We start from the raw sequence: 54,312 nt of genomic DNA on the forward strand, positions 1-54,312 counted from the left end.
AAACAGATTGGCAGACTGGGCAGAGAAGTGTATGGCTATGTACTTTAGTTGAAGGAATAAAGGTGCAGACTACTTTTTAATGGGGCAGCAATCTCAGAAATCGAATGTGCATAGGAACTTGGGAATCCTTGTGCAGTTAACTTGCAAGTTGAGTCGCGAGTCAGGAAGGAGAGGACAAGAAAATAAAACCAAGGATGTAACGCTGAGGCTTCATCAGGCATTGGACAGACCATATGTGGAGTATTGTGAGCAGTTTTGGGCCCCCTGTCGCAGAAAGGACGTGCTGGCTTTGGAGAGGGCCCAGAGTAGGTTCACATAAATGAATCCAGGAATGAAAGGGTTAATGAAAGTTTGATGGCTCTGGGCCTGTACCCGCTGGAGAGGAGAAGAATAAGGCAGAATCTCATTGGATAAAAAAGAGCTTTGACCAGTGGCCAATGCAGGCATCGGAAATTTTGAGAGGAAAGAACTTCAAGCAGGTCCACTGCCCGAGTACAGAAGGCAGCAGGTCGTAACAGTGAGAAAGAGCTTCGACCAATGAATAATTGGCGTTTGGGATTAATTAATGAGAACAAGCTAAAGGAAGACAGAGGCCAGCACAGGCCATTGTCTGTGTGGACAGGCTCAGAGTGGTGACCTTGAGGCGCTAGCTCTTCAAGGATTCGATGAAGAGAAGCTTCAGTCAGAGACAGCAAAGAAAAGCTCCAAGTTAAGTTTTTTTTTCTTCCTTCTTTATATCTGCTTAGCGAGGACAGTAGAGGTGCCAGGCAGGATAGTGGAATACTCCTCTTGCGGGATGTGGGAATGCAGGGAGACCTCCAGTGTCCCTGACAACTACAACTACGAGAAGTGCAGCTTCTAATAATCCATGTTATGGTGTTGGAGCTGGAAATGGGATCATTCAGGAGGCTGAGGGATGGATAGGGCATAGGGAGAGCTAGTTACATCCAAGGTGCAGGATGCAAGAAACTGGGTGATAGTCAGGAAAGGGAAAGGGGTTAAGGAGCCAGTGCAGAGTACCCCTGTGGTCAACCCCTCAACAACAGGTAAATCTCTTTGGATACAGTCAAGTGAGGGAGCGAGGTGGTGACCTAACAGAGGAAAGTCACAGTGGCCAGGTCTCTGGCATGGAGCATACTTCTGTGACTCAGAAGGGAAAATGGGGAGAAGAGGCATGAGCTTCTGTGAGCGAGAACAAGGTTCCTGGATGGCACGTTGCCTCACAGGTGGCAAGATCCAGGGTACCTCCAGGATCCTCAGCATTCTTGAGTGGAAGGTGGAACAGCCAGAGGTCATGGTCCATGTAGGTACCAATGACACGGGTAGGACGAGTGACGAGGTTCTGCATCGGGAGTTCAGGGAGTGGGGTGCAAGGTTTAAGGGAAGGACCTCCAGGGTTGTGATCTCAGGATTGCTACTGGTGCTATGTGCTTGTGAGACCAGACCCAGGAAGATTATACAGTTTAATACAAGGCTAAGGGGTTGCTGTGGAAGGGAGGGCATATGAATTTTGGATCATTAGGCTCTCTTCCAGGGAAGGTGGGACCTGTACAGAAGGGATGGTTTGCACTTGAACTAGAGGGGGACTAATATCCTAATTGGAAGGTTTATTAATACTGCACAGTGGAGTTTAAATTAGTTACAGGTGGATGAGAACCAGAGTGCCAGAACAGTTAGTGGAGAGATTGAGAGTGGAGGCAAATATTGGTAAGACCTCAGACAAAGTCAGGAATCGGAAGGTTGAGCATGGTGTGACTAGTGTCCTGAGCTGCGAATATTTCAATGCAAGAAGTATCGTAGGAAAGGCAGATAATAGTGCTGAAGATGAGGTGGCTGGTTTACAAGCAGAGGCAATGTGAAGTGAGGAGAGGCTGTCGATAGGGCAAAGTTTCAGTCAACTGGATGAGTTGCAGTGTCAAAGGTGGACAAAATCGAAAAGGTGAATACAGGACTGAATGTGTTATATTTGAATAGCGCAGTGTACGAGATACGATAGATGCACAGTTACAGATTGACAGGTATGATGCTGTAGGCATCACTGAATCATGGCTGAAAGAATATTATAACTGGGAGCTTAATATCCAAGGATACGCATTGCATCAAAAGGACAAACAAGAAGGCAGAGGGGGTATCGTTGCTCTGTTGGTAAAAAATGAAATCAAATCATTAGAAAATGGTGACATAGGGTTGGAAGGTGTTGAATCGTTGTGGATAGAGCTAAGGAACTGCAAGGGTAAAAATACCTTGTTGGGAGTTGTATACAGACACCCCAAACACTAATAAGGATGTGGCCTACAAATTACAATGGGGGATGGAAAATGCACGCCAAAAGGACAATGTTACAATAGTTATGGGGATTTCAATAGGCAGGTAGATTGGGAAAATCAGGTTGGTGCTGGATTCCAGGAGGGGGAATTCCTACACTGCCTACAAGATGACTTTTTAAAGCAGCTCGTGGTTGAGCCCACTAGGGGATCAGCTATTCCCATTGGGTGTTGTGCAATGAACCAGAATTGATTAGAGAACTTAAGGTAAAAGACCCTGAGGGGAAATGATCATAATATGATCAAATTCGCCCTGAAATTTGAGAGGGAGAAGCTAAACTCAGATGTATCAGTATTACAGTGGAGTAAAAGGAAATACAGAGGCATGAAAGAGGAATTGCCCAGAATTGATTGGAAAATAACCCTGGCAGAGATGACAGCGCAAAGCGTTAATGGCTGGAATTTCTGGAAACAATTTGGAATGCACAGGAAATATGCATCCCAAAGAGGAAGAAATATTCTAAAGGCAAGATGACACAATCATGGCTAACAAGGGAAGTCAAAGCCAACATAAAAGCCAAAGAGAGGGCATATAATAGAGCAAAAGATAGTGAGAAGTTAGAGGATTTGGGAGCTTTTAAAAACCAACAGAAGGCAACTAAGAAAATCATTAAGAAGGTAAAGATGGAATACTAAAATAAGTTAGCCAATAATACTAAAGAGGATACCAAAAGTTTCTTCAGATACATAAAGTGTAAAAAAGAGATGAGTGATATCGATGTTGAAGAGGTAGTAATTGGGACAAAGAAATGGGGGTGAATCATATAAGTATTTCGTACCAGTCTTCACTGTGGAAGACACTGACAGTATAGTAGAAGTTCCAGGTGTCAGCAGTCCTGAAGTGTGTGGAGTTACCATTACTAGAGAGAAGGTTCTTGGGAAACTGAAAGGTCTGAAGGTAGATAAGTCACCTGGACCAGGTGTTGCGCACGCCATGGTTCTGGAAGAAGTGGCTGACGAGATTGTGGAGACAGTAGTAGTGATCCTTCAAGAATCACTAGATTCGGAAATGGAAGATTGCAAATGTCACTCCACTCTTCAAGAAGGGAGAGAGGCAGAAGAAAGGAAATTACCTATAGGCTAGTTAGTCTGAACTCAGTGGTTGGGAAGATGTTGGAGCCGATTATCAAGGATGAGGTTTCGGGGTATTTGGAGGCACGTGATAAAATAGGCTGTAGTCAGCATGGCTTCCTCAAGGGAAAATATTGCCTGACAAATCTGTTAGAATTCTTTGAAGAAATAACAAGATTGCAAGCAGGATAGACAAAGGAGAACTGGTTGATGTTGTGTACTTGGATTTTTGGAAGGCCTTTGACAAGGTGCCACACATAAGGCTGCTTGACAAGGTACGAGCCCATGGTATTACAGGAAGGATTCTAACATGGATAAAGCTGTGGCTGATTGGCAGGAGGCAAAGAGTGGGAATAAAGGGAGCCTCCTCTGCTTGGCTGCCAGTGACAAGTGGTGTTCCACGGGGGTCTGTGTTGGAACCGATTCATTTTATGCTACATGTCAATGAGTTGGATGATGGAATTGACGGTTTTGTTGCAAAGTTTGCAGATGATATGAAGGTAGGGGAGGGGCAGGTAGTTTTAAGGAAGTAGTGAGGCTACAGAAGGATTTAGACAGATTAGGAGAATGGGCAACAAAGTGGCAGAAGGAATACAATGTTGGGATGTGTATGGTGATGCACTTTGGTAGAAGAAATGAAAGGGTTGGCTATCTTTAAATGGAGAGAAAATACAAAAAAACTGGGGCTTTAAGGGACTTGGGAGTCCTTGTGCAGGATTCCTTAAAGAAAAGTTTGCAGTCTGAGCCTATGGTGAGGAAGGCAAATGCAATGTTCGCATTTATTTCAAGAGAACTGGAATATAAAAGCAAGGATGTAATGTTGAGACTTTATAAAACACTAGTGAGGACTCACCTGGAGTATTGTGAGCAGTTTTGGGCCCCTCATCTCAGAAAGCTGAAATTGGAGAGGGTTCAAGATAATGATTCCATGTTTGAATGGCTTGTCGTATGAAGAATATTTGATGGTTCTGGGTCTGTATTCACTAGAATCCAGAAAAATGAGGGTTGACCTCATGGAAACTTAATGAATGGTGAAAGGCCTTGATAGAGTGGATGTGGAGAGGATGTATCCTATGGCGGGAGAGTCTAAGACCAGTGGACACAGCCTCAGAATAGAGGGGTGTACTCTTAGAATGGAGATGAAGAGGTATTTCTTTGGCCAGAGAGTGGTGAATCTGTAGAATTCTTTGCCACAGGCGCAATGTATATTTAAGGAAGAGGTTGATAGATTCTTGATTGGTCAGGGTATGAAGGGATACGGAGAGAAAGCATGAGACTGGTGCTGAGAGGAAAATTAGATCAGCCAGTGTGAAATGGCAGAGCTACTCAAAGGGCCAAATGGCTTAATTCTGTTCCGAAATCTTATGGTCTTACAAACCTATCAGATATTGAAAGCCCTACGTAGAATGTACATGGAAAAGGTATTTCCAATCGTGAAGGCCTCCGGGAGTAGAGGACACAGCCTCAGAGTAAAAGGACATCCCTTTCTAACAGAAATGAGGAAGAATTTTGTTCGTCAGATGCCGGTGAATCTGTGAAATTTATTGCAGAAGATATCTGTGGAAGATAATTCAAAGAGTATATTTAAAGTGGAGGTTGATAAGTTCTTGATTGGTAAGGGCGTTAAAGGCTGCAGGGAGCAGAGTTAATGGGTTGATCGAATGACCTAATTCTGCTCCTACGTCTAGTGGTATTATGGTCATATGGTCTGTTCATATAGCTGCTGAACAGGTGATTTGGCCAAGCAGCTGAGAAAAACATGACCCTAATCCATGGGGTTCAATGAGTGTACTGTGCTTGGGGGGGTGGGTGGTATTTATTGTCTGCAATGATGTTGGTGGGGAGCTCCTCCACTATAGAGCCTCTTGTGAAGGAGACCTCCTGTCCTGGAAGGATGAAAGTAGCAGAACTTCTCAAAATAAAACCGGAATCCCAGAAAAGTCTTGTTAGCTTGTTCTACTTCAATGATCTGATCTGTGTGAACAGAACAAAAGACGAGCTTTTCACTGTACAAGTGACAATAATATTCCAGTCCCAGTAAATGGATATCTCCAACATGGCTGTGCTAAATCCCTGCGGGTTTGGGAAACCATGCAGGCACTGCGGGAGCTTTCAGGTAACGGATGAGTGTCGCGGTTACTGCAGGTTACTGGTTGAGGCTGGTTTTTAAGTGATGGGGACATCGGGATGTTGTTGGACTGCTATCTGCCTGCCATCCTCTGCCCCCATCTGCTGGGCCAGACTTGTGGCGAAGGGTGAAGGTCTGACATGATGACTGCTGGATGCTGCTTCAGCTGTCTGGTGGCCGTTGTCCGTTGTTCTGTAAGGCTCCTTCAAGGCCGCTGAGTGTGAACGTTGCTGTGGCCTCAGTCCGAGCACAGAGGCTGAGGGGAGGTGGGGACATGACTCAGGTCATGAAACGCATGGGGTTGCAATTATACTGTGTAAGGGATTGAATATGAAGGTTGTGTTTTGTTACACTGGATAATGAAGCTGTAAGTAGCTCTTCTCACTGCTTTGTTTATAGAGAGAGTCATAGTTATACAGCATTGGCACAGGCCTTTCAACCCAATCCATCCATGTTAACCTAAGTTCTCTACTTGAATTCATCCCTTTTACCCGCATTTGGCCCATGTGTAGCTCTCTGAAATCTGCATTTCACTCTTTTCTACCTGTGCTCATATCGGTCTTGGGCTCATCCTGCCCAGCCCCTGAATACTTGTGATCTTACTCCTGACCTAGGTATACCATCCAGTTTAGGGGAGCACGGTTAGTGTTCATTTTGCAATGGGAGCTCATTCTTAACCCAGATAGAGTGAGCAGCCTCACTCTTTGATCACCCTCTGCGTGCAGCTTTAGATTAGTGCACGGGTGGATTGGAATTTGTTCATTATCGTCACAGGTACCGAGACAGAGTGACAAGATTGATTGCCTACTGTTCATATGACCACATCATTGCACAGTGCAGTGAGATAGAACAAGGTTAAACAATGGCAGTATGCAGAATAAAGTGTTATAGTTACAGAGGAAGTGCAGCGCAGCTAGACAAGTTGCACGATCATAACAAGATGGATTGTGAGGCCAAGGATCCATTTTATGGCACTAAGGAACCATTCAGTTGTCTTATACTTGCGAAGCTAAAAACCTCCTGTTTATTCTCTGGAGTCTTTCAAATGCACGGACCGTGAAAGCATATTGTAAACTTCCTCGACCTTGGCACTGGCACACGGAATGAGCTTTGGCTTGCAATCAGTTGCACGTTCAGCCAGTGCGCCCCGGGAGGGAATGTTTGCATTCACTGTCTCAGCACTCTGTGACATGCCACCCTTGATAAACTCTCCAGCCTTACGGGAAAAGAAAAGGTCATATGGAACCTCCCCACCCTCATCCGAACAAAACATCGGTTGTTTTGCACACACACACGGTTGTTCAGTTCTTGGGTTCTTTGTCAGAGTTATGGTTTTATGTCCCTTGATACGGAGGGCCAGGGAAAATTTCCCCGTCAACACCACAGCAATTTGGAAAATCTGAAGGATTCCCATATTCTCGTATCTTGTTCAAAGTAACTGTACTTTTGCAATTTGCTAGTCATTAAAACTTTGTCATCTGTGTCGGTGAAGTCATGGTAACCGCACCTGGAAGAGGTGGTTGTTGACTTCAGGAGGGCACGGAGCAACCACTCCCCGCTGAACATTTTCGGCTCCTCGGTAGAGATCAGTAAGAGCTCCAAATTTCTTGGTGTTCACCTGGCGGAGAATCTCACCTGGTCCCTCAACACCAGCTCCATAGCAAAGAAAGCCCAGCAGTGTCTCTACTTTCTGCGAAGGCTGAGGAAAGTCCATCTCCCACCCCCCCCCCATCCTCATCACATTCTACAGGGGTTGTATTGAGAGCATCCTGAGCAGCTGCATCACTGCCTGGTTCAGAAATTGCACCATCTCAGATCACAAGACCCTGCAGCGAATAGTGAGGTCAGCTGAGAAGATCATCGGGATCTCTCTTCCCGCCATCACGGACATTTACACTACACACTGCATCCGCAAAGCAAACAGCATTATGAAGGACCCCATGCACCCCTCATACAATCTCTTCTCCCTCCTGCCGTCTGGGAAAAGGCTCCAAAGCATTCGGGCTCTCACGACCAGACTATGTAACAGTTTCTTCCCCCAAGCTATCAGACTCCTCAATACCCAGAGCCTGGACTGACACCTTACTGCCCTATTGTTCTGTTTATTATTTATTGTAATGCCTGCACTGTTTTGTGCACTTCATGCAGTCCTGGGTAGGTCTGTAGTCTAGTGTAGGTTTTTTCTGTGTTGTTTTTTTACGTAGTTCACTCTAGTTTTTGTACTGTGTCATGTAACACCATGGTCCTGAAAAAACATTGTCCCATTTTTACTGTGTACTGTACCAGCAGTTATGGTCGAAATGACAATAAAAGTGACTCGACTTCAGAACGAGAGTTCCCGGGCTCAATTCCGGCTGGCCCCTTGCACTCTTTCCATCCGTGCCGGGTCGAGCTGGTAACTTGGCCTCGTGAAACAGACAACGCTTAAGAAACGGCAAGGTTGCCAACCGATGCGCCAGTAGGCGCAGGGAGGAACTTTAAAACTTGTTGCAAAAGTGAAATTTTCACCAAAAAAATTGGCTGTTTGGCGAAGGAACGTGGATCAGCTCAGTTAAAATAATTTGAATGTTCTGTGTAGTTTATACCATGCATCCAAACATCGCATTTTATTGTTCTTTTCCAAAGGGTATCATCATTGGACGTGTTTCGGTCCTCCACCTGAGAATTGTCGTGGGTCTGACTCTGAGATTGAGACCTGAACGTATCAGGTTTCCGATTCTCAGGACTGAAGTATTCTCAAGATAGGGTGACGCCACTGTAGTAATCGACTTACTCAGATATAACGTCATCAAAATTGGTGTCAGATGGGCCTGACTCTCTGCCTGGATACTGCGCAGTTAACCACATTGATTGCATTTATATAGTTCCTCCAACACAAGAGATACTTGAAAGCTTTGCATGTGATTGCCATCAGACCGAGTTGAGCAGGGAGCTGAAGCTATTAGGACAAAGCGATCCATCTCAGCTGCCGCTTGGAAAATGAAATAAATTTTGCGAGAGTGAAGAAGGGAAGGAGAGAGCATTTGAACGGTTTCTGTCATTGTCGGACTATTGTACTGGCAGGGAAGGTGACGGATTTTCATTGTTCTACCGTTTGGTCTTTGGTAGTCGGGCTGTGGCTGAATTTTTATAGCGTTATTAAGGGCCTGACTGGAAACGAGGGCTGTGAAATGAAGGCTTCCGGGATATCCAGGGAATTAGTTACCTTCCCGACCGTCATTCAAATATCCTGAGGCAGGGTCAATTGAAGCATGTGCAAACTGAAGCTATCACTTGGATCGCATAGCCATGCAGAGCAAGTGTGGATTCCCAGTGCTTTGCAGCAATTCAAGTTAGTTTGTTCATTTTGAATAAGCACAGGCACCATCACCGAAAGTGGATTATAACCACTCTGATAATAAGGTTTGCATAAAAGGAAAGTTAAATAATACAAACGTTTAATCATTAGCAACTGGGCAGTTAGAAGCACTTTTGTCCAGACAATGAAAACAGTTGAAAGTGAGTTGAAAGAGATCGCCATGATGACACAGACATTTAAAGGTGAAATTGTGAAAATATTACTTCATGAACATATGACTAGTTATTCCAGTGGGGAGTTTAGGCGGAACTTCTGTCCTCAGACTGAGCTGGGGATGTGGAACCGCTGTCACCAGTAGGTGGAATCGGGCACTCCGATTCACTTAACAACGAAGTAAAAGGTGTAAATAAAGGAATGGTTAGGAACCACAGAGCACCACCTTGTGGACATCAGGCACACACACAACACTGGAGATTTCAGACCACCTTGTGGACATCAGGCACGCACACAGCACTGGAGATTTCAGACCACCTTGTGGACAACAGGCACGCACACAGCACTGGCGATTTCAGACCACCTTGTGGACATCAGACATACACACAGCACTGGAGATTTCAGACCACCTTGTGGACATCAGGCACGCACACAGCACTGGAGATTTCAGACCACCTTGTGGACATCAGGCACACACACAGCACTGGAGATTTCAGACCACCTTGTGGACATCAGGCACACACACAGCACTGGAGATTTCAGACCACCTTGTGGACATCAGGCACACACACAGCACTGGAGATTTCAGACCACCTTGTGGACAACAGGCACGCACACAGCACTGGCGATTTCAGACCACCTTGTGGACAACAGGCACGCACACAGCACTGGCGATTTCAGACCACCTTGTGGACATCAGACATACACACAGCACTGGAGATTTCAGACCACCTTGTGGGCATCAGGCACGCACACAGCACTGGAGATTTCAGACCACCTTGTGGACATCAGGCACACACACAGCACTGGAGATTTCAGACCACCTTGTGGACATCAGGCACGCACACAGCACTGGAGATTTCAGACCACCTTGTGGACATCAGGCACACACACAGCACTGGAGATTTCAGACCACCTTGTGGACATCAGGCACACACACAGCACTGGAGATTTCAGACCACCTTGTGGACATCAGGCACACACACAGCACTGGAGATTTCAGACCACCTTGTGGACATCAGGCACACACACAGCACTGGAGATTTCAGACCACCTTGTGGACAACAGGCACGCACACAGCACTGGCGATTTCAGACCACCTTGTGGACATCAGACATACACACAGCACTGGAGATTTCAGACCACCTTGTGGACATCAGGCACGCACACAGCACTGGAGATTTCAGACCACCTTGTGGACAACAGGCACGCACACAGCACTGGCGATTTCAGACCACCTTGTGGACATCAGACATACACACAGCACTGGAGATTTCAGACCACCTTGTGGACATCAGGCACGCACACAGCACTGGAGATTTCAGACCACCTTGTGGACATCAGGCACACACACAGCACTGGAGATTTCAGACCACCTTGTGGACATCAGGCACACACACAGCACTGGAGATTTCAGACCACCTTGTGGACATCAGGCACACACACAGCACTGGAGATTTCAGACCACCTTGTGGACATCAGGCACACACACAGCACTGAAGATTTCAGACCACCTTGTGGACATCAGACATACACACAGCACTGGAGATTTCAGACCACCTTGTGGACATCAGACATACACACAGCACTGGAGATTTCAGACCACCTTGTGGACATCAGGCACACACACAGCACTGGAGATTTCAGACCACCTTGTGGACATCAGGCACACACACAGCACTGGAGATTTCAGACCACCTTGTGGACATCAGGCACACACACAGCACTGGAGATTTCAGACCACCTTGTGGACATCAGGCACACACACAGCACTGGAGATTTCAGACCACCTTGTGGACATCAGACATACACACAGCACTGGAGATTTCAGACCACCTTGTGGACATCAGGCACACACACAGCACTGGAGATTTCAGACCACCTTGTGGACATCAGACATACACACAGCACTGGAGATTTCAGACCACCTTGTGGACAACAGGCACGCACACAGCACTGGAGATTTCAGACCACCTTGTGGACATCAGGCACGCACACAGCACTGGAGATTTCAGACCACCTTGTGGACATCAGACATACACACAGCACTGGAGATTTCAGACCACCTTGTGGACATCAGGCACACACACAGCACTGGAGATTTCAGACCACCTTGTGGACAACAGGCACACACACACAGCACTGGAGATTTCAGACCACCTTGTGGACATCAGGCATACACACAGCACTGGAGATTTCAGACCACCTTGTGGACATCAGGCACACACACAGAGCACTGGAGATTTCAGACCACCTTGTGGACATAAGACATACACACAGCACTGGAGATTTCAGACCACCTTGTGGACATAAGACATACACACAGCACTGGAGATTTCAGACCACCTTGTGGACATCAGGAATACACACAGCACTGGAGATTTCAGACCACCTTGTGGACAACAGGCACGCACACAGCACTGGAGATTTCAGACCACCTTGTGGACATCAGGCACACAAACAGCACTGGAGATTTCAGACCACCTTGTGGACAACAGGCACGCACACAGCACTGGAGATTTCAGACCACCTTGTGGACATCAGGCACACAAACAGCACTGGAGATTTCAGACCACCTTGTGGACATCAGGCACACACACAGCACTGGAGATTTCAGACCACCTTGTGGACATCAGGCACACACACAGCACTGGAGATTTCAGACCACCTTGTGGACATCAGGCACACACACAGCACTGGAGATTTCAGACCACCTTGTGGACACCAGGCATACACATAGCACTGGAGATTTCAGACCACCTTGTGGACATCAGGCACACACACAGCACTGGAGATTTCAGACCACCTTGTGGACATCAGGCATATACAGAGCACTGGAGATTTCAGACCACCTTGTGGACACCAGGCATACACATAGCACTGGAGATTTCAGACCACCTTGTGGACATCAGGCACACAAACAGCACTGGAGATTTCAGACCACCTTGTGGACACCAGGCATACACATAGCACTGGAGATTTCAGACCACCTTGTGGACATCAGGAATACACACAGCACTGGAGATTTCAGACCACCTTGTGGACACCAGGCATACACATAGCACTGGAGATTTCAGACCACCTTGTGGACATCAGGAATACACACAGCACTGGAGATTTCAGACCACCTTGTGGACAACAGACATACACACAGCACTGGAGATTTCAGACCACCTTGTGGACATCAGGCACACACACAGCACTGGAGATTTCAGACCACCTTGTGGACATCAGACATACACACAGCACTGGAGATTTCAGACCACCTTGTGGACAACAGACATACACACAGCACTGGAGATTTCAGACCACCTTGTGGACAACAGACATACACACAGCACTGGAGATTTCAGACCACCTTGTGGACAACAGGCACACACACAGCACTGGATATTTCAGACCACCTTGTGGACAACAGACTTACACACAGCACTGGAGATTTCAGACCACCTTCTGGACATCAGGCACACACACAGCACTGGAGATTTCAGACCACCTTGTGGACATCAGGCACACACACAGCACTGGAGATTTCAGACCACCTTGTGGACATCAGGCACGCACACAGCACTGGAGATTTCAGACCACCTTGTGGACAACAGGCACGCACACAGCACTGGAGATTTCAGACCACCTTGTGGACATCAGGCACACACACAGCACTGGAGATTTCAGACCACCTTGTGGACATCAGGCACACACACAGCACTGGAGATTTCAGACCACCTTGTGGACATCAGGCATACACACAGCACTGTAGATTTCAGACCACCTTGTGGACATCAGGCACACACACAGCACTGGAGATTTCAGACCACCTTGTGGGAATCAGACATACACACAGCACTGGAGATTTCAGACCACCTTGTGGACATCAGGCACACACACAGCACTGGAGATTTCAGACCACCTTGTGGACATCAGGCACACACACAGCACTAGAGATTTCAGACCACCTTGTGGGAATCAGACATACACACAGCACTGGAGATTTCAGACCACCTTGTGGACATCAGGCACACACACAGCACTGGAGATTTCAGACCACCTTGTGGACATCAGGCACACACACAGCACTGGAGATTTCAGACCACCTTGTGGACATCAGACATACACACAGCACTGGAGATTTCAGACCACCTTGTGGACATCAGGCATACACAGAACACTGGAGATTTCAGACCACCTTGTGGACAACAGGCATACACACACCGCACTGTAGATTTCAGACCACCTTGTGGACATCAGACATACACACAGCACTGGAGATTTCAGACCACCTTGTGGACAACAGGCACACACACAGCACTGGATATTTCAGACCACCTTGTGGACAACAGACTTACACACAGCACTGGAGATTTCAGACCACCTTGTGGACAACAGACACACACACAGCACTGGAGATTTCAGACCACCTTGTGGACAACAGGCACACACACAGCACTGGAGATTTCAGACCACCTTCTGGACATCAGGCACACACACAGCACTGGAGATTTCAGACCACCTTGTGGACATCAGGCACACACACAGCACTGGAGATTTCAGACCACCTTGTGGACATCAGGCACACACACAGCACTGGAGATTTCAGACCACCTTGTGGACAACAGGCACGCACACAGCACTGGAGATTTCAGACCACCTTGTGGACATCAGGCACACACACACAGCACTGGAGATTTCAGACCACCTTGTGGACATCAGGCACACACACAGCACTAGAGATTTCAGACCACCTTGTGGGAATCAGACATACACACAGCACTGGAGATTTCAGACCACCTTGTGGACAACAGGCACACACACAGCACTGGAGATTTCAGACCACCTTGTGGACATCAGGCACACACACAGCACTGGAGATTTCAGACCACCTTGTGGACATCAGGCACACACACAGCACTGGAGATTTCAGACCACCTTGTGGACATCAGGCATACACACAGCACTGGAGATTTCAGACCACCTTGTGGACATCAGGCACACACACACAGCACTGGAGATTTCAGACCACCTTGTGGACATCAGGCACACACACACAGCACTGGAGATTTCAGACCACCTTGTGGACATCAGGCACACACACAGCACTGGAGATTTCAGACCACCTTGTGGACATCAGGCACACACACAGCACTAGAGATTTCAGACCACCTTGTGGGAATCAGACATACACACAGCACTGGAGATTTCAGACCACCTTGTGGGAATCAGACATACACACAGCACTGGAGATTTCAGACCACCTTGTGGACATCAGGCACACACACAGCACTGGAGATTTCAGACCACCTTGTGGACATCAGGCACACACACAGCACTGGAGATTTCAGACCACCTTGTGGACATCAGGAATACACCCAGCACTGGAGATTTCAGACCACCTTGTGGACATCAGGCATACACACAGTACTGGAGATTTCAGACCACCTTGTGGACATCAGGAATACACCCAGCACTGGAGATTTCAGACCACCTTGTGGACATCAGGCACACACACAGCACTGGAGATTTCAGACCACCTTGTGGACATCAGGCACACACACAGCACTGGAGATTTCAGACCACCTTGTGGAAATCAGGCATACACACAGCACTGGAGATTTCAGACCACCTTGTGGACAACAGGCACACACACAGCACTGGAGATTTCAGACCACCTTGTGGACATCAGGCATACACACAGCACTGGAGATTTCAGACCACCTTGTGGACATCAAGAATACACACAGTACTGGAGATTTCAGACCACCTTGTGGACATCAGGCATACACACAGCACTGGAGATTTCAGACCACCTTGTGGACATCAGGAATACACACAGTACTGGAGATTTCAGACCACCTTGTGGACATCAGGAATACACACAGCACTGGAGATTTCAGACCACCTTGTGGTCATCAGGCATACACAGAACACTGGAGATTTCAGACCACCTTGTGGGCAACAGACATACACACAGCACTGGAGATTTCAGACCACCTTGTGGTCATCAGGCATACACAGAACACTGGAGATTTCAGACCACCTTGTGGGCAACAGACATACACACAGCACTGGAGATTTCAGACCACCTTGTGGACATCAGGCATACACATAGCACTGGAGATTTGAGACCACCTTGTGGACATCAGGCATACACACAGCGCTGGAGATTTCAGACCACCTTGTGGTAGTCTTGTCTCTTCACGGAGTGAAAATAACAGAACTTCAAAAAATGAAACTGGAATACCGTGAAAAATCCAACTGGGAGATGCAGAAAAAGAGTAAAGGAAAGTCGGGAGTGGGTATCAGACCACTGGAAATTGATGCTGGCGAGTTAGTAACGGGGGGCAGACAAGTGGCAGATGAACTGAGCACTACAACTGTGAGAAGTACATCCAATTGCAGCTTCTAAAAATCTGCGTAAAGGAGTTGGATCTGGAACTGGATGAACACCGGATCATTTGAGAGGCTGAAGGGCTGATAGATAGGACATATAGAGAGGTAGTTACACCCAAGGTGCAGGACACAGGAAACTGGGTGACAGTCAGGTTGGGGAAATGGGTTAAAGAACCAGTACAGAGTACCCCTGTGGCCATCCCCCTCAACAACAGATATATCACTTCGGATACTTTTGTGGGGAGGTGTGGTATTTGACCTAACAGAGGTAAGTCACTGTGGCCGGTCCTCTGTGACTCAGAAGGGAAAGTGGGGAGAAGAGGCAGGCTATAATGATGGGAATTCATCTGTTACGGGAATGATCAGGAGGTTCTGTAGGTGGAACGAGATTCTTGGATGGTATGTTGCCTCCTGGGTGCCACGGTGCAGGACGTCCCCGACTGAGTGCTCAGCATCTTTAAGTGGGAGAGTGAACAGCCGGAAGTTGAGGTCCATGTAGATACCAGTGAAGTGGGTAGGACGAGTGATGAGTTCAGGGAGGTAAGTGCTAATTTAAAGGGTAGAACCTCCAGGGTTGTGATCTCAGAATTACTACCCATGCCACATGCTAGTGAGACCTGAACTAGGAAGATTATACAGTTTAATATGTGGCTAAGGAGTTGGTGTAGGTGGGAGTCCATAAGATTTTTGGATCATTGGGCTCTCTTCCAGAGAACATGTGACCTGTACAGAAGGGACTGTATGCACCTGAACTGGAGGGGGACCAGCATCCTGGCAGGAAGGTTTGTTAATGCTGCACAGTGGGGTTTAACGTGGAGTTGCAGGGAGATGGGAACCCAGTGCAGAGGTTGTGGAGGCAGATGTTGGTAAGATCTCAGGTAAAGTCAGGAAACAAAAGGTTGAGCTGCAAATATTTCAATGCAAGAAGAATCATAGGAAAGGTGGATAATAGTGCTGAAGATGAAGTGGCTGGTTTACAAACAGAGGCAATGTGTAGTGAGGAGAGGCTGTTGATAGGGCAAGACTTCAGTCAACTGGATGAGTTGCAACGTAAAAGGCAGACAAAATGGTAAAGGGTGAATCCAGGACTGAAGGTGTTATATTTGAATGTGCGCAGTATATGGAATAAGGTCGATGAGCTTGCCGCACAGTTACAGACTGGCAGTTGAGATGTTGTAGGCATCGCTGAATCATGGCTGAAAAAAGATTATAGCTGGGAGCTTAATGTCCAAGGATACACATTGTATCGAAAGAACAGGCAGGAAGGCAGAGGGGGCGGCGTTGCTCTGTTGGTGAAAAATGAAATCAAATCATTAGAAAGAGGTGACTTAGGGTCAGAAGGTGTTGAATCATTGTGGATGGAGCTAAGGAACTGTAAGGATAAAAAGATCCTGATGGGAGTTATATAGAAATACCCAAACATTAGTAAGGATGTTGTCTACAAATTACAACAGGAGATAGAAAATGCACGCCAAAAGGGCAATGTTTCAATAATCATGGGGGACTTAAATATTGCAGGTAGATTGGGAAAATCAGGTTGTTGCTGGATTCCAAGAGAGAGAATTTTTAGAATGCCGACAAGATGGTTTTTTAGAGCAGATCCCGGTTGAGCCCACTACGGGATCTGCTATTCTGGATTGGATGTTGTGCAATGAATTTGAATTGATTTGAGAGCTTAAGGTAAAAGAACTCTCAGGGGAAAGTGATTGAATTCACCCTGAAATTTGCGAAGGAAAAGTTAAAGTCAGATGTATCAGTATTACAGTGGAGAGAGGGTAATTACAGAGGCATGAGAGAGGAGTTGGCCAGAATTGATTGGAAAAGGATGCTGGCAAGGATGATGGCAATGGCTGGAATTTCAGGAAGCAATTTGGAAGGAACAGGATATATATGTCCCAAAGAGGAAGAAGCATTCTGAAGGAAAGATAACACAACTGTGGCTAACCAGGGAAGTCAAGCTAACATAAAAGCGAAAGAGGGAGTATATAATAAGCTAAAATTAGTGGGAAGTTAGAGGAATGGGAGCTTTTAACAACCAACAGGAGGCAAATAAAAAGTCATTAAGAAGGTAAAGATGGAATATGAAAGTAAGCTGGCTAATAACATTAAATAGGATACCAAAAGTTTCTTCAGATACATAAAATGTAAAAGAGAGGTGGGATTGGATATTCGACCACTGGAAAATGATGCTGGAGAGGTAGTAATGGGGCAACAACGAAGTGGCGGATGAACTGAGTAAGTATTTTGCATCAGTCTTCACTGTGGAAGACACTAGCAGTATGGTGGAAGTTTCAAGATGTCAGGGGCCATGAAGTGTGTGGAGTCACCATAACTAGAGAAGATTCTTGAGAAACTGAAAGGTCTGAAGGTAGATACATCACCTGGACCAGAATGTGTACACCCCAGGGTTCTGAAAGAGGCGGCTGAAGAGATTGTGGAGGCACTAGTAATGATCTTTCAAGAATCACTAGATTCTGCCAGTGACAAGTGGTGTTCCATAGGGTTTGGTGGTGGGATCACTTCTTTACAGGTTATACGTCAACAAATTGGATGACGGAATTGATGGCTTTGGGACCAAGTTTGCAGAAGTTACAAAGATAGGTGTAAAGAGTAGGCAGTATTGAGGAAGCAGCGAGTCTGCAGTAGGACTTAGATAGATTCAGAGAATGGGCAAAGAAAGCAGATGGAATATAGTGTAGGGAATTATGTGCTCATGCCATTTGGGAGAAAGAATAAAGGCACAGACTATTTTCTAAATAGGGAGAAATTTGGCTGTACTCACGGGTATTCATGTCTGGTTGAATGAGAATTAAACTTGAATTGAATTGAACTCTCCCCATAACCTTTAATATCCTGAATGATGAAGAAGCTATCAACCTCCGCTTCAAACATTCTCAATGGCTTGGTCTCCACAGCTATCTGTGGCAATGAAAATAGGGCATAGGTACACAATTAAGGGAGGGAATTCAAAACTCAAAGGTGCAAAGGGACTTGGGAGTCCTTGTGCAGAATTCCTTGAAGGTTATCTTGCAGGTTGAGTTGCTGGTAAGGAAGGCAGATGCAATGTTAGTATTCATTTCGAGAGGACTAGAATATAAGAGCAAAGATGTGATGCTGTGAAGTAGGAGCAGAATTAGGCCATTCGGCCCATTGAGTCTTCTCTCTCCATCATGGCTGATTTATTACCTTTCTCAATCTCATTCTCCTGCGATATTCCGGTAAGTTGGCAGCAAGGTCAATCGCGGCGGCTTCTATGGGGTCAATGAAAGGTGCTACTGTTGCAGTTAAACACACTTCTAATGATCACAAGTTTCTGCTGTACATTAGGAACTTTAGGTACTGCGGGTCAGTGACTTGCTCTGAGGAGGAGAGAATGAGGGAGCTGCTCAATGTGCTGATGCCTGAGTCGATGGAGGCATACAGTCAAATAACAAGTGGCTGTCACAGTCACTATTCTTGTGATCGCAAGATCCCTTCAGACATTGATAACCTGGTAGTTCGATTCGCTGACTTATTGGCCAGAATGGAGTCGGCTCTACCCTCCCAGGGTTTTTCTGAGCAGAAAGCAAGCTCTGTTGTGATCGACTGCAGATTTTAGCGGCACTCAATGGATTCAGGGCGTCAAGGTTGCCAGATCTACAGCCGCTGGGCAGGAGGCGTCCAAGCCGGTGTGCTCCTCCGGGAACGGGTGCCGAGGCTGTGGTCGACTAAAGATTTCAGTGGATTGAAGGGTCTGGACTATATACACACATCTTTTGCGTGGTTGTATATTACTGATATTCTACATGAGCTTGCATATGCGAGGATCGGGGCTGCTGCACTCCACTGGAGGCAGCTTGGTGCAGTATCAGAGCTGGGAACCCTAATGTGGTCGACTGACGACTTTGATAGGCTTGGGGGGGGGGGTGGGATCTGGGCTATATTCATGTATATTCTGCACCATTGTATTTGCTTGCTGCCTTGTATGTATGAGGACTGGACTCAGGTCAAGGTGTCACCTGTGGGGGGGGCACAGTGGCTCAGCTTCCAGGCTGGAGTCGGGCTCTATTGCGGTCGACTGTGGATGGATGGCATGAGGTTTGATACTCTCTTATTGTGCGATTCTGCTTGCTGTCTTGTGTGTGTTTTGTGCTGTGTGTGACTGTTGCTACTGTGTTCTGGAACTTGACTCTGGAGTGGCGCTATCCCGTTTGGCTGTACTCACGGGTATTCATGTCTGGTTGAATGACAATTAAACTTGAATTGAATTGAAACTCTCCCCATAACCTTTAATATCCTGAATGATGAAGAAGCTATCAACCTCCGCTTCAAACATTCTCAATGGCTTGGCCTCCACAGCTATCTGTGGCAATGAAAATAGGGCATAGGTACACAATTAAGGGAGGGAAGTTTAAGGGAGACATCAGGGGTAAGTTTTTTTTACACAGAGGGTTGTGGGTGCCTGGAATGACTTGCCAGGGATGGTGGTGGAGGCTAAAACATTAGGGGTATTTAAGAGCCTCTTGGACAGGCTCATGGATGAAAGAAAAATGGAGGGTTATGGGGTAGTGTGGGTTTAGTACTTTTTTTTTAAGGATTATATGGGTCGGCACAACATGGAGGGCTGAAGGGCCTGTACTGTGCTGTAGTGTTCTATGGTTCTATTATAATCTAGCTAAAGAAATTCCTCCTCATCTCTGTTCTCAATGAACAACATTCTATACTGAGACTGTGCCCTCCGTTCCGAGAGTCACCCACTGTGGGAAACTTCCTATCCACATCCACTTGGACCAGAGCACATAGCCTCTGAATAGAGGGATATCCATTTAGGACAGAGGTGAGGAATTTCTTTAGCCAGAGGGTGGTGAGTTCATTGCTACATATGGTTAAAATGGAGATTGAAAGGTTCTTGATTAGTTAGGGGATTAAAGGTTACAGGGATAAGGCAAGATAATGGGACTGAGAGGGAAAATAAATCAGCCATGATGGAATATTGGAGCAGACTCGATGGGCCAAATGGCCTAATTCTGCACCTACGTCTTAAGGTCTTATGATGCATATTTCAGGGGAACCCTTAGTAGGAAATTTCACAGGTAAAATCATTTTCATTTTTTAATTAATGAACTTATCTCCTTGGGGTGTATTCATGATGCCAAATGTTAATGTATCAGATTCAAGTCACATCTGTGATTACACTCAGGTGCAGGAAACATTAAATAACTGTGTTAGTATAACTATTAATCATATTCAGGAAATGGAATCAAAGTAATATCTAACATTATTCTGATTGCTTCAACATTGCCTTCTGTTTTAAAAAAAAAGAATATTCAAAATCCTGAGAGGGACAATATTAATAAGACAATACAGTGGCATTTTCTTGGGATAACATCAGGTGCCATGGAATGATAGATAATGTAATTTAGAAGAAATGTGACCAGAGTGGGTATACAGTGTGATACAGCCTGTTTGTATAGTGGCCCTTCAATATTATTAATGCAACTTACAGGATTTTAAATTCAATTTAAAGACAAAATTTAAGGCATTGACAACATACCTGAACGTTCTCCTCTTCCTATGTCAGAGTGCAGTGTCCAGAATGCACATGACTTGACCGGCTGTTGATGTTGGCCATTGGTTCACTTATGTTTCCAGAGCTTTTGTTCAGATACTGTTGCCTCTACGGGGGGAGTACTTACTCCACTGCCCCTTCTGGCTGGGGAAGTCAAAAGCTTCACAGAGATTGAAAAAGGCCATGTACAGTAGTCAGTACATACCCCGAACTACTCGATGGTGTCGCCTGGTGAAGATTGTATCAACGATGTTCTTGGGCCACCATTGAGGAGTTCCCTGGTGAAGACTTTCCCAGTGGAGAAGAGCAAGGTCACCTCCCAATAGTTACCATAGTCAGTTATCTCCTTCCTTGAAAGTGCTCGTACACTTCCCAAGTTTGGAATCTCTGGTAAATCCTGGAGTTGGGCCATCAAATTGTGGATTTGGTGAGGATGCTGCTGCTCCCATGTCCTTGCTGAGCTTTAGGTGATATGTAGTCTTTTTTTTACACCTTGTTGGTCAGGATTAGAGGAAGACTTGAAAAGGCTTTCAAACTTTTCATGTTTTAATCGACAGATTTTAGGTGGAATTTGTTGCATTTATTTAATTAATATCTGAGGAGAAATCTTGTGTGTGTGTGTGTGTGTGTGTGTGTGTATAATATAGTTTGATTAAGCATTTTTGTTGGTTTAAATAACTCATTATGAGTTGTATGCATAAATATGTGAATTGCATATGCACACGACTCGCTTGAAGTAAACTCAAAGTTAGATGCCTTTTTCAAGCTCCTGTGTCTTATTTTGAACTAGTTTACTGCTTTAAAGTTACAAAACATAATAGAATACCTTTGTGAAAATTAGTGTAACAATTCATAAAAAATATAATAATAATTTGCTCTGGCTTCTGTCTGCTCTGGTGGTGCACTGATCAAAAATGTATTATCACATTATGACAAGACTGTTCATTTTAAAAGGTTGAAAATGGATCAAAATGCAACAAAATTGATTTTTTTTACTGTATTAAGCAGTGTTCTGCTGAAGGAAATTCACCCCACCTAGTGAGCAGTATGTCTCACATGCAAACTTAAATACAAAACTAATGGCAGTGTTGAATTGAGAATGAGATTCTGCCCTGTTACACTTGCACACACTGAACTGAAATGGGAAAGCTGCTTGTTGTGGCAATAACATCCATCAACAAGAAGGCCCGTGTTGACAAGTGACAATAATGCAGCCATATTTCATACTGGCACAGAGCAAGAGTGAATAAATCTTATGTACTTTAAAGGTTGTTTCTGAATACAACCCAAGAATAGAAAGTGATATTGTACACAATGCAATATTCATGTCTGTTTTAGGAACTCCTGCAAAATGTGGTGGATATCAATAACTATAATGAAATTTAAACAGGACAATGGGCCCTTGTGTATTTAAGGCCTTGAATATAAAAGTTCTAATGAAATACATACAAGGGAACCATGCTTTCTGGGTCTACTTGTCTCACAATGACAATCAGTGTGCACAAAAAGCAATGAAACATTAAAGATTCATGTTGATGCACCATCAATAACTCTCGGAGATGGGAGGCGAACGATAGGCTTTTATTAGCTGCAAGAGACCACGATTAGCAGCAAGAGACCACCACACAACATCCTGGAGACTGAGGGAGGAGCAGTGCCTCCAATCGCCTTTGTACAGGGGTCTGTGGGAGGAGCCACAGGAGCAGTCAGCAGAGGGGCGTGTCCAGACAGATATATGTAGTTCACCACACATGTCCCATAACTAGATAAAATATGAATAAAAGAGTCTAAGATTTCAAAAGTTATTGTTAATTGAACCAATGATTCCTCTTACTAGAAATCAGAACTCTGATTGTTACCAGAATGGCAAGTCTTACAAGTTTAGGTACAGTTACTACATTGAATGCTTGCAGTGCAAACTCTTGAGGGGTGTAACTCCGCTGCACTGGACATTTCCAATACAGAAGAAAAATGAGTGCACTAATTTTAGTGCTACTAAAAAAGTTAGTAGCTACAAAATTGTGTAGCAGTGCTAAACTGGGAGGGATTTGTGGTCGGTCGAATTACAACAGCAAGGCTAATCTTCCTGTTTCAATTGCTTCCTTTATCTTGCTTGATGTCTGAAACAAGTTGGTACATATATGCTCTTGTAAACCCTTACATGAACTCTGTTAATTATTGTAATTCCTTTCTGTTGCTTCTTGACTTCCTACACAGGATATTCACCTTCAAACCACTTTAATCAATGCGCATCGCGACTTCCGCCGTCATCTCTTTGTTCCATTTTCTTTGTTTCACTAACAGCCTGGTTGATTCTTCTCACTACAGTTTAATCCAGTGCAAAATAAAACTCACACCACTTGAGGTATTTTGTTTGCACGTAATGTTCAATTAGATTGTTTTTCCTGAGATTAGTATCTCTTCCTTGGCAGGCTTTATCATTGTGTCGACATCGTTAGCTGTGCATTAAAAAAAAAGCCAAAAGGTCCAATTTGGATGAACGTGAGGCGTTCTATTTTGTGAAGGCAAACGACAGCTGGACTTTCACAGTGAATAGCATTGTAGGACAGAAGAGTGTAGGATTACAAGTAAATGGTTCCCTAAAAGTGGCATCACTGGTAGACAGGGTGGTTTGGACTCTTGGCACGCTGGCTATCAGACTCCTCAATACCCAGACCCTGGACTGACACCTTATTGCCCTATTGTCTTGTTTATTATTTATTGTAATGCCTGAACTGTCTTGTGCACTTTATGCAGTCCTGGGTAGGTCTGTAGTCTAGTGTAGTTTTCTTTCTGAGTTGTTTTTTTACGTAGTTCAGTCTAGTTTTTGTACTGTGTCATGTAACACCATGGTCCTGAAAAACATTGTCTCATTTTTACTATGCACTGTACCAGCAGTTATGGTCGAAGTGACAATAAAAGTGACTTGACTTGACTTGACTGGCCTTCCTCAGTAAGGGCAGAGAGTAAAGAAGCTGGGATGTTGCAGTTACACAAGGCATTGGTGAGGCGACAGTTGGAACATTGTGTTCAGTTCTGATCATCCTGCTGCAGGAAAGAAGGCAATAAGCAGGGAAGAGTGCAGAGGAGATTTATAAGGATGTCACTAGGACTCGGGACAGAGTTATGGACAGGGGTTGAGCAGATGGGGACTTTTCTCATTGGAGCATCTGAGAAGGGGGACTGATCTTATAGAGGTCTATAAAATCATGAGAGGCCTAGACAGAAAGAGTGAGCAGTGAAATTCCATTTTAGCAAGCTCCTCCTCACTCTCTCCCACTAATCATCTCTGTGAGCGTAAGATAGACTTCAAGTTGGCTCTTCTGTTTAGATAACAGTGATAAAGCACCTGGACCAACGTCAGCCTTGGAGGCCATTCAGTGAGTCAGGAGAAGGGGTAAGTTTAAAGGGCATGTGCAGGACAAGGATTTTTTTACACAGAGGGTGGCGAGTGTCTGGAGTGTACTGGCAGTAGGGGTGGTGGAGGGAGATACAAAAGAGAACTTTAAATGGCTTCCAGGTAGGCACATGACTGTGAATAGATTGGAGAGATGCAGACATTTTGTAGGCAGAAGGGATTAGTTTAGTTAAGCATTTAATTGCGGTGTAATTAGTTCAACACTATATCCTGGGTTGAAGGGCTTGTTCCTCTTCTGCTCTGTCCATGGTCTAAGTGTTTGGTGATATTGGGCATTTGAGACGAGTTTTAATATTTCATCCCTACTTTGAACAGCTTAAAGTGTATCTATTTATAGATGCCCTTGGCAAAGACAACCAGCTTTTGGATTCTTAAAAGGAGTCTTATTTTTAGCAAATCATGAACATGAGAGATTCTGCAGATGCTGGAAATCCAGAGCAACACACACAAAATGCTGGAGGAACTTGGCAGGTCAGGCAGCCTCTATGGGAAAGCAGAAGCTGTGTCAGAATTTCTTCTCATTGCTTGACAGCAAATATGTAAATCAATGGATAAATATCTAAATCGATGGATAAGTATGTAAATCAATTGATAAATATGTAAATCAATGGATAAATATGTAAATCAGAGTACATGCCCTTCAGCCCATGATGTCGCGCTACTTTTAACCTACTCTAAAATCTCTCTAACCCTTCCCTCCTAAATAGTTGTCCATTTTTCTTTCATCCATGTGACATTCTAAGAGACCCTTAAGTGTCCCTAATGTATCTGCTTCTATCACCAGCCCAGGCACTACCATGGACCTACAGTTCTCTGTGTTAAAAAAAAACTACATCTGACAACCATCCCTCTATAGTTTACTCCAATCATCTTAAAATTAACTCCCCCACCCCCAGAAAAAGTCTCTGGCTGTCCAGTCTATCTCTGCCTCTTATCATCTTGTACACCTCTATCAAGTCATCTCTCTTCCTCCTTTTCTCCAAAGACAAAAGCCCTAGCTCACCCAATCTGGCCTCATAAAACAATTTCTCTAATCCAGTCAGCATCCTAGTTATAACATGCAAATTGGTCAAGAAGATGTAAAAGGCAGGAACTATAACCAAGTGAAAATATAATTCTGATCAGAGATCACAAGGTTTGTCAGTAAAGACTGTAGGCTTTGAACAAAAATAGAAATTGTCAGGGATCTCCAACAGGTCAGACAGTGTCTGTGATGAGAGAAACAGAGTTAATGTTCTAGGTTGATAATGTTTCATTCAGAACATTTCATTGTCATTCCCTTTCTTTCAGATGCTACCTGACCCGCTGTATTATCTGAATTTTTCTGTTTTTAATTCAGATTTCCAGCCGCTGAAGTTTTTGGCTTTTCAAAGACTTGCAATGGTCTTCCAGGGACACAGTGGATATTGTGTGCCCCCGTAGCACCTTTGTTTTCCTCGGATCATATCCTGCGATTGTGTACATCCAAGTAAATGGGCAACCTGGAAGAGTCATTGCGCTAACCTGTCTGAAAGGTGCTGGTTCCAACAAAGCAGAACTCCTTCCCTTTGGTGTTCAAGCGAGTGGAGAAGTTTGTTGGCCTTCTATCTTTAGGCAAGGAGGTGACATTTGGAAAAAAACCTAAGACCTGCACCTTCATGATACTTTAGAATGTCTCGAAGTGCTTTACGGTCAACGGATTGAGAGTGTAGTCTCTGCTATACCGAATATGGCAGCCACTTTGTGTATAACCAGGTCCTACCAAAAGCAACATAATAATGACCAAATAATCTGTTAGTCAAGTTCATGTACAAATATCTGCTGTGGGATCTTTCACACTCGTATGGAAGACCCGATAGAAAACCCTCTGATTTGAAAAAGTGAGAGATATCACTAAGCCACACAGTGCAAGAACTGTAAATTGTAGTGAGTTTCCTGGTAAAGCTTGGAGTAAAATGGAGCACTGTGTGACTGGATAAAATCTTCACAGTATGAAAAATATCTCTGAGGGATTCCGACGTCACAAACTCTAATAACAATCACCATCACAGCATTGGACATCCCACAATCGTTCTAAATTCTCTTTCATTTAGTTTGGGGAAGTATACAAGAATTTTTCCATTTTATTCCAAGTGTTTTTCACTTGATTATGTGCCCCTGCCTTTTACTGATCCTTTTGAAGATAGATACTGTTATGATCTATGTGTGCTTTTGGATGTTCTGAAGTATATAAGGGCATTGGAAATAGGAGCAGGAGGGGGTCACTTGACCTTTTAAGGTTGTTCTGACATTCGTTAAAATCTTTTCTGATTTAATACCTCTGCATCATTTTCCTCCAGTATCCTCAGATCCCTTAAATAGCTTTACCAGGAGATTCACTACAATTTACAGTAATTGCCCTTGGAAAGCTATGTAAGTGATCCAACCAGTTAGCACACATTTTACATATAACCAAATGGTTGTGGTTTAGCTGTAGTGTACCTTTGATAACCTGATATGTTTATCACAATGGGGTTGTGTTTGTAAATTTATGATGGAAATGTCAGTTAATTCACAATCACACTGCAGAGTCAGCCTCTGGATTATCTAACTGATACTGGGATATAATTGCACATAGCATCTAAACCGATGATACCACAGGCATTCACGGGTGCTTCCCACCTATGTTATTCCATTACTGTGGTCAGCGAGTCCATTATGAAAAGTGATGCGCTCTTCCTTTTTTTTCTGACCTGTAATGAATTTCAAATCTGCACATTTACATCAGGTAACCATGAATGTTACAGTCAATGTCAGGTGACCATCAATGTGATACGGTGTCAGGTGACCACCAATGTGACAGTTGTGCCAGGTGACCATCAATGAGAGTTGGATGAGTAAGGACAGGATTAGTGATTTAGTGCTTAACTGCAAATTTGTTTCAATGATTCAGGCACAAAACGTAAGCAGAATTATTCTCACCAAAATATGAAAATCCTCCTGGACCCTCGTCAAAAGATGCAATTAAATACGACAGTACTAAAGTAACAACCCTCCTTTTGCCCAGCCAGCATTTTCCCATCAATACTACTTTTAATATTTTAGAAACATAGAAACCTACAGCACAATACAGGCCCTTCGGCCCACAATGCCTGTGCCGAACATGTAGTTTCTTGCAAGTGCCTGAAACCTTCAATTGTTTCTAAAATAAAGCGACAATAGGATTTAGAAAAACACGCGTACACAAAGCGCTGGAAATATAAGGTTTAGTTAACCTTCATAGTCAAATCAAAACTGAATAACTGCCTTCCCTTCTCCTTTTCTTTCTCTCCATTGTTAAATTAACATGATGGTCTGAAATATACAAGTATTGGAAATGTGGCTGAAACTGTCCATTTTGTTCGCAAATTTATGTTCTGTGATTTACTGCTCAACAGCACCAAGCCAATCGGGCCTTGTAGCTTCCAGCAGCTAAACAGGAAACCAATTAATTCTAATGACTTCTTACTCAGAATAAGGATGCGTTTGTGTTCAGGGAGAATGGCAGCATTTCTGGGGGGGGTGAAAGTGCGTCGGAATACTGGAAACACATTTAGTAATTAAGCTTGCATTCAAAGTCACAAAAGGATGCTTTAATGCTGAAGTGGCCTCACAGCTGCGCAGTCAGTATCAGTGTGTACAACCTGCCCTGAGGTGGCAGCAGTCTACTTTCTCCAGCTGCCTGATAGGACCCGCTCCCTGACTTTAGTCAGTGAAGCAAATAAGTGCTGAATGGACACATTGGGAACTGGCTTTAATTTGCAGAGGTAGCACTTCAGAGCTTAGAGTTTGATACAGATCAATAAGACTACAATGTGGGGACTTTCATTGAAAGGCAAAACTGTTAAATCTTATACGATTTGTGAATTGTGTTGTATCCAATAAACGGCAAAAGACTATCTAGAGTAGACATTAATAAAGAGAGCGAGAGAACCCAAAGGAATCACATGACTAATTATCAGATGAATGTCATTCATTATGCATGCTGCCATAAATCAAAGAGGGAGAGAAGGGGGAGGGGTGAAGAGAAGGCCCCGGATTTACCCAAGGCAAGCCCACCTTTTCCTGATGCAATAAGATAAAGTTAAATCCTCAACTGATTACATCAGTAAAAATGGATTGGTGATCCAGGAAGTTAGTTGCTCTTTGACTCATTCATCACAGTTAATCAAGTATCAGAAAGACTCAATATTAGTTGTATGATCTGTGAAAAAATTAGAGCCATATTTTATGTATAAGTCACTGATATAAGAAAATCCTCCTAATCTCCATTCTGAATGGATGTCCTTGTTTCTAAGGCTGTGCCCTCTGGTCCTAGACTCTGCACACCCATTATAACCCATAAGTTTGGCAGGAGTCCCCAAACCCTAAGGACTTTCTACAGGGGCACAATTGACAGTATCCTGACTGGCTGCATCACTGCCCGGTATGGGAACTGTACCTCCCTCAATCGCAGGACTCTGCAGAGAGTGGTACGGACAGCCCAGCGCATCTGTAGATGTGAACTTCCCACTGTTCAGAACATATACAGAGACAGGTGTGTAAAAAGAGCCCGAAGGATCACTGGGGACCCGAGTCACCCCAACCACAAACTGTTCCAGCTGCTACCATCTGGGAAACGGTACCGCAGCATAAAAGTCAGAACCAACAGGCTCCGGGACAGCTTCTTCCACCAGGCCATCAGACTGATTAATTTATGCTGATACAATTGTATTTTTACGCTATATTGACTGTCCTGTTGTACATACTATTTATTACAAATTACTATAAATTGCACATTTAGATGGAGACATAACGTAAAGATTTTTACTCATGTATGTGAATGATGTAAGAAATGGTCAATTCAATTCAATATCTAAGCCTTTCAATATTTAGTATGTTTCAATAAGATCCCCCTTTAATCTTCTAAACTCCATTGAGTGCAGGCCCAGAGCCAGAAAATGCTCCTCACACATTAACAGTTTAATTCCTATGGTCATTTTTGTAAAGTCCTCTGGACACTCTCCAATGCAAACACTTTCTCTCTTCAATATGGGATCCAATCTGCTCACAACACTCCCAGTGTGGTCTGACCAATGGTTTATAAAGCCTCAGCATTACTTACTTGCTCTAATATTCTAGTCCTCTTAAAATGAATGCTAACTTTTCATTTGCTTTCCTTACGATGACTTAATCTGCAAGTTAACCTGTAGGGTATCCTGCATGAAGACACCCAAGTTCCATTGCACCTCTGAGTTCTGAATTTTCCCTCCATTTAGAAAATTCTCCATGCTTTGACTCCTTCTACCAAAGTGCATGACCATACACCTCCCTACACTATATTCCATTTGCCCAGTCTCCTCATCTGTCTAAGTTGTTCTACAGACTCCTTCCTCAACACTACCTGCCCCTCCACTTATCTTCATATCATCCATAAACTTGTCCGCAAAGCCATCAATTCCATCATCTAGATCTTCTTCATGTGCCTTGCGTGTTACACGCTTGGGCGATCATGGCTCTCCACATCGAACAATCCCTCGCAGCGTCAATGATACCTCACACACTTAGATCTGTTATTTCTTTCACAGTGTCCATATATTTTCTTCTTTGCCTTCCTCTTCTGCGTTTCCCAGGCATATGGTCTTGTAATGTAAGGCATTCTATTTCTCCCTTTCTGATGACATGGCCCAGGAAATTAAGTTTCCTCTCATTTAATGTTCTCATTAAAGATCTTTTTGTATGGGCACGTTGGAGTATTGTCTCATTAGCTACCCTATCTCTATATTATATTTTCAGCATTTTTCTAAGAAACCACATTTCTGTTGCTTCTAAGTTTCTTTGGAGTTCTGGTGTTATAGTCCATGTTTTGGAAGCATACAGCAAGACTGACCAGGTGTAACATTTTATTAGCCTAAGCCCTGTTGTCATAGAAATGTGTCTGTTGGTAAAAATGGGTTTCATTGTTTGGAAGTTGGTTTTGGCAATGGCAATTCTTCTTTTTATTTCTACTTTACTTCTAGCATCCTGTGATATAAAGCTACCAAGGTAATTAAAGCTGGTCTTTTGTTCAATCTCTTGGTTACCGATGTACAATTGGCAGTTGGGAGTATGCTGCTGTTTTGATATTATCATACATTTTTTTGTTTTGTTTTACAGTTGATGGTTAGACCAAAATCTGCACTTGTTTGTACTACTTTGTCTAGAAGGATTTGTAGGTCTTCTGCAGCTCTTGCTTTTAGGGTGGTATTGTCTGCATATCTTATATTGTTGATGTTAACACCTCCAATTTTTATTCCATCTGGGTCTTCTATATCTTTGAGAATCATTTCACTATAGATATTAAATAATTCTGGAGAGGCAAAGCATCCCTGTCTACCTCCGCTTTGAATTTTAGTCCAACTGCTTATACTATCATCAATTTTTACTGCCGCCATTTGATTCCAATATAAACTTTGAAGCAGTTGTTGGTCCCTTTCGTCAATGTTTAGTGAGAATTTGAAATAATTTTTCATGTTGCACTTTGTCGAATTCTTTAGTGAAATCAATAAAACATAAAAACATCATTTTGATATTCAATTGCCCTTTCTGAAAGCATTTGTAATATGAAAATTGTATTCCTAGTTCCTCTATCCTCAATAAACCCATATTGCAGTTTAGAAGTTTCTGTCCTTAACTTGTTTTTAATTCGACTCAGAACAATTCTCAACAAAATCTTTAATTTATAACTCATAAGACTGATTGTTCTATAATTTTTGCAGTCAGTAGTTCCAGGAATTTTTGGCAGAGTTATGAATACTGATTTCAAGAGATCGTCAAGCAATACACCAGACTCATATATGCTATTAAACGGTTCAAAAAGAATATCTATGCCCAGATCTTCTAGGGTGGTGTCACCTAAAATCACTGAAGTCTTCAGCAGCAGGGAAATGGATTCCAAGCTTTGGTGGAGGATTGTCTTTGTACAACAACAGCAAAGGTTGGGCGACGTCTAGAGTATGATTCCCAACTGGGAACACCGGTAGAGGTCAAATGCTCCAGTTAGATGAGCATTGTGGCAACAGAAGGCAACGGCAAACCACTGTTGAAATTTCTGCCTAGTCAATCGTGGAAAGAAACAAAAGAAGGAAAGCAGACAACAGCGAGAATGAGGTCGATTCTAATCAACAGAACAACACCTCGCTCGGCAGGGGTAGTCACGTGCTGCAGGTGACACCAGACCGTCATCCAGAGACTGTCAGCAATAGGGAAAGGCTAAGGGTAGCAACATGGAACCTCCGGACACTTTACCAGAAAGGAAAGTTGGACAACACATTAAATGAAATGAAAAGGTTGGAAGTTGATATCTTAGGCCTGTCAGAAATTAGATGGACCGACAGTGGCAAATTCACTAAGAATAGTTCTCTGATAATGTATTCTGGAGGTCAACAGCATACGTATGGAGTTGGAATTATTTTAAACAAACAAGTATCAAAATGTCTTATGGGATATTGGGTGATATCCGACCGGCTGCTTTTAGTTAAATTAAGGGGTAACCCTTTTAACATTAGCATAATCCAAGCCTATGCACCAACAAATGATGCGGATGAAGTTTTATGAAGATCTCGACAGTGCTTATGAGCAATGTAAATCTCAGGATATAAAACTAGTCATGGGAGATCTTAACTCCAAAGTTCGACAGGAAAGGGTTGATAACATCATAGGACCTTTTGGATTAGGGGAGAAAAATGAAAATGGAGAAAGATTTACTGATTGGTGTGTCAGAAACAACCAAGTGATCACCAATACTTGGTATAAAAACCATCCACGTAGATTGTGGACTTGGATTAGCCCTGGAGATAGAACAATGAATCAAATAGATTTCATTACCATCAATGAACATTTTAGAAATAATATCACAAATTCTAAAGCCTACCCAGGAGCAGACTGTGGTTCAGATCACCATCCAGTAATAGCTACCATCAAAACAAAATTAAGGAAACTGAAACGTGGAAAAAAGAGAAAGAAGTATATGTTGGGAGAACTTTAAAATGATAGCATACTTAAGCAACAATTCAAACAGCTGTAGAAGAACACCTCAATGAAAATGAAACAACACCTATTTGGGACAGATTTAAATATGCTATACAGCAATCAGCAGAGAAGATAATCCCAGAACAAGAAATCCAACACCCCAACAAGGGGTGGATAACCCAAGAAATTCCAGATCTGATGGAACAAAGGAGGTTAGTGATGAATAATGGAGTGCAATACAGAGAGCTAGACAGACAGACCAGACAGTTGAGCAAATATTGCAAAGGAAGAATGGCTGAATCAGAAATACAATGAAGTAGAAAGCCATATTAACAACAGCAAAGAAATGCACAAGAAAATTAAGGAAATTACTGGAATTAAGAAAACCTCTTCCACAGGATGCATAAGATCAGTAGACGGATCCATACTAACAGATCCAGATAAAGTATGTGAGAGGGGGATTCAGTATATGGATCAGCTTTTTGAAGATAATAGAGGGGAACCACCAGATATTAAACACCCTAATTCTGGCCCACCTATTACCAAAGAAGGAATAACTAAAGCAATGAAAAATCATCTAGATCATTAACATATAACATGAAAGGAAGTGGACTCAACACTGAGCCTTGTGGAATACCACAGGTCCCTATCAGCCAACCAGAAAAAGCCCACCATATTCCCACTCTTTGCCTCTTAACAATTTTCTGTCCATGCTAGTATGTCTCCTGCAACACCATGGATGTTGTCAATAATATTTGAGTAATCTTGAGCGTGTGTGTGTGTGTGTGTGCGTGTGTGTGTGTGCGTGCGTGCGTGTGTGCATGTGAGTGTGTGTGTGTGCGTGCGTGTGTGTGTGAGTGTGTGTGCGTGTGTGAGTGTGCGTGCGTGCATGTGTGTGTGTCTGTGTGTGTGTGCGTGTGTGTGTGCGCGTGTGTGTGCGTGCATGTGTGTGCGCGTGTGTGTGCGTGTGGTTATGCGTGTGTGTGTGCGCGTGTGTGTGTGTGCGCGTGTGTGTGTGCGTGCGTGCGTGTGTGCGTGTGTGTGTGTGTGTGTGTGTAATCTTGGGTGCTTAGACTGCACAGCCTAAACATTCTTGTACTCTTGTTCCTTTAAAAAATTCATTTTGGGTTATATATATATATAAATATGTGAATTGCATACATCATCGCATTATCACGTGATAGGTGCACGCCTTGCTTAAAGTATATGTGAAGTTAGACCCGCATTTTGGACTTCTGTGTCTTTCTTTGAGTTAGTTTAATGTTTTGCAGTTACAAAACATAACATTGCCAACGAGGTATTTTTATGACAAACCTGAGGTGGCTATCGACCTGTTGAAACACTGTGAGATGTTCAAACTTAAAAAAAAATACATTGGGAGAAATAGTGCACCCCAGCACGTGCAGAGACCATCAAGCTTCAAGCAAGAAAGCAATGTAGTTCATGTTATTCAGAAGGGAAGACACAATCAAGTTTTAAAAAAGTCAGAAAACTGAAGAACTCACAGGTTCATAAAGAACAAGGAAGAATTCATGGGTTCCATAAAGAGTGAGTACTGGGTGATAATAGTCATTTTGAAAAAGCAGAAGTGACTGGCTATGATGGAAAAATTGGTGCATTTTATAACACAATGAGTAATTGGCTTGCATATTTAGCTATTGGAACAGTATTTTGAAGCAAATGAAATAGCCGATGTGGAGTGAGTGCCAGTTTTGCTAAGTACATTGTGTTTGAAGACATACACTTTGCTTTGAAGTTTAACTACTCCAACCAAACCAGCAGAAATAAGAGGTGTCAGAGGTTACAGCAGGACATTGATAGGATGCAAAACTGGGCTGAGAAGTGGCAGATGGAGTTCAACCCAGATAAGAGTGAGCTGGTTCATTTTGGTAGGTCAAATATGATCGCAGAATATACTATTAATGGTAAGACTCTTGACAGTGTGGAGGATCAGAGTGATTTCAATTACTCTTTTGAATGTAAGTTGTACTTCAGTTAGGAGCTGTTCTTGAATGCTTTCTTCTAATATTCCACAAACCAAGTGATCCTACATTGCATCATTAAGCCCATAATGACAATCCTCAGATGATCAATTCAGACACATACTCGAAAATGGACTCTCCTTTTTGAATCTGCTTATGAAACTTAAGGTGTTCAGCAATCAACAATGGCTTCAGCTCCAAGTGTTTCTGCATTACTTTTACAATAGCACCAAAGCTTTAAGCTATTCCTTAACCCTGTCCACCAAGGCCTTCTCATGGCCCCTTCTTCTGGCTCTCCTAATTTCATTCTTAAGCTCCTTCCTGCTAGCCTTATAATTTTCTGGATTCCTATCATTACCTAGTTTTTTGAACCTTTCATAAGCTCTTCTTCTCTTCTTGACTAGATTTACAACAGCCTTTCTACACCACGGATCTTGTACCATCCTTTCCATGTCTCATTGGAACATACCTACTCAGAACCCCACGCAAATATCCCCTGAACATTTGCCACATTCCTTTGGTACGTTTCCCTGAGAACATCTGTTTCCAATTCATGCTTCCAAGATCCTGCCTGATAGCCTCATATTTCCTGTTACACCAATTAAATGTTCCCCTAACTTCTCTGTTCCTATCCCTCTCTAATGCTATGGTAAAGGAGATAGAATTGTGATCACTATCTCCAAAATGTTCTCCTACTGAGAGACCTGACACCTGACCAGGTTCATTTCCCAATACCAGATCAAGTACAACCTCTCCTCTTGTAGGCTTATCTATATATTGTGTCAAGAAACCTTCCTGAACACACCTAACAAACTCTACCCCATCTAAACCCTTCAGTCTAGGGAGATGCCAATCAATATTTGGGACATTAAAATCTCCCACCACAACAACCCTGTTATTATTACTCCTTTCCAGAATCTGTCTCCCTATCTGCTCCTCGATGTCCCTGTTACTATTGGGACGTCTATAAAAAACACCCCGTAGAGTTATTGACCCCTTGCTATTCCTAACTTCCACCCACAGAGACTCTGTAGACAACCCCTCCATGACTTCCTCCTTTTCTGCAGCCGTGACACTGTCTCTGATCAGCAGTGCCACACCCCACCTCTTTTGCCTCCCTCCCTATCCTTTCTGAAACATCTGAAGCCTGGCACTTGAAGTAGCCATCCCTGCCCCTGCACCGTCCAAGGCTCTGTAATGGCCACAACATCATAGCTCCAAGTGCTGATCCACGCTCTAAACTCATCCACTTTATTCATGATACTCCTCGCATTAAAATAGACACATCTCAATCATCTGGACTGAGCACATCCCTTCTCTATCACCTGCCTATCCTCTCTTTCGCACTGTCTCCAAGCTTTCTCTATTTGTGAGCCAACCTCCCTTTCCTCCATCACTTCAGTTTGGTTCCCACCCCCCCAGCAATTCTAGTTTAAACTCACCCCAATAGGCTTAGCAAACCTTCCCACCAGGATATTGGCCCCCAATAATCCAAGTGAACCATAAGACATAGGAGCAGAATTAGGGCATTTGGCACATCGAATCTGCTCTGCCATTCAATCATGGCGATCCTTTCTTTACCCTCTCCTCAGCCCCACTTCCCAGCCTTCACCCCATAACTGTTGATGCTGTGGCCAATCAAGAACCTATCAATCTCTGCCTTAAATACACCCAATGACCTGACCCCCACAACTGCCTGTGGGAACAAAGTCCACAAATTCACCACCCTCTGGCTAAAGAAATTTCTCTGCATCTCTGTTTTAAATGGACGCCTCTCTATCCTGAGGCTGTGCCCTCTTGTCCTAGACTCTCCCACCATGGGAAACATCTTTTCCACTTGCGAAGGGTTTCAATGAGACCATCCTCATCCTTCTAAATTCCAGTGAGTACAGTGCCAGAGCCATCAAACATACCTCATATGATAACTCTTTCATTGCCGGAATCATCCTTGTGAACATCCTTTGAACTCTCTCCAATGCCAGCACATTTTTTCTTAAATAAGGAGCCCAAAACTATTCACGATACTCAAGGTGAGGCCTCACGAGGGCCTTATAAAGCCTTAAATTCACATCCCTGCTCTGATATTCTAGACCTCTTGAACTGAATGCTAACATTGCGTTTGCCTTCCTCACCACTGACTCAACCTTTAGGATGTTCTGCACAAGGACTCCCAAATCCCTTTGCACTTCTGATTTTTGGATTTTCTCCCTGCTTAGAAAATAGTCTGCACATTTATTTCTTCTACCAAAGTGCATGGCCATGCATTTTCCAACGTAGTATTTCATTTACCACTCTCTTGCCTATTCTCCTAACCTAAATCCTTCTGCAGCCTATTTCCTCAATGTTACCTGCCCCTCCACCGATCTTCAAATCGTCTACAAACCTGGCAACAAAGCCATGTATTCTGTCAGCTAAATCATTGATATACAGCATAAAAAGAAGCGGTCCCAACACTGGCCCCTGTGGAGCAGCACTAGTCACTGGCAGCCAACTAGAAAAGGATCCTTTTATTTCACTCGCTGCTTCCTACCAATCAGCATCCACTGACTCTCTGTTTCTAACCTGCCAGTTATTTCCTGAAAGAATTTCAACAGGTTTGTCAGGTAAGTTTTCCCTTTGAGGAAAGCATGCTGCCTTTGGCCTACTTTATCATGAGCCTCCAAGTTCTCTGAAACCTGATCCTCATTGATGGACTTTAACATCTTACCAACAATTTTCTATCTTTTGCCTCCCTCCCTTCTTAAGGAGTGGAGTAGCACTTGCAATTTTCCAGTCCTCCAGAACCATTCCAGAATCTAGTGATCATTATTAATCCCTCACAATCTCTTCAGCCGCCTCTTACAAAACCCCTGAGATGTAGTCCATCTGGTTTAGGTGACTTACCCACCTTCAGACCTTCCACAAACACCTGTGAAAAGACTCTTCACCTGCGGAATCTGTCAAGGTCGATTATTGTATCTGGTGCTCCCCCGCGTACCCTCCTCTACGTGGGTGAGACCCGACGTAAGTTTGGGGACTGCGTTGCGAAGCACCTCCCCTGCCTCTGTCTGAAGTGGAATTTTTCAGTGGCCAACCAATGGCATCCAGTTCAAGATGGCCATAAGGCCGCTGACCCCTTTGAGTATGGGTCTTCAACTTACAAAACAGTTTTTCACTCTAATGAACAGGGGGCCATGCTCCGCATAGATCAAAACACAGTACCAAAATCCCTCATGATGTTTTGAACTTAATGAAACATTTTTCAAGAACACTTTACTTTAGGAAATCAAAGTATTCTACATTGAATCACTTGCAATTCCCTATTTTGCTTAAGTTCAATAGAGTCAGAGAGAAGTACAGCTCAGAAACAGGCCCTTTGGCCCATCCAGTCCATGCTGAAACCATTTAAACTGCACCAGAACCACAGCCCTCCATATCCCTACGATCTATCCTAACTTACATATACATACTGAGATACGTACCTATCCAAACTTCTCTTAGGCATTGAAACCAAGCTCGCATGGACCACTTGTGCAGGCAGGTCATTTCACACTCTCACAACTCTCTGAATGAAGAAGTTTCCCCTCATGTTCCTCTTAAACTTCTCACCTTTCACCCTTAATCTAGGACCTCTGGTTGTAATCCCACCCAACCTCAGTGGGAAAAACCTGCTTGCATTTACCCTTTCTATACCCCTCATAATTTTGTAAGCCTCTATCAAATCTCTCCTCAATCCCTACATTCTAAAGAATACATTCTTAACCTATTCAATCTTTCTTTATAACTCAGGTCCTCCAGTCCCAGCAACATCCCTGTGAACTTTCTCTGAACTCTTTCAATCTTGTTTATGTATTTCCTGTAGGTAGGTGACTGAAACTGCACACGATACTCCAAATTAGGCCTCAGCAACGTGTTATACAACTTTAGTATAACATCCCACCTCCTGTACTCAACACATTGATTTATGAAGACCAATGTGCCAAAAGCTTTCTTTACAACCCTATCTATAATACCTCTTTCACTGAATTATGGACATGTATTCCCATATCCCTTTGTTCCACCATACTCCTTGGTGCCCTACTTCTTGACCAACCTGCCATGGGGGACCTTGTCAAATGCCTTCCTAAATGCATGCAGACAAGATGCACTGCACTGCCTTCATCCACTTTCCTAGTAACTTCCTCGAAAAACTCTATGAGATTGGTTAGACATGTCCTACCACACACAAAGCCATGCTGACTACCTTTAATCAGTCCCTGTTTATCCAAATACTTACATACCTGGTCCCTTAGAATACCTTCCAATAACTTTCCCGAAACTGATGTCATACTCTGTAGGGTAATGTAATTGGTGGAAATGTACAAAATTTACAATCACTGATATTGAGTTGGGGTTTCACTTTAAGAAGCTGGTCTGACGTGATGCTGTAATTACGTAAAGGCATTTTTTAGCACGCTTTGCGTTCAGTTTTTTGGTGTTCAATAAGTATGTTGCTGCAGCTTTTCTGAAACCTGAAGTAGCTCCACCGTTTTATTTGAGAAAACCTACATTGGTGACCCCGGTGCTCTAGGATGATTCCGGAGTTATTGAACATGTCGGCCAACACAATCGCTTTGAAACTCTGGAACTTTGGGTCAAAATGCCATCGCTTGGTTTGTACAAGCTAAGGCTCAATTTGCACTGTGAGAAATCTCCGCCGACTACAAATATTTCTATGTTATAGTGTTGCTCAGCAACTCCACAGCTGCGAGAGTGGTGAGTCAACTCGAACAAGATAAATACTGATCGCTGAAGGTTCACCTTTTACAGATTTTTGGGCTGTCGGAGTCTGAGCATGCCAAACATCTGTTCTCCTTGCCTGGCCTTGGTGATGATAAGTCTTCAGAGCAAATGGACCACATGCTGACTATCCTGAAAAATCACTATTCTTGTTTTATCTTTAAAGAACTCTTTGTGTAGCAAATGCCTGATCAAGTTCATATAACCCTCACTAATTCAGCAAGGGAGCTCCCCAAAATGGCTGATAGTCTACATTTAGCCCCAGACAGCAGTGCATCACCCCTCCTCCTTTCTCTACCTCAATAAACCCGGTCTGCAAGGCCCCTAACATAACGACACCCACTGCTGCAAAACAAACAAAGCCAGATCTGTGCTTTTACCACGCTCGCTCTGGTATGAACGTTAGGAAGTGCTGACAGCCCGGCAGCTTCGACAGTGCCAGCACATCAGAGGTCTGTGAACACTGCGGGTTTCAGCTGCCAGGGACGTCTACTGTTCGTTACGGACACTCGTTCAGGGTGACGCTTCCTCTGTGACATGTGTGCTCAAGTGAGTGTGCTGCCAGCATCGCCTGTTGATGAGAAGGTAAAGAGCAACGAAACCTCGTTGGTGGATGCCAAAGTCAGTAAGATCCAGACTTACGTGACATGATAGGTGACTCTGTGCTTCAGTGGGTGACGTTACACATGGCACTTCGTCCTGGCCAAGATGGTTAGTCCTCTGCTCGGTGCAGATTTCCTGTGTGCCCAAGGACTGTTGGTCGATTTTAAGAACTGCCAGCTTGTGGATGTCAGAGACTCTGGGTCATTAGCCTGCTCCCACAGCAAGTTCCCCACAACGACTCTGTCAATCCCGTGCACCACCACATGTGAGTTTACTCAACTTCTGGGTGAATTCCCAAACCTCACCAAGCCCACATTCTACACTACAGTCACAAAACATGGGATTGAGCCCCACATCTCCACAACTGGCCCACCAGTCCATGCCCGCACACATAGACCGCATCCAGAAAAGCTGGCAACTGCGAAGGCTGAGTTTGCCAACATGGAAAGACTTGGCATTGTACTCCAGTTCAATAGCCCCTGGGTTTCACTCTTCCATATGGTCCCGGAGTCCAATGGTGGTTGCCGCCTACGTGGTGATTTCTGATGACTTAATGAGGCCACAGATGTGACTTGGGATTCATCAGCACCTGCGTTGCTCAGTTTGATCTGATATTTCCTCTGACTCCTGTCCCCAATTCATTTCAAACTTCTGGGCTGTGATGGCCCGTAAACTTGGAGTTAGGCTCCATCACACCACAGCTTATCACCCACAGTCTAATGGCCTATGCGAGCCATTTCACCGTTCCTTAAAGGCTGCTCTGAGGGCTTCCCTGACTGATGAGTGTTGGCATGATCGTCTCACTTAGGTCCCACTGGGGCCCAGAACAGCTCCAAAGGAGGACCTATAGTCATCTGCGGCTGAGTTGGTGTACAGACAGCCAGTACGAGCGCCACGTGATTGCATTCCTGACACCACTATGGCCTGGTCAGCCTCTCAACATTAATCACCTTCCTCAGTAAATTCAATTCTTTTTCCCTTATTCCTACCTCCTGTCATGGCATTCAACACTCTTGGGTTCCTATTGACTTACATCCCACTTCGTTCGTTTTCATCCACCATGATGCACACTAACATCCCCCTAGGCCCCCTTACAATGGCCCATTTCACATTTTGGAATGGGGAGTACAGAATTTTTATCATAGGTAAAGAGGAGTAAACCTGAATGTATTTCGGTCAATTGCCTTAAACCAGCCCACTGAGATTTGGAGGATTCCGCTACCACACCCCTGCTCGCCCGACTTGACCATAAGCGTCAATGCACCTCTGGACGGGCCAGTGGCATCTGCTGTTCCTCCACCCTCAGAACATGGGGCCTGAGCCGGGTGGCTCGTACAAGCTCCAAATAGGCTCACAATGTCGGTTTTAGTGAACTCTGGGGTGGGGTGGGGTGGGGTGTGTGGCTGTGTAGGGTAATGCAATTGGTGGAATTGTACATAACCCACAACCGTGAACATAGAGTTGGGGTTTCGCTTTCAGAGGCTGATCTGATGTGATGCAGCTTTTGGTGTTCCATAAATGAGTTGCTACGTCCTTTCTGAAACTTAAAACACCTCCGCTGTTTTATTTGTGAAAACCTACACCAAAGGCCTATAACTTAATTTCCTGGGTTATGCTTAGAGCCTTGTTTAAACAGCAGAACAACATTGGCTGTCCCCCAATCCTCTGGAACCTCTCCGGTCACTAAGGATGAATTACATATCTCTGCTAGGGCCCCGACAATTTCTGCACTTGCCTTCTGTCCGGTCTGAAGGAATATCTGGAGGTTTATCCACCCTGTTTTGCCTCAGGGTAGCAAACACCTCCTTCTCTGTAATCTGTACAGGGTTGATGAAGTTGAGGCTGCTTTACCTCACTTCTGTGGACTCTGTGTCCATCTCCTGAGTAAATACAGATGCAAAGATTCATTTAGGATCACCCCATCTCCTTTGGTTCCACACATGGATTACCAATCTGATTTTCCAGGGGACCAGTTTTGTTCCTTGCAATCCCTTTGCTCTTAACATATCTGTAGAATCCCTTAGGATTCTCCTTCACCTTCTCTGCTAGAGCAATTTCACTCCTTCCTTTAGCCATCCTGATTTCTTTCTTAAGTGGCCTCTAGTATTTCTGGTAATCCATGGGCATCCCATTTGCCATTTGTTAAAAATTTAATATCATTAAATTTTTATCACCAACTCATTTAAATTGGATACAGTCCAAAGAGACTCACCAGATTAATGCCTGGAATGAGAATAGTGCTTGTTCATGAGCAGCTAAAGGGATTCAATCTATGTTCTCTCGTGTTTAGAAGAATGAGGTTTGACCTTATTGAAACATATAAGATTGTAAGGAAGTATGGCAGACAGAGAAGATATTGAGACATTTCCACCGGGGGGCGGGGGGGGGGGGGTGTTCCAACGAGGGAATATAGTTACAAGATGAAAGGGCATTTCAACAGAATCATGTAAGAATTTCTTCTCACAGAGGGTGATGATTACCTAAAATACTTTATCACAGAGCTGGATCACTGGGGTATTTAAAGAGAAGGTAGACAAATGTTTGAAAGATTGGGAGAACTAGGGTCCTTAGGGAGCAGTTCAGCGGAGGAGATAAGATCTGGGGCACATTAGCCACGATCATATTGAATGGTGGGGCTGAACTGAGGGACCGGGTGACCCACTCTTACCATTTTCCTGTGTTCCTGTCTATCTCCTTGTTTCCTTCTCAAATAAAAATCAGTCAGTTTCATCACACCTTATTTTCCCTCAACAATTCTGTACTGAATGCTCTTAAACTGATCAAAGTGAACAAATCCATCAAAACCTTCTGCAATAATTTGCTCACAATTGGCATGGAGCCGTTCTGGTGTAGTTATTTGGTCTAGTCCTTTTTAAACAATGATACCACATCAGCAGTAATACTGTCCACCACATCTGTAACCAATAGCTAGAAAATGATGTTCAAAGTCATCTCTACTTTCTTGTGTGATTCCCTTCCAGCACTTGGTTACATCTTACCTGGGTATTGCGACTTTCCCACTTTCAAAGATGTCAAACACCTTAATATTTCTTTTCTCTCTACGTTCTTTACATTCAGTCCTCGACAATCCATCTCCCTCCATCTCTGGATCATCACCCTTCCTGTGAATAGAGATGTGGAGGATTCGTTTAGAATCCACACCTTCCATCTTCAGTTCAGCTTTTCAATCTCTAATCGATCCTGTCTTTCCTTTAAAAACCTCTTTCCTTTGATGCATTTTTAAAAAGTACATAACGTTTTTTTAAAATTTTAAAATCCATTTTTTAGATTTCCTAATTTGGCTTTAATCCTACCTCCACATTACCATATTCCTTTCAATAATTTTGAACTATTTGTCTTCTAGCTTCTTGATTGTAAAGCAGCCATCTTAATCACAGACCCCACCCACCCTGGGCATTCTCTCTTCTCCCCTCTCCCATCATGTGGTGTAATCGCAGACCCCACCCACCTCGGACAGTCTCTCTTCTCTCCTCTCCCATCAGGCAGAAGATACAAAGGCCTGAAAGCATGCACCATCGAATTCGAGGACTGCTTCTACGCTGCTGTTAAGCAGTTCCCTAGTTTGATAAGACGGATTCTTGACCTCACTATTTACCCCAGTATGATCTTGCACTTTACTGTCTACAAGCACGACGCTAGCTGTTACACTTAGCTATTGTTTTACCTTCAATCCGTTGTGTAAGAATTTGACCTGTATGAACAGAGTGCTGGACAAATGTTTCACTTTACCTCGATGCAAGCAAACCAATTCCAGTTCTAAAGCCGTTCTGTTTTGGCTTGTTTTACCCTGTATCTTTCAATTGGCCTAGATTTGGGAGTTCCCAAACTTCTTCTTAAAGGGAAGTTGTTCATTATAAGCTTTTACTATCTATTTTGGAACGTCTCCCAGTAATTTGACATTGATTTACCTTCAAGAAGCTTCCATTTATCAGCTCTTGCTAAAGCACATTTCAGCTTCATAAAATCGGTCTCCCACCAAATCAGAAGTTTTATTCCTGGTCTGTTTTTGTCCGTGCCCATGATTCAGACATCCAGAAGATTATACTTTTTCACTCGTCCAAATTCATTCCTTAAACTAGGCCCAGGAACACCCAATTGGACTTGTCATGTATTCTTTAAAAAAAAACTTGGATGTATTTCAATAATTCTGTACTCTCTTTAGCTCTATCAGGGTTTCTTCTGAAGTGATGACATTGAAATCAATATACTGGGCTAGACATTTTTAATTGTTTGAAAACATGATCTCTGCTGAATCCAATGCTTCAAGTTAATGGGACTGACTAGCTAAACTAACTCATGGAACTAACTTTGTTAGTCAGTCTGAGGTAGGTTTTACTTTGAGCATTAGATTGGAAATGAGACAGATGGTACAGACCTCTGATGGATTTGGGTTTCTAGGACAAGCCACTAAATGATTAGACCCCAGTTCCAATAAAAGCCTTATCTGCATATCATATCCATGGAAGATAAGTTGCTTTATTTCAGGAGCTAACTCCCAGCCAGCAGTTCATATGAGAATAGGCCCTTTAAGTGATGTCTTCACTCTTTAAGGCCTGCTCTTGAAGATCCATGCTGTTCCTTAGACAGATGTCTGTTTTTAAATGATGCAAAAGCCAATTGGTGATACTGTGGCTGCACAATAGTTTCCACATGTAAGGACACTGTCTATTGGGGTGGGTTTCCCATTTCAAATTAATCCACTGTGCAACAATGTTCCTAGGCTACTGTGTCAGCCGGCGGTGTAGTGGCATCTGCAGCGGACTTCGAGGCGAGTGGTCCCGGGTTCAAGTCTGGCTGGCTCCTTGCACACTTCCCATTTGGGTTGAGCATCGAGCGAGCAACTCAGCCTTGTAAAAACAGACAAAATGCTAAAGAAACAGCATAGTTGCCAGCCGGTCTCATTACCTGCCTAAATGGGATTATTCCTGGTATCTGGACGAATAAACGGTTCTCTTGCATTCATCACACTGCTGTTGGTAAGACATCATAGGACACAATTTTTTTTTTTAATTAATTGCTAAAATAGTTGTCAATTTCATCCACTTACCGACGTTATGTTTTGTAACTCCAAAACATAAAACTAAGTGAAACAAAGGTGTTCAGAATGAGTTTAACTCCATTCTTTAATTTAAGCGAAGACCCCTCGTATCATATGGTAGCACCGTGACGTATGCATTTCATTGATTTTACATATAGCCTATAATATATTATTAAATGAACAAGGATGCTTAATCAAACAATATATTAAATATATTACTCAAATAATACTGAAATATTCAATACACAACACTCCTCCTTGCTTAGTAATAAACTCCAACTCAATATGGAATGCATCTCAACTATATACACAGTATACTATAAAATACAACTATTATACAGATATCCAGAACATGGTAAATTTTGAATTGGCACATTCAGGCTTGAAGACTTAATTCCTGTGGAGGTTTTCTTACTCTTGTGGGATATTGTCTTTCCTGACAAGGAGGATCACTCTGCTTGACAAGTGAGACTTGTGGCTGTGAAACAATCTCGAGTTCTGGGGCCTCCTGCACTGTGGTTGTAGGAGTTGACCCTGAAACTGCAAGAAGTGGTTCTGACAGTGGTAGCCACCTTTCTTCTACTTCCTTTTTCTTAGTCTAGTTTGTGCATCTTGATCTTGGGAAGATCCATTTAGTTCACTGGAGTATTCTCTTATTAATCCTTCTTTTACTTCCTTTACAATCTGATCTCTCCTCTTGGTTTCCTCGTCCACATCATCTGGTGAATTCTCTGTCGTCATATCTCCATTGACTCCTTTCTTTTAGGCCTTCCGCTCTTTGTACTCACAAAAGCCGAATGTTGGCAACTTTCCTGAAGTTCCTTCAACTCTCTTCCAGCTTAAAACCAAGCCACATTTCACAAGTAACTGCCTGATTACAGTAAACTGTTCTAGTCAGATCACTGCTTTCATCACTTCCATGATTCCTCTGAGCAGCATGGTCCTTCCTTTTTCCAATATATTTTCCAACCAAAGACTCAGATATTGGCACCAACACCCATTAGCCATTTATTGGTCAACAGTCCATGGTGTACAGCATGGAAACAGTTGTAGCATCATCCAGTACCTTTCCTAATTTGCTTTCCATTGACTCTGTCGCAGGTGATGTGGCATGCAAGTGGTGGATGGATCTCCAATCAAGTTGTAGTTGTCTCAGCCACTCATCACAATGCTGGTTCTCCGGTTTTTTTCCCTCATACAAGCCCAATGTGATTTAAAGGGCGTTGTATTTCACTGATACAAACGTCATTCCCGCAGCAGTTATCTTTTCTCCAGTGTAAGTTCTTAGTTGGATATCTAATTGCTATTTAGAAGAATGTTGGGGGGGGGGGTATCTCATTGTAACCTACTTAATGTTGAAAGGACTGGACAGAACGGATTTGGAAATGATGTTTCCGATGGTGGGGATATCCAGAACTAGAGGGTACAGCCTCCAAATTGAGGGGCAACCTTGTTAGGACAGAGAAAAGGAGGAATTTTTCAGCCAGAGAGTAATGAATCTGTGGAATGCTCTGCCACAGACTGCGGAGGAGGCCAAGTCCATGTGTATATCTAAGGCGGAAGCTGATCGTTTCCTGATCAGTCAGGGTATCAAAGGATATGGCAAGAAGGCAGGTGTATGGGGTGGAGCGGCTGTGCAGTGCATTTATTTTTGTCTGCCTGACATGCTGTTTTAATGTGTCCCACTTTGCAGCATTTTCTGCACCTTTAAGCCTGCTTTGGCCTGATGTATGTGACCCCCTGCCACACCAGCAGCAGAATTTGTTTGGCCAGGCCTGTTTCTGTTTAAATGTAGCATTCTTGTTCACACTCACGTTCATTCCTGACTACAACTCAATTGTGTCTCTGCTGTTTCCACTGATAAAGCGATTTCGACTGCTCTTTTAAATGTAAGTTGTGCTTCAGTTAGGATCCATTTTTGAATGTGTTCATGTAAGATTGCACAAACTAAACAATCTCTCATTAAGTCCATTACTGAACTGACAACATTCAGACAATCTCTTCAATTCAGCCACATGCACTGAAGTGGACTCCCCTTCTTTGTGATTCTGCTTACATACACCATAACAGGTGTAATTTTTCTTAATTCTTCTAAATAGTAATTAGGTATCCATAACATTACAAGACCATAACACATAGGAGCAGAATTAGGCCATTCTGTCCATCAAGTCTGCTCCACTATTCCATCATGACCGATCCTGGATCCTACTCAACCCCATACACCTGCCTTCTCGTCATATCCTTTGATGCAATTTAGTACTTTCAGCATTATGAAACCTAAAACATTTTCCAATCAATTAAATGTTCCTGCCTTACTTTCACAATATCAACAAAGCTCATCTTGGCTGGTTTGGTTGGTGCAGTTAAACTTCGAAGCAAACTGTATACCTTTAAATCTAATACACTCATCAAAATTGGTACTGTACTTGTTTCTCACTGGCTAATCCATTTGCTTTAAAATACTGCTCAATCCACTCAGTATATAAGATCCTGTTATCTGTTGTGTAATCAAACACCTCAAACTTTCCGACGTAGCCAGCCAATTCTGTCTCTTTATTTATGATTATTATCACCCAGCACTCACTGTTTATGAACCTGCAAATTCTTCTGTTTTCTGCCTTTTTTTTAAAACTCGACTGTCCCTGCACATGCTGCACTGTTTTTTTGTTCTACTGTTCCTCGCTGCTCTTCAACAGGCCAGCAGCTGTCTCGGGTTCATTTTTTAAAATATATTGTTGCCACTGTTATGTCTTGTAACTCCAAAGCGTAAAACTAATTGTAATTAAAAAAACGGGAGTAAGGAATGTGAGTCTACATATCACATGCCGCGTCATGACGTAAGCAATTCATGTATTTTTACACAAACAAAAATGCTTAATCAACTAATATATTTACAATATTACTCAGATATTACTGAAATATTAAGTACACAATAGCTGAAATTTCAGCTTCCATGCCAGATAAAAAATCCCTGGGAATAGATTCTTCAAACTTCTATTGTACATTCTTTTTATAAAACTTGATTTAGCAAATATGATGCAATGTCTGGGTAATAGGAATAGATCACAGCCAAGCTGAATAATTTAATTAAACTTTGACAAACAGAGTCATGACTTATTTTGGCTTTGGACCCTGGCAAGGGTGGAAAAGGCATTTACTGTGGGTGTTCCTTGCTTTTTAAAAAATAGTTATTATATAAAAATCTTTTTATGATTTTAGAAACTTTTGTAGGTAAGAACTTAATATAGCAATTCTCCATACCCTTTTCTGTACCCTTTTATAGAGTCATACAGGATCATACAGCATGGGAAAAGACCCTTGGCTCAACCATATCACCAATCCAACGCACTTACATTGATCCCACTTACCCCAATTATGTTCATAGCTTTCCGTGCTTTGTGATTCTAGTACTTGTCCAGACACGTCTTAAATCTAACTTAATGTCAATTATGTATGTCAAATGCATTTTTTATTTTGAAATCATTTAACTATTAAATGAGCCAGTCGATTACTTCAAGGCAAGTCGCTTTTATTGTCATTTCAACCATAACTGCTGGTACAGTACACAGTAAAAATGAAACAACGTTCCTCCAGGACCATGGCACTACATGAAACAACACAAAACTACACTAGACTCCGTGAAACAACACAAAACTAGATTAGACTTCAGACCTACACAGGATTACATAAAGTGCACAAAACAGTGCAAGACAGTACAATAATTATTAAACAAGACAATAGGCGCAGTAAAGGGCAAATTACAATATAATAATAAATAATGTAAATGTAAATATAAACAATGTAAACAACATTTTAGCAGGAATTGAGAAGGAAATGAGCAAAAATTGCGAAGGGAGTGGAGCGGAGTTCAGTTGAGTGCGTGTGTGTAAGTTGGTGTCAGAATTCCTCTGGGAATTGAGGAATCTAATGGCTTGGGGGAAGAAACTGTGACAGAGTCTGGTCGTGAGAGCCCGAATGCTTCAGTACCTTTTGCCAGTTGGCAGGAGGGAGAAGAGTTTGTGTGAGGGGTGCGTGGGGTCCTTCACAATACTGTTAGCTTTGCGGATGCAGCGTTTGGTATAAATGTCTGTACTGGTGGGAAGAGAGACCCCGACGATCTTCTCAGCTGACCTCACTCTCCGTTGCAGGGTCTTACGATCTGAGACGGTGCTAATTTCTGAACCAGGTGGTAATGCAGCTGCTCAGGATACTCTCGATACATCCTCTGTAGAATGTGGTGAGGATGGGGGGTGGGAAATGGTTAAAAAAAACTTAGCCCCAAGGTCTCCTTCAAAATTCCTTCCTCTCACCTTAAACCTATTGCCCTCTTGTTTATGATACTCTGCCATGGGAAAAAGATTCTGACTAACCATCTGTAATACCCTGGTTTAAGACCTTGCTTTATGTTATTAATAATGCTGTGGATATTTTATTTTCTGCAGATTTTTCTCAAAATTAAATTATAAAACTGAGTATTTCATTTCTACTGTTCAAAATAAAAATTCAGTTCATTGATAAGTAAGGCTTGTTGAATTAGCCAATAGGATTTTCTTTGGAACATTCTAGAGAGAGCGCAGGAAAAAGACACCAAACCCATTTGGAAGGACAGTTACTGATGTCATGTAGACAATATTCTCACGGAGAATGTGCAGATAAATTTTAGTTAGCTAATTAGCAGATGACATTGAAGAAAGTTCGACGTTTTTCCCTTGGATGTTGTGTGAATATTGGTTTCCTGGGACAGGTTCTTCAAAGCAAAATTATTTCATGCTGTGAGTAAACGAAGTGAAGTAAACTGGATTAATTATGCAACAACAGGTTCCAACGATTACATGCATGATATAGATTATTATTTATAAATAGGATGGGCCTTTTCTTTATTTTGTATTATATGGTATTATTATGTTTGTTATAGTTTAAGAATTTTGTCAATATGTTTTGGATCTAAGTTTTTACTGGTGTGAGTTAAATTATTGTTTCCTGGCGAATGGTGAATTTGCATGGGTTCATACAGGAACAGCCTTCGTTTTTCCTTGGAATGAACATACAAACTTTTATATTTGTTTATACCTGGAATCATACCCCAGGCATGTTTATTTCATGGAAATGGCCTCCTTCACCATTATTCCCATGCAGTGTAGCGTTATGTTGCTGTTAGGTTGAATTCACAGCAATAGCTAACTCATTATGAGCTTATGGTGAGAGGGTTACACACCCTATCTATGCCTCTCATAGCTTTATAGATCCTTATCAGGTCATCCCTCAATTTCCATCGCTCCAGAAAAACAAACCCAGCCTGTCCAATATTTCCCCATAACTGAAGTCCTACACTCTTGGCAACGTTCTGATGAACCTCATCTGCACTCCCTCTAGAGCAACCTTTCCCTAGTGCAGTGACCAGAACTGCACATAATACCCCAAGTGCAGTCTAACCAGTAAAAACATTCAGTAACATCTCAACTGTCCCACGAAGACAAGCATGCTCCTAGGCTTCATCAGCCTGTATAGCAATTTTCAGGGAACTATCGACCTGAATCAGAAGCCCTTTGGTTCATCAACATTCCTTAGACTCTACCATTTACTGTACATATCCAACCCCATGACTTCCCAAAATACATCACCTCGCACTTAGAAACAGAAAACCTACAGCACAATACAGGCCCCTCGGTCCACAAAGCTGTGCCGAACATGTACTTACTTTAGAAATTACCAGGGCTACCCATAGCCCTCTATTTTTCTAAGCTCCATGTACCTATCCAGGAGTCTCTTAAAAGACCCTATCATATCCACCTCCACCACTGTCACCAGCAGCCTATTCCACGCACTCACCACTCTCTGCGCAAAAAAACTTAACCCTGACATCTCTGTACCTACTTCCAAGCACCTTAAAACGATGCCCTCTCATGTTAGCCATTTCAGCCTTGGGAAAAAGCCTCTGACTATCCACATGATCAATGCTTCTCATCATCTTATACACCTCTATCAAGTCACCAGCCTGTCCAATATTTTCTCCGTCGCTCCAAGGAGAAAAGGCCGAGTTCACTCAACCTATTCTCATAAGGCATGCTCCCCAATCCAGGCAAGATCCTTGTAAATCTCCTCTGCACCCTTTCTATAGTTTCCACATCCTTCCTGTAGTGAGGTGACCAGAACTGAGCACAGTACTCCAAGTGCGGTCTAACCAGGGCCCTATATAGCTGCAACATTACCTCTCGGTTTTTAAACTCAATCCCTCGATTGATGAAGGCCAATACACCGTATGCTTTCTTAACCACACAGTTGATCTGCGCAGCAGTTTTAAGTGTGTTATGGACTCGGACTCCAAGATCCCTCTGATTCTCCACGCTGCCAAGAGTCTTACCATTAATACTACATTCTGCCATCATAGTTGACCTACCAAAATGGACCACTTCACATTTATCTGGGTTGAACTCCATCTGCCACTTCTCAACCCAGTTTTGCATCCTTGACGGGACTGAATTCCTTCTGTCCACACACCACATAACTTTCCATCTGTTCTATATCCCACTGTAGCCCTAGACAAACATCCTTGCTCTCCACAACATTAGCAATTTTCTTATCATCAGCAAACCTACTAGTCAGATCTCATACATTCACATCCAGGTCATTAACTGCATCCTATCCTCGTTATGTGCGTCTTCATTCTATGCGACCAGTTATGCGAGGAGCCTATTTCTACCAACGTCTCATTATATGCGTCTAAAACTCGCAGTTACGCGAGGAGCGCTGCTTTCCCACCAATACAAGTCACTTGCACACGCCTCACAATCTCACTCCCGCCAGTCTCGCACTGGTTTTGGCAAGGTGTGGATGTGCGATCTTGTGCTATTAAACTTTAGTTGGTTTTACCAACCGTACAGTGATTTTGTGCTTCAAATATTTAACTATGCCTCCTAAGCATCTGATGTCATGTCCTGGGCCATCAGCCGAGCGGCAGAGCACCGCTTTAACACTTGAAAAAAAAGTCGGAAATTATAAACAGCGCGGCATCAGGTGAAGGTAACACAGCTCTGGGACGCTACTGCCGGGAACAGAATCTTGTCTTTAAAGTTCTGTTGCTTGACAACGCGCCAGCCCATCCTAAACATTTGTACAGCATTCATCCTAACGTAAGTGTGTTTCCTGCTGCCTAACACAACATCGCTGATTCAATCACTCGACCAAGGTGTGATCCACATTCAAGGCGTATTTTTTTTTATGGCGAACTATCTCAGATGCTGCAAACAACAGACGATTTTGAAAATCCCGGGAGGTTACCAATGGTGGAAGTCGGAACACTTGGCACAAATAGCAATGGACATGGACCCAGGTTTAGAACGGAGTCAGCATTTCAGTCGTTCCCTCCCGTCAACCCTCCTTCCCTACAAGCAAATTTATGCTGAAAAGCAAAATGCTGCCAAGCAAACAACCCTCAGCACTTTCTTCAAACCGAGTTGTCATCTCCTGCTGCCGGCAGTTCTAAGAGTTCTGTGGGTCTTCCTTCACCCCGTGCTGTGCTTGATGATCCTGACGACCACAATAATCCACCTTATCCATGTAAAGCTGCCCGACACCACAACAACCACTCATCTCCCGGAGCGAACACACCTGCCACTGTTGGTGAGTACTGTACACCCGAGTATGTTAACTTTCTATGATTTATTACATTGAATATTACCTTAAATTGACGAAACATAATAAAAATGTTGCCTTGTGGTATTGCTTTTGTGTCGTATTGGTATGAAAATGTGAATAAATTACAGATAAAACATATTTAGAAAGCTCTCTGGAACTCATCCCTATTTTCTCCATTTAAATAATTATTCACATTATGCATTTTCATATTATGCGTCAATTGCAAGCAACGCATTCCCCCGCATATAACGAGGATAGGGTGTATATTATGAAGAACCAAGGTCTGGCACTGATCCCTGCTAAACCATTGATAACAGACTTCCCATTAATAAAGCATCTTTATTCATCTTCATTATCCTCTGTCTTCTGTCACTAAGATGATTTTTGGTCCTGTCATCCAGCTTACCTTAGATGACTCATGTCCCAGTCATCTGGATCAGCCTATCATAAAGCTAACTGGCCTGTAGTTTCCATGCTGTAGGACCCTACGATTGTATATTACATAGAATCATAGACATCACATCTACCGTAGATCTGTTGCGGTGGTACCATCACTGTCATTTAGGTTTCTCCTTCTAGAGCGTAATGGCATAGCGAACATTCTTGATGGTGGCGTAACTGTGATCAAGTGTGTGATGGTTCACCTGGGGATGTGGGCGACATGTTGATGGTGGTTTGTCAGACTTGTTCAAGCTGGCGTGGTTGACCCCTCCATGATGTTTGGGATGGCACTGGGGTCTTGTGACTTTTGATCATGGTGTTCTACTCCTCCTGTGCCAGCCTGACATTTGCCAGGATGGAATGTACATCTCTACTAAGATGATGGCCAAAAACTCCCTCGGTAGATAGAATGGATGACACTTAACTGCCAGTTGCTCCAAGTCAGAACAGTAGGACTTTGAGTTAATGAAGCAAATACTGCCTCCTCTGCCTTTACCTAATGCTGCCATCTGGACCACACCGTGGATGGTGAAGCCCTTGGACTAGAGTGCTGTGTCTGGAGTTCTGGGGTGAGCTATATCTTTGTGATTATCTTCATGGGTTACAGCTATGTAAGACCCTGGTCAGACCCCACTTGGAGTACTACATTCAGTCCTGGTCGCCTCACTACAGGAAGGATGTGGGTACTGTAGAAAGAGTGCAGAAGAGATTTACAAGGATGTTTCCTGGATTGGAGAGTGTGCTTTATGAGAATAGGTTGAGTGAACTTGACCTTTTCCCCTGGGAGCGACAGAAGATTAGAGGTCACCTGATAGAGGCGTATAAGATGATAAGAGGCATTGATCATGAGGGTAGCCAGAGGCTTCTTCCCAGGGCTGAAATGGTTATCACGAAAGGACACAGTTTTAAGGTGCTTGGAAGTAGGCACTGCCAGCGGCGGTGATGGAGGCGGATACAATAGGGTCTTTTAAGAGACTCTTAGATAGGTACATGGAGCTTAGAAAAATATGGGCTATGCAGAAGGGTAATTCAGGGCAGTTTCTATGGTGGGTTACATGGTTGACATAACATTGTGGGCCGAAGGGCCCGTAATGCTCTGTGTTCTGTTAACTGTGAAGCAAAGTACACGACAATCAATGATGTCTCTTTACCATCCTGTGCAGCAACTTTCAGGCAGCTATGGGCTTGGACACTAAGATCAATCTTTATGTCAATACTGTTAAGGGTGCTGCACTGTCCTTTTACAACAGGTCAACAGCAGACACCATTTTATTGGCTCTTCACTCAGCTCTGGAACACTTGGAGAGTGAAGGTACATACATCAGGATTGACTATTATTCAGCATTCAACACCTCAGAACCACTCAAAACTCCAAGACCTGGACCTTGGTATCTCCTGGTGAAACTGAATCCTCAGTTTCCTCAATGTCAGACCCTAATCAGTACGGACTGGCAACAACAT

At 43.4% G+C, this 54,312-nt stretch overlaps 1 long non-coding RNA gene across 1 annotated transcript; it reads right to left on the minus strand.

Annotated features, from left to right (window-relative positions):
- Positions 1 to 22,536: 22,536 nt before the first annotated feature.
- Positions 22,537 to 43,504, minus strand: LOC140730058 (uncharacterized). The gene is made up of 3 exons (XR_012099495.1): positions 43,402 to 43,504; positions 42,716 to 42,838; positions 22,537 to 22,731 (listed from the first exon to the last, which is right to left on the minus strand). It is a non-coding gene; the product is annotated as an uncharacterized lncRNA (long non-coding RNA).
- Between the last annotated feature and the right edge of the window lie 10,808 nt (positions 43,505 to 54,312).

Source organism: Hemitrygon akajei, chromosome 7 (assembly GCF_048418815.1).
Source record: "Hemitrygon akajei chromosome 7, sHemAka1.3, whole genome shotgun sequence".
NCBI lineage: Eukaryota > Metazoa > Chordata > Chondrichthyes > Myliobatiformes > Dasyatidae > Hemitrygon > Hemitrygon akajei.